The following is a 72,089-nucleotide window of genomic DNA, read 5'->3' as shown; positions in this document are numbered from 1 at the left end:
GGTTCTAGTCTAACTGGTAGTGAGATATATTATGATCTCTATCATAATATCATCGAAACTCTTTTTAATTGATTGAAACGATTTCAACTCTACTCTTAGGGTTCACTGATCACCAAGTGAATGCCTTCGAGTCTCACAATCCACTAGTGACACCTAGCAACATATAGTGACAACCCAGCAGAATGGAAGGGATGAACCTCTAGGTGCAATTAGCGTATGATACAGTACCTCTATCGTGGATCCCGACATGGCGAAGTGAGGATCCTAGTATTATTTTGATGCTTACAAAGCCATTGTGGCTATATGGAAGTGCTAATGCCATTAACTCAAATGCATATGTATATAAACACTCAAGGAAGAAAGAAATTATACATACTCGATACGCTCGATACCAACTCGATACATTCATAAAACACCATGAATACAAGATCAAAACAACTCTCAAGAGTAAATTTCGAGATAAGGGTTATAGTAGAGCAAGAGAGAAAACTTAGAAATTGATTATGACAAAGTTTCAAGTTAAGATTACCTTAAAGGGTAATTCTGTAATTTTTACTATCAAGAGAATAAAACCTTATTGTGTCTAGCATCCTATTTTGCTTGGAATATCATATTGTTGTTTCAATGTGCATAACTAACCTTCAAAGTGCAGAAAAACATGGTTAGAGTCGACCCCAATTAGTTTGGAGTCGACCCCGATACATTTGGCACGCCTTGGAACGAAGTGGCATGCCTTTGAAACACTTGGTACAGAGTAGAAGTCGACCCTAAAAGAGATGGAGTCGACCCTGGTACGTTTTGGAAACATTCTGGCACATCCTGGCACATATGGCAAAGATGAACAGTAACTCGGGTTGAGGCCAACCCCAGCTTCAGCCACTGCAAAAACAGCTTTCTGAAATTGACTGAGAGGGCTGACCCCAGAAAAGCTTGAGCCAACCCCAGCCTGATGAACAGTAACTTGAGCAGACCCCAGAAAAGCTTGAGCTGACCCCAGCCTGATGAACAGTAACTTGAGCCGACCTCAAATTTACTCGGGTCGACCCCAGCACGGCTGATAGCATAATGGCTAGTTCTGCAGAAGTACTTTTTGAGCTCCCAACGGCTATAAACGGTTTGTTTCTCCATTCCAACGGTCAGAAAGTTATCTTTGAAGGTTGAAGAAGTATTTAAGAGCCACTATTCATTAAAGGAAGGCATCTTGGTGAGGATCTAAGTGTGCATTCAAGAGAAAATAAAAATTTAAGAGAGTTCAATTTATTGCTTCAAGTTCAAACCCAAAAGAAGTGTATTGAGCAGAATTTAAGTGCCTTCAAGAGCTCAACCAATTCATTGAAAAGTGAAGCAATCTCAACGAAAAAAAGAAAAGCGCCTTCAAAGAGATAACAATTTTTTTTCTTCTCGTTAGTGCATATTTGTTATATTTGCTCATTTAGGAGCTTTATACCTTTGATTTCTTATTTATTGTAAGGTTTGTTGGTGAGCCCGTAAAACCAACGGTGTAGGCTTTTGGTAAAGCCCGTAAAACCAACGTAGGTTGTTGGTGAGCCCGTAAAACCAATGTAGGTTGTTGGTGATCCCAAAAAATCAAATTATAGGATTTTTGGATTGTGAGCCCGGTAAAACAATCCAACTGTAATCCGAGGGGTTATAGTGAATTTCCAAGAGGACGCTTGGAGAGCAGATGTAGGTGCCTTGGGATGCACCGAACCACTATACATGCTTGTGTTTGTATTGTGTTCATTTTGTGCCTCTCGCTTACTCTCTTTATTATATTGTGTAGTTGCTCTAGCTTAATTTCTAAAAGTGATTTAATTGTGCTTAACTAGAGCTTAATCTCTCTTGCTTCCACCGCACCTATATAATTCATATAGGCCAAACTATATACTCACTTAAGAATTAATTTGAGGCCATAACATTTAGAAACCCAATCCTTTTGGGTTGTCACCTTGGGCAACACAAAGGTTATGGATAACTCGTCAAACCCCATCGTCTATCTTATGTCGGATTTATTTGACTCAAGTTCGAGATTGGAAAACTCTTTTTCCAGAACTGCCCTAGCCAAGATCTTTCGAATTTAGTCTCATAAATCACATAGGATCACTCCTAATCTATCAAGGTCGATAGATCCCATCTAGATGCAACCCTAATCCGACAATAAAACTATTGTAGCCAATCTGCACCATAAGGACTCTTAAGGCCCATGTTTATGTGCTCGTCAAACTACAGCAACCTCACCATGATTAGCTGAGGCATCGCAGGTCTAAGTACTAGTCATACAACTGCAGCATCAAATAAGTCACTGACGAGTGGATAGACATCTGTTCGTCCGATTTTTGTTTACCTAAAAATATGCTAAACAGATCGTTGCTAGAACCGACAAACAAAGTTTAATTTAATTTTACTTTTATCTTTCCTACTTGAAGAATAGTGGTTGTAAGAGGTCGATCCACAGGGAGGCGATTGGAGTTGCATAAAAATTAAAATGTTCACTCGGATTTGAAATCGATTTTTGAATGATAAAAGAAAAATATTACGTTGGGGATGTGGAATGATTCTCTAGTCTATTAGAGAATGTTTTCTACTTGAAATTAACGGAAAGACAGTTACTTAAATTCGAAAAGCATTTATATATTTAATGAAAAAAAAGCTTGGGCATAAATTAAAATGGATGAACAACAGTGCTAAGAAGATCAAAAGCCTAGAACATAAATTGCATAAAAGAAAATTTAATGTATTGCATCAAAGAAGAACTAAAAGATTGCATTTAAAAAAAAAGAAATTAACTTGAACCCAGAACAAGGATTGCATGAAAAAGAAATGATAGATTTGATAAAAATAAGTTGATTACAAAGGTAGAAATGAAGATTGGTAGCTTGATGCCGCCTTTCTTCTGTAAATAAAATAAAGGAAAGAAATAACAAAAATCAAAAAGAAAACTTCTCCCTTTCTCTCCTATGGTGGAACAACAACATAAAATTATTATTTTCTTTCTTTCTTCTTTCCAAGAACAGAGCATCCCCTGTTCTTGGCCCAACCAAGCTCCCTCCTCCTCGTTTCTTGGTCTCCACCGAGCACACCCCCCCTCCCCTCTCCTCCTTCTCTTTTATAGATCGCGGGGTGCTAAGATTAGGGGAGGAATGCGTGTCATCCGGGATGCTGGGAGGTGGATCCGGATGGAGACGCTGGGAACGTTGATTACGGACGTGGTGGATGATGGGAAATTGCTGGGACTCCGGAAGGAGAATCAATGGGCGCGTGATCCTTGGATGTGGGGCTGGAGTAGCTCCTTGATGGCGAGAAACGGGAAAGACGCCGCGGGTGCTGGGAGGAGCTGATCCGGAATGGAACGGACGTGGGATCCATTGATGAACGCGGGCGTGCAGGAGATTGCTCGCAGACGGGGGCTTGAATGCAGCGTGGGATCCGTTGCTCTCTCCTATTTTCGCACGGGATGGACGCGGTGCTACGGAGGATGGCTTGGATGATGCTGATATGGAAGAGGGATGTGGAATCACGGAAGAGCTTGGGGGATCTAATTGCTGGGATGGATCGCAGAGGAGGGGCTGGCCAGCTGCTGGATCGACGGGATGGAAGAAGAAGGCAGACGCGATCACAGGGGCTTCACGAGCGGCTGGGACGTTGATCACGGGCGCAAGCTTCGTGGACGGCTGCTGGGGTCATGTGCCAGTTTCTGCAATGGAATTGGATTTTGGAAGAAGGTCTGGGACTTTCTTTGCCCTCCTGAGAGGGGAGCTGGGAGACACCAAGTTCCGTCCAATTAGTCGTATAGATAAAAAAATAGTGTGATATGAAATTTGGCTTGTAGACGGACGGACTGAGTTTGTCACGAGTCATCTGTTCTGACTGGAGGTCAAGTGCAAGTCTTTCAAGTCATGGGTCACCCAGCACCTCATAGTTATGATATGGTCAAATTAGATTTGCCCAAAATTATTTCCCAAAAGCACAGAAAAATTGGACCCGAACCCGACTCGGACTCGAACCTGACTCGGACCCGACTCGATCTTCAACTGGGTCGGATCTGGGAAGGGATCCTTCTGAAGTCAAATTTGTACTCAATGTGCATTTTATCTCTAATTTATGATAATCTGTATCAAACCCAAATATAATATTAATCTAGTGAATTTATTATTATCGGTTAGCAATAACACTAATTTTAGTGATATGTAGGTCGCACTTTTGTGCTATCATCACACCCCCCAACTAGCTTATTGCTAGTCTCTAGCAATTAACAAGCAAACGATAAAATGAGGGCACAAAAAGATGTAGTCTAACTTATGACTTTTTCCTTCTTTTTTTTTCTCTTTTTTTTTTATAAATTGAAGCTAAATACACAAACTAATATATGTACCCATTTTCGTAGGGAGTCACGATTGCACTTAGCACGTGCAACAAGCCTTTAAACCCCTAGGTTACCCTAGTGGACGAGTGTTGTCTCGTGAGGGTTTGCAGTGAAGTTACCCACAAACTTCATCAGTTAGGGATTTCCAATTTTTAACTCAAAATTTGAACAAGTATTATTGTATGAACTTAGAATTGCAAGGACAATAAAGACTTATTGCTATCATATTTAAGCAGACTCTAACTCAAGTTTCATCACACCCCATCTATCTGCTAACAAGTCAAGAATGTAGTGAGGTACAAGATAATATTATATAAATGAGTGGCTTTCACTTACTTCCAACATGATCACTCCAATTTTCAAGACTTTCTAGAGTTAAATGGTAATGAACACCCCAATTTTTTTTAATTATTATTATTTTTTTATTATCAGACTGAATGCTGAGAAGAATGACTTGTGCAATATCTAGCCTTATTAAGCTTTCTAGCTGACCCATGTAGCGAGTGTTAGGCCAATGACTCCCGATCCAGATGGCTCAGGGCACTAGGTGTAGAGACACCCTAACAGGCTTAATAACTCAAGTTAACTAGGCTTCAAGGCCAAATTAGTCATTCAGAGTTTAATCTCAATCATCCTCACCTTTTTATGCGAACACTCGCTGCTTGCCAGGCAAGAGGCCCAGTTACTCAGTGAGAAGACTTAAAATAAACTCATTATTTTTATTTTATTTTATCTTTTTTTTTATTAGGGTGTTCATCACACATATAACTTTAAATTATCCTGAAGATTAAAAGTATTCATATTAGTTGCAAGTATACATACCCCGCTATTCATGTGCTTACGTGTTGGTGCTAAATCATCTTGTAACATGTTAGCAGAAGATAGGTAGGATGAAAACTCAAACTAGAACTGCTATCATATTCCTTAACTCAAAGCTATTGTCAAAGTAATTCCTAGTTTGTACAGCCAAAAAGATTAGAGTTTGAGTTAAAAATTTGAACTCCTTTTTTTTTAAATTTTAATCTTATTTTTTTGACATAAAAAAATCAAAAATATTCTCAATTATTCCTTAACTCAAAGCTATTGTCAAAGCAATTTCTAGTTTGTACAGCCAAAAAGATTAGAGTTTGAGTTAAAAATTTGAAATCTCCTTTTTTTAATTTTTTTTTTAAATTGCATAAAAAAATCAAAAATATTCTCACCCCCATACCTAACTCTAACATTGTCCTCAATGTTAAAGAAGATTTAAAGTAGTAATAAGACAGAGGAGAAGTTACCTTATATAGGTGGGTAAAGTGACAATTGGGGCCAAAAACCCCCAAACCTGCATATTAGTAAATTTTTTTTAAAAAAAATAATTATTTTTTATTTTTTTATATAATATTTATATGTTGGGTTGCCTTCCAATTATGTCTTCAGCCAGACAAAATGTGGATTCATTTTTTTTCAACCATTATCTAAGAAATGGTTTTGGAAGAGTCCGAGGAAGAACAGTTAGCTGATGACGATCTATGTTCATGAGGGGAACAGAATTAGGGAGCGCATGCTCGACCCCTTCATCGGAATAGGCAAGGTAAGCCTCTAAAGGGTCCTTACTATAAGTTTGTAAGAAAGTCTCCTGAACTAGACTTTCAATCATATCAACTTTATTGATTTCTTCATCGCTTGATAGTTGTTTACTTATGTTGAAGACATTAAGCTCGACTTTCATGTTGCCAAAAGATAACTTCAGCATGCCATTTCGACAATTTATCACAGCATTTGCTGTGGCTAAGAAAGGCCTCCCTAAAATTATAGGTGTGTGACTGTCTGGATGTATTGCAGGTTCAGTCTCAAGGATAACAAAGTCCACAGGATTGTAAAACTCATTTACCTTCACTATTACATCCTCTACAATCCCCTTGGGATACTTCACTGTCCTATCTGCTAAGGAAAGGATAATATTTGTGGGCTTTAATTCTTCCAAACCTAACTTTTAGTACACATTGTAGGGAAGTAGGTTTACACTGGCTTCTAAATCTAATGGGGCTCTCTGGATGATCGTCTCTCCTATTTTTATTTCAATGGTGGGGCAACCAGGGTCTTTGAATTTTGGGACAATCTGTTGTTGAATGAGAGATGAAGCTTGTGCAGCCATAACAGCTTGCCTAGGAATACTGGTTTTTCTTTTGACCGTGGTGAGGTCTTTCAAGAATTTTGTATAGGAAGGAATTTATCTTATGGCATCGAGAAAAGGTATATTTATTTGAACAGTTTTAAAGACTTCCATTATTTCATCAAAGTTAGATTGTTTCTTGGAGTCCTGAAGTCTACTGGGAAAGAAAACCTTAGGTTTGTATGTTTCTATGGGTTCTTCCTTTTTGTCTGATTTATCCTGTTCTTGACCCCTCTTCTGAATAGGGTTCTTATCAGATTCATTTTTATTTTCTTTTTCATGTTCAGGAAGTTGGACTTTATTGTCCACTTGTTTGCCAGACCTTAAAGTGGTAATTGCCTGGACTTCATAGGTCGGATTTCTATTAGAATCGATTTGATACTGACCTCTCTGACCTTGATTTTGTTGTCTACTAGGGTTAGGCACTGGTTGACTAGGTAGTTCACCTTTCTTTCTATCCCCTAGAGAGTTTGCTATTTGGCTTAGACTAACCTCAAGTTTTGCAATCGCTTGCGCATAGAATTGGTTAGTCTGGGCTTGGGCTGTATTGGTCTGTTGTTGTTGCTTGATAAAATCTTGTTGTTGTTTCATCATATTAGCCATCATGGTTTCTAATGGTGAAGGTTGCTGTGGGATAGGGGCATTATAAGGAGGTACAGATGGAACCAAAGGTTGGTTCATTTGTGATGGACCTATCCTGGGGTAGTTGTTCTGAAAACTTGGTGGACCACCTTGATGCTGAATAGGTTCGTTCTGCTTGTATGAAAAATTTGGGTGGAACCTATTATCAGGGTGGTAAACTAGGCTGAACGAGTTGGGAGTGGGCTTCTTAAAGGCACTATATGAATTTAGAGCATTTGTTTGCTCGGCCTTTATGGTGGACAGATTAGGGCAGCACTCCACTAGATGCTCCGGACTGTTACACAAGACACACAAACTATATGACTCGTGATCCACTTTCATGACGGGATTTGACTCTTTGTATGAACTCGAACTAGTGGAAATAGTGAAAGCATCAAACTTTTTACTTAAGTTGTTCATTCCAGTCACCAGATTGGACATGACATTTTTGAGTTCTGGATCTGTTTTCATTTCATAATTATCTGATTTTCTAGATCCGAACTCATCTCTATTTACTTCCTCACTATAGCTACTCCAATTTTGGGCATTTTCAGCTAAGTCAACAAGAAATTTATAGGCTTGATCTGGGGTTTGGTTCATGAACCTACCCTTGTGCATGGACTCAATCATGTTTCTATGTGCCGGAGTTAGTCCTTTATAGAAGAAGTGGACCAGATCAGCCTTATCAAGCCCATGGTGCGGGCACTTGATCAAAAGATCATGGAATCTTTTCCAAAGTTGGGAAAATTCCTCCTCAGATTTTCCTCTAAAAGTTCTGATGGCATCCTTAATTTTTTTAGTTTTTATCATGGGATAGAACTTAGCCATGAACTTCCTACATAGTTGTTCCCATGATGTGATGGAATTTGAAGCAAGGGAATACAGCCATGCAGCAGCACGATCCTCTAAAGTCATGCGAAACAACCTTAATTTAATACCCTCTTCATCTAAGTTTTGATTTCTAAATGTTTGACAGATTATCAAAAATTTGTTTAGATGAATGTAGGGTTGTTCACTCTCAAACCCATGAAACTTGGGTAACATATTTATTATTGCAGCCCGAACTCGAATTGGGCTGCATTATTAATTGGTAATACTATGCAAGTAGGGGGACTAGCAGATGCGGGTGCAAACAACTTATTCAAAGTTTTGATATGTTCACCCATTGTAGAGATTGACGGTTGGTTTATAGTTCGCAGGTTGTGATGAAAAGTTCTGTCAATCTCAGGATCAAATGGGGTTAACTTATCCCTTAATGACCTTCTACCATGCATACATTATCAACAATTCATTAGATTTGACTCCTAAAATAAACGAAATCCTAAGAGAAGAGAAAGGCTAAACATAGATGACCACAACCAACACCACACAATAATTTGACCCTATTAGTCTTAGAATTAAGTGAGGTTTAGTAGCTTCTTAAATCTAGTTGCATAGAGATTTATCAGGTTAAAAAAATTCCTGAAATTCTCTCCTAGATTAGACAGCTCCTAATCTCCCTTTCAGATTAAGCTTGAGCTTACCAGTTAAGCGATCCAGTAACCAGTGACCAGGAAAGTCCCGGGATGTGTGGTGGTGCCAGAATGGATACACCGATACCACAATACCCGTAACAGTCTCACTGTTGTAAAACTTTTCTAGACATCACCAATTACTAAATTCTCACTGGAGTGGCTTTCAGCCGCTTCTTTCCAAGAGCCTAATTGAGCTCGAAAACCCTAAGGCCAACGTCTAACTGATTTTAATTTAATTTGGCTTAGGATATGTATGCAAGGTGGTGATTTTTGGGCTAAGGACAGGTAATGACTTCCCGACCTTATCTTTTTAATGGGTTTTGCCCTTAAATTCTTTTATGCAAATGCTTAATACTAAATGCAGCAAATAATCAATAATTTTTTAAAGTTTATGCAATGTCATTAGGTTGTACTGATTAAATGAGCAAACAAATTTTTTTTTTATTTTTTTAAATTTTTTTTTTATTTTTTTATTTTTTTATTTTTTTTAGCAATAACTTGAATGTAAACTAAACACAATCCTTATGCGTCAGTCAATCTCCGGATGCCCGTTGAATAAGCTCTAGAGATTACTCCGTGAGGAGTCACATTAGAGGTATGATAACCTCGGGGGATTGCACCCTATCAATTACTAGCAAAAATAATAATTTTTTAAATTTTTTTAATTTAATTTTTTTTCTTTTTAAACTTCAAATTTCGAATCTCAGAATTCAAATTTTGAATTTAAATATTTTTTGAATTTTTGAATTTTGGAATTTTTTTTAATTTTAATTTATTTTTTTTTTGAATTTCAAATTTCAGAATTTAATAACTACGAAATTATTAACTAGAAATTATCAAAATAAGAAAAATTAATTAAAAAAAACTTACTACCGAAGTGCGTTCACTTCGGGCATCCAAAATCCGATTTGATCTTCGTGATCGTTCTTGCTTCTCGATTTGCCTCTCCGGCAACGGCGCCAAAATTCTGTTCGTTTGATTTCTGTTTACCTAAAAATATGCTAAACAAATCGTTGTTAGAACCGACAAACAAAGTTTAATTTAATTTTACTCTTACCTTTCCTACTTGAAGAATAGTGGTTGTAAGAGGTCGATCCACAGGGAGGCGATTGGAGTTGCATAAAAATTAAAACGTTCACTCGGATTTGAAATCGATTTTTGAATGATAAAAGAAAAACATTACGTTGGGGATGTGGAATGATTCTCTAGTCTATTAGAGAATATTTTCTACTTGAAATTAACGGAAAGACAGTTACTTAAATTCGAAAAGCATTTATATATTTAATGAAAAAAAAAGCTTGGGCATAAATTAAAATGGATGAACAACAGCGCTAAGAAGATCAAAAGCCTAGAACATAAATTGCATAAAAGAAAATTTAATGTATTGCATCAAAGAAAAAAGAAATTAACTTGAACCCAGAACAAGGATTGCATGAAAAAGAAATGATAGATTTGATAAAAATAAGTTGATTACAAAGGTAGAAATGAAGATTGGTAGCTTGATGCTGCCTTTCTTCTGCAAATAAAATAAAGAAAAGAAATAACAAAAATCAAAAAGAAAACTTCTTCCTTTCTCTCCCACGGTGGAACAACAACATAAAATAATTTTTTTTCTTTCTTCTTTCCAAGAACAGAGCATCCCCTGTTCTTGGCCCAACCGAGCTCCCTCCTCCTCGTTTCTTGGTCTCCACCGAGCACACCCCCCTCCCCTCTCCTCCTTCTCTTTTATAGATCGCGGGGTGCTGAGATTAGGGGAGGAATGCGTGTCATCCGGAATGCTGGGAGGTGGATCCGAATGGAGACGCTGGGAACGTTGATTACGGACGCGGTGGATGATGGGAAATTGCTGGGACTCCGGGAGGAGAATCAATGGGCGCGTGATCCTTGGATGTGGGGCTGGAGTAGCTCCTTGATGGCGAGAAACAGGAAAGACGACGCGGGTGCTGGGAGGAGCTGATCCGAAATGGAACGGACGTGGGATCCGTTGATGAACGCGGGCATGCAGGAGATTGCTCGCAGACGGGGGCTTGAATGCAGCGTGGGATCCGTTGCTCTCTCCTGTTTTCGCACGGGATGGACGCGGTGCTGCGGAGGATGGCTTGGATGATGCTGATCTGGAAGAGGGATACAGAATCACGGAAGAGCTTGGGGGATCCGATTGCTGGGATGGATCGCAGAGGAGGGGCTGGCCGGCTGCTGGATTGACGGGATGGAAGAAGAAGGCAGACGCAATCACAAGGGCTTCACGAGCAGCTGGGACGTTGATCACGGACGCAAGCTTCGTGGACGGTTGCTAGGGTCATGTGCCAGTTTCTGCAATGGAATTGGATTTTGGAAGAAGGTCTGGGACTTTCTTTGCCCTTCTAGGAGGGGAGCTGGGAGACACCAAGTTCCGTCCAATTAGTCATATAGATAAAAAAATAGTGTGATATGAAATTTGGCTTATAGACTGACGGACTGAGTTCGTCACGAGTCATCTGTTCTGACTGGAGGTCAAGTGCAAGTCTTTCAAGTCATGGGTCACCCAGCACCTCATAGTTATGATATGGTCAAATTCGTTTTGCCCAAAATTCTTTCCCAAAAGCACAGAAAAATTGGACCCGAACCCGACTCGAACCCGAACCTGACTCGGACCTGACTCGATCTTCAACTGGGTCGGATCTGGGAAGGGATCCTTCTGAATTCAAATTTGTACTCAATGTGCATTTTATCTCTAATTTATAATAATCTGTGTCAAACCCAAATATAATATTAATCTAGTGAATTTATTATTATCGGTTAGCAATAATACTAATTTTAGTGATATGTAGGTCGCACTTTTGTGCTCTCTTCAACATCCAAGTGACTTCTTATTTTGGTCACGCTCAGTACCCTTGTTCTCTAACAAGCACTTGCACAATCATCCCAGTATCCCCACACTATGGACTTAAGACTCGTCCATCAAAGAAAGTGATCTGTGCACTAATCTCATTGGATCGATCATCGTCCTTCGTGATGATCCATCGATTAGGAGCTATTCAGAAATTAACTATTAATTACACATGCCTTAAATTCTCAACTCTTGAGAATATGTGTTATTATTTTATTAATCCCTAGGACGGTTCATGGACACATAATAACATGAAGAAGAAAATGCCTAATTTTATTAATTAATAAAAGATCAAATACAAATTTCATGCCTCCAGAATAATTACAATGCATCTACCAAATTGGCTTCTAGGGCATACTCCTAACAATCTTCCACTTGCACTAAAGCCAATTAGACATATATCTAAGCTCCATCTTCTCAAGATGTGCTTCTGTCTTTTGCTGACTCAGCTGCTTAGTGAATGGGTCCGCCACGTTATCTGTGGAGTCTACTCTCTACACATACTTCTTTTCGAGGTAATCGCATATTAGGTAATATCGTCGCTCTATATGTTTGGACTTCTGGTGAGACCTTGACTCCTTAGCCAGCGCTATGGCCCCATTGTTGTCGCAGTAGAGTGTGATGGCATCCGATGACATCACGCCTAATTCTTCAATAAACTTTTTGTACCAGAACGCTTCCTTTGCAGCTTTAGAGGCGGCAATGTACTCAGCTTCCATGGTAGAATCTGCAATGATTGGTTGTTTGGAACTCTTCAAATTTACCGAACCACCATTGCACAAGAACACATATCCTGATGTAGACTTTCTATCATCAATGTCAGTCATAAAGTCTGAATCTATGTATCCTTCTACCTTTAATTCTGATCCTCCTCCAAACACCAAGAACATATCCTTAGTTCTTCTCAAGTACTTAAGAATATTCTTTACAGCTGTCCAGTGCTATTCGCCTGGATTTGACTGATATCTACTTGTGACACTCACAGCATGTGCTCCCTATAGCCGAAACATAAAGGATCTTGCTCATGCGTTGAATCTCTTCAGATATGTTGGGGCACATCTTCTTGGAGAGATGAATCCCATGCATAAGGGGTAGCAATCCCATTTTAGAGTTCTCCATGCTGAACCTCTTCAGAACTTCCTCTATGTACATTTTTGGATTTTAGCATGGCTATAGGTAAAAAGGTCTTCTGATAGTCAATGCCTTCGTGCTGACTATACCCTTTCACCACTAGCCCTGTCTTATAGGTCTCCACCTTTTCATCCGATCCTATCTTTCTTTTGTAGATCCATTTACATCCAATAGGTACAATACCTTCTAGTGGATCCACTAAGGTCCAGACTTGGTTGGAATATATGGAGTCTATCTCTGACTTCATGGCTTCCAGCCATTTCTCGGAATCGATATCTGATATCGCCTCATTGTAGGTATTGGGATCCTGTACATATTTCTTATCTCCCATGAGGAACATTTCCTCGGTATCCTCTATAAGCATACCTAAGTATCTATCAGGAGGATGGGAGACCCTACTAGATCTACGAGGTGGAGGAGGTACTACGTGTACTGGCTTTGTATGAATAGGTTCTATAGGATCCATGACTCGTTGCTTTTTAGAGACTCTCTCTTCTAGCTCAATTTTCCTCCCACTGTATCTATCAATGATAAACTGTTTTTCCAAGAAGATGGCATGTCGGCTCACAAATATATTGTGATCCTCTGAGACATAAAAATTGTATCCTAATGACTCTTTAGGATATTCTATAAAACGAGCACTTATGGTCCTAGCCTCTAACTTGTCCGCCTGTAGTCGCTTGACGTGGGCCGGACATCCCCAAATCTTGAGATGACCAAGACTCGGCTTCTTACCATGTCATATCTCATATGGTGTGGTAGGAACATATTTAAAAGGTTCTATTCAATAAATAAATCATGGATAGTAAGGCATCTCCCCAAAGAAACATAGGTAGATCAGTGAAGCTCATCATGGATCGGACCATATCCAATAGAGTCTGATTCCTCCTCTCTAACACCCCGTTGAGTTGAGGTGTATCCGGAGGCGTCTATTGTGAGACTATGCCATTTTCCTTGAGATAGTTCCGGAATTCTCCACTAAAGTATTCTCCTCCTCGATCTGATCGAAGAGCCTTAAGGGGTTTTCCAGTTTATTTTTCTACTTCATTTCTGAACTCCTTGAACTTTTCAAAAGATTCAGATTTGTGTCTCATAAGATATACATACCTATATCGTGAATAATCATCAGTAAAGGTAATGAAGTACGAATAACGGCCCCTGGCTAGCACATCAAATGGGCCACACACATCAGTGTGTACCAGGGTAAGTATTTCAGTGGTCCTCTCCTTATGTCCTACAAAAGGTAGTCTAGCCATTTTTTCTTGAAGACAGGACTCGCAAACTGGATATGACTCGGAAGTCAATAAGCCGAGAAGCCCATCTTTCTCTATTTTGTTCATTCTATCTTCTCCAATATAGTCAAGTCTGAGGTGCCACAAATACTTCTGATTTATCTCATCTCTTGATCTTTTGGATCCTATTGCACTCACTACTTGCTCAGACACATTCACAGACACATCAACATGTAAGTGATAGAGTGTCAATCATGAAACCACGTGCAACTAATTTATTTTTGAAATAAATAGAACAGTAGTCTTTGTCAAAAGTAAAATATGACCATCCTATGCTAAACATAAAACAGAAATCAAATTCCTGCTAGCAGCAGGAACATAATAACAGTCTTTAAGCAACAAACTAAAACCAGACGATAGTCGCAGAGGATAGGTGCCCACAGCCACAGCAGTAACTCTTGCCCCGTTGCCAACCCGAAGGGTTACTGCACCTTCCGCCAGCCTCCTACTTTTCTTTAGACCCTGCATAGTAGTGCACAAGTGAGTACTAGAACCGGAATCTATAACCCAACTAGAAGTAGAAGAAACCATAAGGTTAGTTTCAATTACGAGCAAGCCTAACATACCTTCTAAAGGTGTGTCTGCCTTTTTGTTCTTCCGGCTTTCGAGGTATGAAGGGCAGTTCCTTTTCCAGTGGCCGTCGACATTGCAGTGGAAACATTTTCTTTTGTCATTAGCCTTTTTCTTTTGAACTTCCTTCTTTGGCTTCTTGTTTTTCTTCTGCTTCTTCGCAGGCTTCTTTTTCTTCTAAGTAGACTTTCTCTTGGAACCAGAAGTTAACTCAACAGTAAGAACAGTGCCCCTTGAACCTTTCAAGGCCCCCTCAGTAGTTACCAACATATTTATTAGTTCTGTCTTAGTGCATTCAATCTTGTTCATATGGTAGTTTACTATAAACTGCCCAAATAAATCAGGAAGGGATTGCAGGATCAGATCTTGTTGCAATTCCTTGTGCATAATCATACCGAGCTTCTCAAGCTCCTCTAGGTCCTTGATCATAGTCAGACCGTGATCATGGACAGACTGCCCCTCGTGCATCTTTGCCTTGAAGAGCCTCTTGGACACTTCAAAGCGTGCTGTGCAGCTCTGCTCACCATACAACTCTTGCAGGTGTGTCAGTATCTTCCTAACAGTCTTCATATTCTCATGCTGGCATTGGAGTTCATTAGTCATGGATGCCATGATATAGCACTTGATCCTAATGTCATCGTCCGTTCATTTTTCATGCGTCTCACGCTGATCATCGGTCAGACGTGATAGTAATCTGGAGATATCATTCTCAAGTACATAGCCTAGTTTCTCGTAACTCAGAACGATTTTGAGGTTTCTAAGCCAGTCTTTGTAATTGGTTCCAGTCAGTCGATTGGTTTCAAGGATATGGATCAAAGGGTTCGAAGCTGACATCGTGATCTGTAGAGAGTAAAGATTCTAGTTAGACTTTATACTTGATCTTAATTTGTTCTAGGAACTTTTAAAACAAATGTGCTTGCACTATTTTTTCGAATTCCTCATACTCCTCTAATGGAGAAACGAAAACCCTAGTGACTAGAATTTCTAGTCGGTACTACGGTCTCACCGATTTATATGCTGTCTCACCTAATAGTTATTGATGACATATAAATGGATGAGTGTACAACTCTTGTACAATTCTTCTCAAGCAAATTGCAGTGGTACTTGGTCTCTAAGTCATGAAGACCTCACCTAACAGTTATTGGCCCCATTTCTTAGTTAAGTCAGACCCACCGTATGACCGCAGAAATAAAGTCGTTATTGGGTCCTCACGTAATAGTTATTGGTGCCCAACCCCACCTTTACCCCGCAACATCTAATGTCTAATAGAGAGGTCCAGTTTTTCGATGCAACTTGCCCACTGTGTCCAACCGAGATAAATCAATACCGGAAAGACCTTAGCAGCTCTACTACGGTGGAAGACCTATGGACTTAATATTGCGTAATCATATCTTAGTGTTTGCAACCTTGAGCTCTTTATAAGAGATAATTAAGCAATTAGCCAGGTAAGCAGGTGGGAGGCTCTCCTTACTCGGAGAGTAAGGTCCTAATTAAGTAACCACCTTTTAGGCTTGCCTAGACACCAATTAGATCAATTAATCTAATATGACTAGCTTATTTTGGTTCACTCTCGACTGATTGAGGAGGTTTTAATTTAGGTCTCTATCGATCGACTATTCACATCTCATACAAATATATATCTACCCGCATAGACATAAGCATAAAATCTAGGCATAATATCAACAAATAAATATAACTGGTGATGATCATGGATCCAAGATGGGGTCATTTTACAAGCACATGCACATCAATTGGCTAGATTGTCTTCAACTCTTGACTCAATCTTGATCCCTTAGGTCCAATTGTGATCAACTTCTTGATCCATTTTCAATCAACCTTTGATCTCGATCCGCGCATGTTGAGCTTGTTGATGTACGTATCGATCAACCATCGACGTGCAACACACATCACATATTACATCCCATATTGCTTTAAAATTTAAATAAAAAAAGAATAAATTACAATCCTTTTTCACGAGACATGCAGGTCTCTAATACATGAATTTAAGATGCACGCAGGCATCTGAAAATTAAAATTACATTCCATCATATAGCATTACAGAACATCGCAGAACATTTCAGCACATTCAAAAAGGTTCATCCATGATCATCACCATACGCATCTCATAGATAAATATTATTTTCAGATCTATAATTTAACTGATTATTTCATCTCATAACTTGCTGATTATGCAAGATATGATTCTAAACATTTGTAATCAGATTATCAAAGCAATAAAATCATTAATCTAAGCATCCAAAAATCAGCATGCAGAAAAATCAGCAAGCTGAAAATTCTGCATGCAGAAAATTTCGGCAAGCATATTCCTTTAAATTTTAGATCTAAAATGCGTTTAATGATTATCTTAATCTTAATCTACATAACCATAGCTCTGATACTACTGTTAGGATCTCATGCATGTCGCAGAAAATTTCAGAAAATTCAATGTGCAGCGGAAAAGCATGCGCGAGATCACGTTCATCGCATGAACGTATTTTTAAAACATCGTTTGTAGATAGATTAGGATTAAATTCTTTAAATCATTTTATATTATTAGAAAGATCAGATCTTCACCTTGTGTGGGTAGATGGTCTCCGTAAATCTGATATTCGTGGATTTGATGGAAGGTTCGCTTGAAGCCGCACACGTATCCGGCCTCTATGGGTATCCACACGAAGTAAAGCACCGATCGAAGCTTTTGGATCTTCCTGGGATGCTAACTCCCTTGCAGAGATGGCTATTGATGGATGAAGTCCTCTCTTTTGAATCAACTCTTAATTGCCTTGAGAGGAGGAAGAAGAAAGAGGGATCTAGGAAGAAGAATGCAAGGCCCTTCGCAGCCTTTTCTTTTCCATGCGCTAGAACCAAGGAGAAGGTCCAAGAGGAGATGCACGCCTTCTCTTTTTTCCTTCTTGCTCATGGCGGATGAAAGGAGGAAGAGAGGAGCTCTTGTTCAAGGCTGAAAGAAGGAAAAATACCATAAAAATTCGTAGCCCCTTGAAGCCCCCTTTTTATGACGTGTAGATAGAGATGAGCTCCTAAATTTTAAGAGCTCATCTTTATCCCCTTTTTAATTCAAATGAGGAGGGGCGTAGCCCCTCCTTTTTCCCTCACGCATCTAGCCAAGGGCCCCTCCCTCTTCTCCCATATAGTTAGCCCTACTTAATCAAATTAAGTGGGGATTGGGTTAGGACTAGTTCTAGATCCAATCCTATTCAAAATAGGATTATGTGCACCATTTTAATTCCTCCAAATCCTAATTCAATAGAATTTAATTGAACCATGACTCAATTGAACCCTTCAATCCTAATCCAATTAGGAGTCTTTTAATTAATTAGATTAAAATTAATTATGACTTAAGAAAATCTTAATCTAATTAGGACTTATTAAATTTCAGCCCTAAGGCAATTAGGACATTAGAAATCCTACTCCAAGTAGGACTCTAATTTAATTTGAAATCCTAATCCAATTAGGACTCCAAGGATCTTACTCTAAGTAGGACTCATGATCAAGTCCAATTAATTAAATCCAATTAATTAAATTAAATTGCAATCCGATTGCAATTATTCCTTCTTCAACTCACTAACTCATAGCGGGTTAACCAATTATCAATCAAATTGATTATTTGTGATTCCTAATCACAATTCAACCATCGGATCGGTCAACACCTCTAATGTGTGTGACCCCATAGGTTCTATTCTATTTGGTAGTGAGATATATTGTGATCTCTATCACAATATCATTGAAAAGGGTTGGAATAATTCCAACTCAACTCACTAAGGATCATCGACCATCAAGATGATCCCCGTGAGTCTCACCATCCACCAGTGACACCTAGCAGCATGTAGTGGCTACCCAGCAGAATGGAATGATGAACCTCTAGGTGCAGTTATCATATGATACAGTCCTTGTATCGTGGATCCCTACAGACCGGTGGTGATGGATAACTCGTCAAATCCCGTCGTCTGTCATATGTCTAAATTTATTCGACTTGAGTTCGTGAGTGAAAAACTCTTTCTCCACTATATATATTGCCCTGGCCAAGGTCTTACGAACTCAGTCTTATAAATTACATAGGATCTCTTCTCATCTATCAAGGTCGATAGATTCCATGTAGGTGCATACCCTACTCCTAGAGTGAACTACTGCAGTCAATCTACACTACAAGAACCCATATGACTAGATACCATATATATATGTAGTCAAACTACAATAACCTCACTGTGAGTAGCCGAAACACCGCAGGTCAAAGGACCAGTCACACTATTGCAACATCAAACAAGTCACTGACGAGTGGATAGACATCCAAGTGACTTCTTGTCTTGATCACGCTCAGTACCCTTGTTCTCTAACAAGCACCTGCACTATCACCTCAGTGTCCCTACACTGTGGACTCGTATCTCGTCCATCCATAAGAAAAGCGATCTGTGTACTGATCTTATCGGATCGATCACCGTCCTCGTGATGATCCATTGATCAGGAGCATTTAGAAATTAATCACCAATGATACATGGCTCAAATTCTCAACTCTTAAGAATATGTATCATCATCTTATTAATTCCTTGGACGATTCATAGACACATAAACAATATGAATGAAAAAGATGCCCATTTATTATTCAATAATAATAAAGTCAAGTACAAAATTATGTTCCAGAATTAATAATGTGTCAGCTAGATTGGCTTCTAGGGCATACATCTAACAGGTAAGCAGGTCGGAGGCTCCCCTTACTTAGAGAGTAAGGTCCTAATTAAGTAACCACTTTTAATGTTTTTCTAGACACCAACTAGATCAATTAATCAAATATGGCTAGCTCAATGTATCGTTCACTATCGACTGATTAAGGAGATTTTAGGTCTCAAAGGTTTTACATCTAATGTAACAATCTATCCCAAACCAAATGTTATATAATTACTTCTTATACAAATGTTATATTGGTTCAAGTTTACATCCTATGTAAATATGAAATTCTTTCATATATTATGTGATTACATCTTATGTAAATGACATAATTGTTTCAGTTTACATCTTACGTAAATGTCCTATTGTTTAAGTATTTTATTTACATCTCATGCAAATAAATTTTATTTAACTAATACATACATCTTATGCATACATTTTAAACACATCCTCAAACAGGGGTCGACTCATGTATACTTGGAGTCGACTCGAGTTAACCTTGAGTCGACTCGAGTTAACCTTGAGTCGACTCGAGTTGACATGGAGTCGACTCAGGTGGACTTCAGTTAACCCGAGAGCTCCTGAGTCTCTTGGAGACAACTCGAGTATACTTGGGGTCGACTCGATAGAATTGGAGTCGACTCGAGTATGCTTGGAGTCAACTCGAAAAGGATTGGAGTCGACTCGAGCATGCTTGGGGTCGACTCGAAAAGGATTGGAGTCGACTCGAGCATGCTTGGGGTCGACCCGACTAGTCTTGGAGTCGACTCGAGTGTGTTTCGGTCGACTCGGCTAGTCTTGGAGTCGACTCGAGTATGTTGGGGGTCAACTCGAATAGGATTGAAGTCGACTCGATCATGCTTGGGGTTGACTCTTCCCACGTGAATTCTGAATTTTGATTCTATTAAATGCATCTCATGCATCTAATTTCCGATCTGAAAAATTTAGATATGCTATCAACTGAAATTGTGATCATGCAAGATATGTTTTAATTATTTGTAATCATATTGTTTTAATTAAAACAACATGCAAGATCAAGATTTTATAACAAATATCTGCATGCTAAAATTTCAGCAAGCATATAAAAATTTCAGATCTAAATTAAATCCTAATCATGCCTATTAATCTTAATCTAAATTCCTTAAACGCGGCTCTGAATGCGTTGCGACGATCGCAGCGAAAAGACACACGCGGGGTTGTTCATCTTATGAACGTTTTAGGAAACATAGATTTCAAAAATTTTCTAGAGTACTCTAACTCAGATTTATGAAATATAAAGAAAAGATTAAAATTAAAAGACTAGATTAATTTTAGATCTACTACAATTCCTAATTGTATAGAATTTATAAACATCTAATCTTTACCTTTGAGTGGGTAGAACTCACCGTTGTCTGATGATCGTAGGATTTCTGGTTCTCTTAAAGCCGCACAAGCGTCCGGCCTCTACAGGTATCCACATGATGTACAGATCGCTCCAAGATCTCACCGGGGTGCTAGATCCCTTGCAGAGATCACCTTTGATGTCTGAATTCCTCTCCTTTAATCAACTCCTTGATTACTTTGAGAGGAAGAAGAAGGAAGACGACGACCGCCGAAGAGGAGGAAGAAGAGGATGGCGGCGGCTCTTCTTCTTCTTCTTTTGCTCATGCCAAGGAGGGAGAAGGGAGAGAGGGTAGCAGCAGGAGGCTTCAATGCTCTCTATGTCCCACGCCAGGCCTTTTAAATAGGAGGCATCTCATACCTCTACAAACAAGGAATAATTTCAGAGATCAATCATTCCTTGATTCATCCCTCCAAAATCTGCAACACCCCTTACTTAATTCTATCACAACCCTTACTTAAAAGAGTTTGAACAGAATCCAAGGGATGTGCTCATGCTATGTGGCAATCTGCATGAACGAGGAGGAAGAGCATCCGGCCCTCCATGTGGCATGGGATCAAACTAGGAAAGGAGGGGCGTCCGCCCCTCCTTTCTTCATGCGTGTGAGAAGGAGGAGGGGCAGACGCCCCTCCTTTCCTTCTTTGCTCCACACGGCATGAAGGAAGATTTCTTCCTAGTTTTCATACATTGATTTCCTAATTTAATTAGGAATTGCATGGTCCTACTTTATCAATTGAATTCTAATCCAATTAGAACCCAATGTGTCCTCCAAATTGATTTATATGAATCCTAATCCAATTAGGACTTGAATTGGACTTCATGAATCAAGTTTCTTATGTAATAAGAAGTCTTAATTAATTAGGCCTTCCCATCGTTATCCAATAAGGTTAAGTCTAATTTAATTATGTCCAATTAAATCAACTAAATTGCAATCCAATTGCAATTTCTTCTTCTTTTAACTCACTAACCCTTTTATCCAATTGACAATTAATTTTAATTGCGGTTCTAAATCACTATTCAACCGTCGGAACGATCAAAACCTCTAATGTGTGTGACCCTTTGCTCTCAACCGTCGGAATGATCAATTAATTTAACTCACTAACCCTTCTTGCTTTGATCACACTCAGTACCCTTGTTCTCTAACAAGCACTTGCACAATCACCCCAGTGTCCCCATACTATGGACTTAAGACTCGTCAATCAAAGAAAGTGATCTGTGCACTAATCTCATTGGATCGATCACCGTCCTTCATGATGATCCATCGATCAGAAACTATTCAGGAATTAACTATTAATTACACATGCCTTAAATTCTCAACTTTTGAGAATATGTGTTATTATTTTATTAATCCCTAGGACGATTCATAGATACATAATAACATAAATGAAGAAAATGCCTGATTTTATTAATTAATAAAAGATCAAATACAAATTTCATGTCTTCAGAATAATTACAATGCATCTGCCAAATTGGCTTCTAAGGCATACTCTTAACAGGTGCTTTGCTTACAGCCACCAAAGAAGGCTTCCTTTAAGTAACTATTTAAAAAAAATAAAAATAAAATATTAAAAAAACTAAAGAGAGCGAAGAGGGGCTCCTCTTCGGTCCCTGCTTACAAATAGCATAAAATTCGCCACTACTTTCAAAATACTTCTGGAGTCAAATATGTGGCCATTAAAGTACCATAAAGAAGGGAACTATTAGATAGAATCCATTGCAAAAATTTCTAGTAACAAAGGTAAAACTAAGTAAATTTGATTCCGGAGGGATAAGGTGCCTCACAGTCCTTTTGCTTACAGCCAACAGAAATGGCTTCCTTTAGCTACATCCCACCTCCAAAATAAATAAATAAATAAAAGAAAAGGAAAAAAAAAAGAAAAAAGAACTAACATTTAAAAAGAGACAGCAAAGGGGCCTTCTCTTTTGCCTTCAAAATAGCATAAAATTTGTCACATATTTGTTACCCTATACAACTTCTGTAGGCAAACCTGCAGCCACTAAAGTACCACAACGGGCTCATTGATGAGAGCCGTTGTACATAACCTATTGCAAAAATGTCTGGTAACAGGCGCAAGCCTGATTAAACCAGATTCCAGAGGGATAAGGTACGTTCAGTCCTTTGCTTACAGCCATCAGAAAAGGATTCGTTTATGTGCCCAAGAGGAACGAACATCTAGAGCAACAGCAAGGGAGTCTCCTCTTTTTGTCCTCCACAATACCGATAGCATAAAATTCGCCACTACAACTCTTCCCAAATACAAATTCTGGAGGCAAACCAATGGTTGCTAGAGTACCACAAAGAACTCATTGAGAGTACCACAAAGAACTCATTGATGAGAACTATTAGATACAATCTATTGCAAACATGTCTAGTAATAAAACTAAATCAGATTCCAGAGAGAAGATACCTCCAGTCCTTTCCTTACAGCCATCAGAGAAGGCTTCCTTCATGTACCCAAGGAGGAGGCTGCCTTTTTATCAAGGACAAAGTATGAACATTTGCAACAGTAACAGTGACCCAATTAGTAATAACAAATTGCTGCAATAGAGCTTCATTAGACAGATAAATGTAAAATTAACCACTAAATTTTGTTTAGTTTTAAACAACATATTACCCCTTTCACAGAAAACGTGATCATGATGGAAAGATGATGGCTGCCCTACAAATAAAAAGATATTACAACTCACAGATGATGCAAACCATGAGAGCAATCTTTTAGGCCCCTCATGGAAGCACAACCAACCTCATATTTCAACACCAACTTTACAAGGCAGACCTGCCATTCTTCCTCAATGTACAACGGAAAATTGGAAAGACTGAACCAACCTGCATATATAACTACTTCAACTTTAGAGACTGTAAGGCAACAAGCCGAGCCATATGTGGGTGAGAGCAGGCCAGCACAGTATGCTCACAAGATGTGTCAAGGCTGGCTAACACCATGATTGTTGTTTGCATCGTTCTCCCAAGCTCCATTCCCAAACACTTCTTCAATCACATTACAGGTTGACAAAAAATCATCTTTCCCTGCACCACGGTTGTAAATGATATCCCATGTTTTTGGGTCACAATGACCATCAAAGAACTCATGATCTGTCATATCGCTTGTACCATCATTCCTGTACTCCTCAAGCAGGTTATCATGGTCCTCAATCAGACTATGCTGCATGTCGAGATTGTCTGCTGCACCACCACAAGAGTCAGCCCCATTCTGCTGCCCCTCAAAGGACATGCATGAATCATCCCGAACATCTTGCTCCACACCATTCTGCAAATTCTTGTCAATAAGCTGCACTGTAGGACAAAAGTTTGATTTATTACTGACACATCTTTCAGAAACACCACAGAGTCCTTCCTCATTCTTATCAGCAATGGGATAGTCCTCACACTCATCTTCATCATCAACATCTTCATTGATGTCTGTTGCTTCAGGGCCATCTTTACCACAAGCAGGATCACCTTGATTTGCAAGAGATTCCACTACAGAATCTTCTTCATCTTCCTCTGTTGTTGCAAACTCACCATCATCACTTTCTTGCCATTCATCATTGTCACTGTCCACATTCAATGGGTCTGACCTGTTCTGTTCAGCCCTCTTCCGAAGCATGAATACATTGAAGTAATAACTAACTAGCTCTTTACTGTTTCGAGAGGGTAACACCTGAGGTAGATGGTTCCAAAAGTTCTTACCTAATGATGCAGGATTAATAAGGACAACGTCTTGGAACAACTGTTCCTCCTCTTCAGTCCATTTCTTAGCCACATCCTCTCCCATGTCATCGAAACCTAACTCTTCAAACCTGTCCTGCCCCAACATTCTCCTAAGCTTTTCTCTTGCTTCTATAACATGCTGTCTCACACATTGGATGGAACCCTCATCCAGGCAGCTACAATCTGTCTTACAGTGCACAGCTCTAATTTCCGAAGCCAAAGAGTCAGAACAGGGCATTGGCATGACACAAGTTCCAACCCATTTATCACTATCATCTTCATCAATCATATGAGGAACAGCTGATGATGAACATGTCCTAGAGGTCAAAGGTGATGAAACACAATCATCTGAATCTTTAAAAGAATTCCTAAAATCTCGTGATCTCCACTCTGGAATATCAGCTTGATGATTTGGTCCAACAGCAACAGGCTTTCGAGGAGGGTAGTCAAAAAGAGGTGAATAGAGCTCTTCTACTTGATGGAACCCTTGTGCTGTTTGGTATTCTTCAAAATAACTAGGAAGAAAATGGACACTAACACCTGAGTCCAAATTTGTTACTTCTTCACTTCTACTACATATGATCCATGGCATGAGGCTGCTGGTTGCCTCTTTAGCAGAATCCTCAGGAACAGCAGCAACCTCTTCATTCTCTAAGTCCCTGTCAGAATCAACTGAAAGTAAAGGTGTCGGTCATAAACCTCTCCTCACTCCATTTACCATCTTAAACATGTCTGGATAAATTTCCTCAAAAGAGTATGATCATATAAGTGTTACATATGAAAATCGAAAATAACTATAAATACCTGAAGTAGGTAGTTTCTCACAGGTATTAAAAGGAATTTCTGGAAAAGAATCCAATTGTTTGTTTTGGTCTACTTGTTTCGGGCGCTTGCTTCCATCTCGGTAAGCTTCATCATCACACACAGGCCGTTTGCTATGGCCTGACATGACAACTTCACTGGTGCTACCTGACACCCCCAACATAATGGAGGTATCTCCCAGAGCAGGTGCAAAGTTATCATTTGTAGCATCAGCGCTCCTGTTCTCATATTCCTTGTTCGTAACAACAGAGATCGCAGTACTGGAATCACCTCCTACCCTCAATTCACCTCGAGTTTTGCTGAAGACATTCTCCCTTCCTCCATCTTTATATCAGAATAATGTTAGAAACTAAGCTAATCATTCCCTCAATCTTGCAAGGAAAAGTTTAGTTTAATTTACCTGAAGTTAGTGATTTCTGCGGAATACCTCTAAATGAAGAAATTTCCTCAAAAGAAGCAACTTGTCCATCATAATCAAATTGTCTCAGGTCTTCGTAAGCCAGCTGGTTAGGGTCAATGTCAGCAAAAGGATGTTTGTTATGCTTAAACACCATGTTTGACCTGCAAGATTAACAAATTTATGAAGTTTACATGGTTCAAGACAAAGAATTGCAGAAATTTAGATACCCATCTTCACTACAGAATAGAGAAGACAAATCTCCCAAAGGGACTCAACTCAAGCAATACATTTCTTCATTTCCAAAAAGGAAAATATGGAGACTTGTTTGACATCATATGGACTTCACATAAGTTAAACTATTTCAATTGATGAATACTAAAATAGAAATGGGGCATGGACAAATCCTGAGGGGCATGACCTGAAATTTCTTAAGATTTCCATATTTGAATTGATTGCGAAATATAGGTTTTCCACTTTTGTTTTTGTTTCTGAAGGGCAGGAGGATATTTTTACGTTAAGAAATATGTACAAGATCATTATCTAAATAAATTCTGGTATTAATGCTCACTTTTCCAAAGATATACTTCCATCTTGTCGCTCTATGAATGCTTAAGAGGAACAGGAAAAAAGAGAAAAGAAACTTAAAACCCAATTAATTGAGCTCAATCAAATACCTTTTCCTCCTTTTTTGGCACATAGTCCCCTTTCCTATTTCATTTTCAGGATTCTTCTTACCCATGTTTCAGCTACAAGATTTAAAGATGATTTTTTTCCCTTTCTTTCTAAAAGTATGGATCCTACACTAATTATATTTCGTTGAGCATCAAGAAGAAGATGTTTAAAGTAGTTATATTTTTAATTTTGATTTATATTGCAAATGAATGCAATAATAATTCCTTGGTGCCGTTATACAGAGACCAACGTTGATTGGGACGATCTGATTTATGCATACGATTTTACCATATTCATGTTTATATAGATTCCTCTTTTTAATATATAAACATTTAACTTTTATTTAAGATGCTTATTTTTTGTTTTATCAAATGACTTTAAGAAAGATAATACTCTTTTCTTTAGAAAAATTGGTCCAGTATAATACTTGTTCCTGGTCGTCTATGGTCTCCAACATGTATAATGATTTGTTCATTTTGGTAGTTGACATGACAAAGCAACATTTCATGGCAAATTATGTGTTTAGCGTATCATTGTGGAATAATTGCCAATGCTTCACCCACTAGCTTCTCTTGTATATATGTCCTAATTAATCATTCAAAATTCATAGAATAATTATCCAGGGTAATAAATTTCATTTATTTAGAACACCTCATATGTATCCTATTAATACTTTTGTAGTGCCAAATCTAATTGGGGTGAAGTCCGTAACTGATTAGTGCAATGAAAAGCAATGCATATGAAGCAAAAATCATGTCTCCTGTCCAACCTAATGTAATCCTGGCTCCAAACCAGCAAATCAACAATGTTAAACCAATGGGCCAAGGGCATTCACTAAAGTTATTGCCCCATAATTCTATTCCCATAGTCATCAGACAACAATTAACTAGCTTTTTTAGCTATCAATTGTCATTCCATAAGGTCCACAATGGGTTCCACAGAATTTCCTAATACATCTCCATCTCAAGCAGTAGACTGCCTGTGTATTGCACTCTTGTTTTGTCACTGGGTTGTTAAGAATCACGAGTGACGCCTGACTAGCAGAATTGAAACGTTTAATTTTTGGAAGTAGAGATGCAAGTGTTTCATACACAAAATGCAAGGTGTCATAGAAAACTTAATCACAAATCAAATCTTGACATGCCATTTATGATTTGCTCTACACAAATGCCTTGAGAACAAGAAGAAGAAGAAGAGGAAGAAGAAGAAGAAGAAGAAGAAGGGTTCACATTAGCAGAACAAGAAAAAGTGGGTTAAAAACAGCTGGCTGCAGCTGGAGACAGGAGAAGCTTGTTGCACAACCCTAGAGCTGCCATGAGTTCCTCTTTTCCCCCCTATCCCTAACTGGTGAAGTCACTTAATAAATCTCTCAACACTTTCTTTTTAATTGTGAAGCTTTGATCAGCTTTGATGAATGGCTTTGATCTATTACTGCAGAAGTTCAATAGATTAATCAAGGTGTGTCTTGCCTTGTCCCTCAACAAGGAACACACCTTTGCACCTATCTGTGCGCCTCTCTAAACAGGCTCACCTCAACACAAGCAAAGCACTTGGGGTGGGCTTTGCCTGCATTTTGCACCTAGGCACGTCTTTCGAAACACTGCCTTAACAAAAGGTTTATAATTTCATGAACAAAAAGGTTCTAACACCATTCATTTTCAACTCTTAACTTGTAATGTAGGAGAACACGATGTAGGCTAGCAAGGAAATAACTGCAATCTTGAAAGTCATTTGACGAACTAACCAATAGGCAAATAAAGAATTCTTAAACACGATCATTTAGGTTGGCATTAAGCGAGAACCTCAATCAATCAACTTCTAATAATGGGAGCAAACCAACCTAATCTCACTAATAAAAGACCATTAACTTGCAACAGTTCTAACTTCATAAATCTTGTTCAACAGTCAATGAGTATTTGAAAGAAAAAAACAAATCATCAATCACAGCAAGCTTCACCAAATCATTTTCCCAATTCATCTAGATATTTCTATATCTTCTTTTCTTTTTTCAAGACCTTTAAATGCGATTTTAGAATTTCTTCATGTCATCATTTATATTCCAGATTTCATGAACATGAAAAACTTTTTAATAGTTCTCCCATCACGATATTCCCTATAAATACCACTGTTGCATTCCTCCATTCCCTCTTCAAATAAAGTTTAGAAAAGTAATAATAAGGTAAAGCAAAAGGAATGAAAACAGAGAGAAAACCATGTGATTACTACAATAAAAAGACACTTCGAATCTCATGAATGTTCTAGAAATACTGTCAATTTTGTTTCAAGGAGTTCTTCACATGACAAACAATAAGTTTTCTTTTTTTCTTACATATTTATTATCTCTACCCCCCTAAACCAACTACCTCATCTATCTCATGAATCCAATCAAACCTAATCAAGGAAATCATGCTGACTAATAAATTTCATTCCTAAGAAAGATTAACTTCATTGGTCCAATTCAGATTCCATCTCTCAGATATATCTTCCTTTTACATCCTAGCCACTGGAAATCCAATTTATTTGTTTCCTAAAAAAAAGGAGCTATAAATGGTTCACATTTAGAATGCGCATCTCATGTGCAGCTCCCATATGTGTCCAAGCAAAACATGCCATATCTATGATATTTTTTTCCCTTAACACTTTTTTAACAATTTTAACATTCAACTAGACTCTAAGTGTGTTCTTAGTTCAAGGTGATGGGGTAACAAGGCCCACCAACTCACCTTACCATGCCAAATGGCCTTTTGAGAACTTGGGCATTAGGACTATAAGAGGGACAAAACAGGAAATAAAGAAAAATCAGTATGCATTCAACGCTTCTCCTCTCTTTTAACTCGACCGTTTGAAAAGCTGAATAATTCTAGACCACTAGAAAGGCAAAAGAAGTTTATTCTACTATTACTGTCATTCCCCCCATGTTGTACTACTTAAATAAAGGACTTTTTGATTGTCTGTATGTTTCACTAGAACAGATTTCCACAAAGCATGATTCTTTGTAAAATAGGGAGAGACCTGTTTTTCATAAAATTTATTTTCAGGTTTTATGACTTGTCAATTTTGACAAAACAGGTTTTATGGAAAGCAACCAAAGAATCATTTTTTTTTGTAAGATTCATTCATTTTGAGTATTTTTTCTAATAAAACTTGCTGACCAAACAGTCCTTAAGCTACCTTCTGCATGTAAGAAAACAACTTAAAGATTTATTTTTCCATTTCATCCAACTCTATGTCTATTATTTTTTTAAATGTTGTGCCACCATTAGTTCAGTCTGGAAAAAAATGGTATATCTCCTTCCTTTTTGTATGTGTACTCCCTCTTAGCTGTCCCTTTCTAAAGAAAGAGAAAGGTAGATCAACCAAAAGTGCAAGCATATATAATAATTCACATAATGAGAAATAACTAACCAATTTTGAAATACATCAATGGATCATATTTGTACTTTTATTTTAATTTTACATTTTACTTCTGCTCACATTTTATTGTTTTACTTTCATTTTCAGCATGGACATTTTGAATTTTCTCTTTTAATCTTCTATTTTATGTTATTTTATAATATTGCCAATGCCAGACCCAAGTCTAGATGAGAAGGATGGATACTTTATTTTGACAACTAGTTGCAAAAATATGTCAAACTATGCAACCATTCAAAACTTGATATGTATCAATATTAGGGCAATAGTTATTAAAACCGGGCCAGAGACCGACCCAGCCAAGGGGCCAGATCGTTGGGTCACTGTTCCAACCATCAGGTCATGTGGTGGAACCGGGTTTACAATAAAACAAATTAAAAATTCAAAATATAGAATAATTAGATATAATGTACACAAATATATAATCATTGATATTTTTTAAATTTAAATACCACTCTTTTTATCATATGTATCTACATTCTAAACTACCCTATAATTGCAGCATAACCAAAATCATGATTTTTTTTAAAAAATATTAAAAAAATATTTACAATGTAAAATATTCAAAATCCTTTAATTATTTTAGATAATGAAATTTTGGAAATAACCTAAAGAATAAAATGGGGCATATTTGTTTTCTTCATTTTTTACTGAAGAGAAAGAACTAAATGTTGAAAAGACCTGGATGCAAGCAATGTCGGACTTCATTTTCTACAAGAAATGCAAATAATGTGGTTTCTACGTATTTTATAGAATTCGTGCATTTACACCGAATATTGAGATCTCTTTAGTCGAAGCACAATCAAAATCATAAATTTTTTAAAAAAATATTAAAAATTATGTACAAAAATGTAAAAAATAAAAGTATTCGATATCTTTTAATTATTTAAATAATAAAATTTGAAAATAGCCTAAAAATAAAATGAAGCAAAGTTATTTACTTTATTTTCTTCTAAAGAGAAAAAGAAAAGGCTTAGATGCAAGTAATGTCTCACTTTATTTCCCTACAAGAAAATATTAAATGCAAGTAATGTGGCTTCTATCTATTTTAAAGAATATGTGCATCTACATGAAGTACCAAGATCAATTACATTATATCGTGATACTAAATTTCTCTCACTTTTAGCACCCTTTAGAGAAGACATAAGTTAGAATCTTCAAATTCATATTATCCACAAAATGATGGTTAAACTAAAGTTGCTAATTGAAGCTTGGAAAATTTATTATGGAATTTAGTTGGAGAAAAGTCCAAAAATGGGATCTTATATTACCATAATGTCATAGACGTGGCTATAGACTCGTCGCAAGAGGTGGCGGCATGGGCATGGCACAATGCAATGGAGGATCTTGTGTGCGCCAAAAGGTGCAATGCTCCTCAACACTTTGGAACTACTCGGGTCACCATTGGGTGGATGCCTTGCTGGGGTATTAAGGGGAGCAATGTTCAGACGTGGTGCAACATGACCATGGCATGATATCAAGAGACTCGAGAAGCTTGATATTTGGCATGGTGATCTATCACCAAGACGTGCTCTTCATGGATTTAAGGAGAAGCATAGTGCTTTAGACACGGTCCCGACTCCCCAAGACCCGTAGAACATAGGCCCACATGGCAAAATCGTGGGGCAAGGCAGTGCCACGCCCGAATGGTCCTGCATGGAGGCATTCAGGGCAATGTTGGTCAAACAAGCTGGCCACATTGCACGGAGGAGATTTCCATGAGGTCTATCGTCCAGGTATTGTCCAAGCTACCCTATGCATTCCTGATCTCTGTGATGGAGCACAAAAGTGACAAGGGACTAGCCAAGCAAGGGTTTGACATACCCTACCAAGCAAGTCTCATGAGCATTGCAAGACGATGTCTCATGCAGATGCACGTGTTCACTTAGCTGTGGAGCATAAGTATGGCTGAAGGAATATTGATCAGAATATTATGCCTTATAGCTGGGCCAACAAGCAAGGACAACCAAGAGGGTCGTGTAAAGGAGAGGACAATGTGGTGCAAGAATTGTTCCGGTCAAATAAATTTACTTGATGGGCAAACTTTGATGCCAGTGTCATGGCAATGCGCTATGATGTGCGAGTCGGACATGGACCAAGAATGTTGGGTACAGCCATGGATCTTGAGCATTGTGTCAGAGCACAATAATGTGCAAACAAGCCATGAACATTGTCGAGCAATATGGCCATGGATGGAAAGGCATGATAAGGATGAAAGATCAGGATCATGGTACAAGAGCAATGTGGGGAAGCTTGGGTAGTGGAACCCAAGAGGGCTCAAACATGCACGATCAAACGTAGCTTTGAGAGGTTACGGGGCATGTAAGCTTAGTGGTCCTGCTAGGTGACACTAGACGATAGTTTGCCTTTAGCCTCATACATAGCTATAGTGTTGCATGGCCGTGTAACATGGATTTGGTCTATGTAACTTGGAAAGGCGTTGCATGGTCATGTAACGTGGCCTTTGCCGACTTCACTTTAAAAAAAATCCAAAAATAAAGGCCAAAGCCACTTCTTTTTTTGAAACAAGGACTCCACCCCTATTCCAATGCATCTCCTCCCTCCCTCAGCCTATCTCTCTATCCACCGCCCTCACCCTCTCTCCTTTCCTCTCTCCGCTTCTCCCTCTCCCCCTCCCTCCACCTCTCTCTCTCTGCTGCCCTCTCGCTCTCTGCCTTCCTCTCTTTTCCTCTCTTCCCTTCTCCCTCTCTCCCGCCCTCACCGGTTTCTCGTATTAGGTGGCAAAACTGAGCCGGTCTACCCCCAGTACGACTCAATATGCCCCAAACTAGGTGGTTCAGGATGGTACCACCAACCTTGGTGGCTGGTGGATTAGTGGTATGGTAGATATGTCGTGGCACAGAAGCACACTACTGGGAATCATGATATCTTGGGTTAGCAATACTTGGCTTGTGGGACAAAGCCATGAAACTGGCACAGAGGTGCCAAGTTGCGAAGCACTCCTAGAAAGAGTCTATACTCCGACACAGATGCGCAAAAGCATTGTGGTCAACCCAAGGGGTCAAGTTTACTTACAGGCACTCAAGGGTATCACATCTGTTCAGTTTGATAGTGTCCTGGCAAGGGCATAAAGGTGCATGATTGGTTGTGTGGCTAGATTGTTATATGTTTATATGCATGTCCACCAGGACCCAAAAGCGTTGGCCTTGGTGTGTGGCATGCTAGGGTGCCACACGATTATTTAGCACCCTGTGACAAGAAGCAGAATTTGTTTTTAACTACTCTGGGAATCAAACTACTCAAACGAATCCAATTGTGGTGGTTCCAAGAGCGCCTATGGAAAATTCTAATGCTAGCACTTACAAGATGATTGATGAGCAATTTGCATGATAAGGGTCCAACGTTGAAAGTTCAAGTGCCAAATACAAGGCTGAGAAATATAAGCATAGAAGATTTCAAATATTTGAAGTTGGTGCTTTGATGATGATACATCTCAGGAAAGAGAGATTTCTGATAGGAACATGCAACAAGCTTGAACAAAAAAAAAAAGATCAGACCTTTCAAAGTTTGAAGAAAATTAATGATAATGCATATGTTATTGATCCAGTAGGTATGGATATCTCAATTGCAGATATGTACAAGTATTATGAAAAGGAGATGTAGCAGATTTGTACAAGTACCATGAAAAGGAGACGCAACCCGAACAAAGTGAAGAATCGATGCAATAGAGTCCAGGAAAACCAAGGACTTCAACTCCATTGTTAGAAGGACAGGTGTCAAATCCAATTTGAGCCAGGATAGGAGTAGTGTTTAGTAGCATAGTCAATTTGGCTTCAATAAGTATGCATGAAAGAGTGGTACAGGATAAAAAAAGTACATGGTGGATATGGTTTTAGTGACAGGAATTTAACGAGATTCAATTATTGAGTTTACAGTGGCTTATGATCAAGCAACTTCAAATACATATATTAAGAGAAAAGATGAATATTTTGTAACCTTTAAGAGTGGACAAAATTATCCCAAACACATTACATTCATACAGAAATAAGAGATCAACAAGCAAATTTTTAAGGTGCTATCAAAGAAAAGCTTCGCCACACATCCTAAAATAATAGTATCAGACATACATACTAAGTGTAAAAGGAAAAAGATAAAACTAATAAATGCCTATACCTAATGATAACACAGTGGAATTTAAAAGGGGAAAACATTACATCTTTAGAGCGAATCTATTAAAGGAGAAAAGCTGAAACTTAAGAACTGAACTAAATATGCGCATAAGCTGGACGATTATATTAAAAGACTCTGCAAAAATGTTTCTAGAGAGTCGGAAGACAAAAGATATGCACATAAAGGAACTTAGTAGTGGAATAATGAGACACAAAAGGCAGTTAAGGTAAGGATTTGCTTTAGCAAATGGCAAAAACAAAGGATGCCTTTTGGTAACAACAGCTAGTGGAACAGAGGAGAGAGAAGCTCTGGGGAAACTCCTAACGGCTAGTTTCCTGCCGAAGAACTGTTCAGCGGTGTCAACGCTGGTCTAGGCGAAGGGGTACTCCGGCGTCGCGGGAGGCCGGCTGTCCATCCGGGTGGCAGGACAAGCGACGGGATCCAAGCAAACAGCTCGGCGTCCCCCAGGGCCACCCCCCCACTCACCATCTTCTTCCTTGCAGGGCGCCCGATGGATCGGAAGGGGAAGCAACCAGCGGGGACGACAACGGAGGGAGCGGCGAGAGGCAACGGTAAGGGTTCCAGCGCCTGGACGAGGCCGGGGCTGTGGGTGACTCAATGGCCCACGGCCGCGGAGGTGGAGCAGCTGAGCCGCTGCTTCCCGGAAGTGTTGGTTCTTCCGGAGGAGCCGATTGAGGTGGCTCGGCTCGAGTGGGAAGGGCGGGCGGCGGTGGTCCGTAGCTTCGGCCGCCGTGTCCCAGCCGAGTGGGTGGCGAAGGATGTCGCCGCTCGATCTAAGCTGAAGGAGGTGGTAGCCGTCCCGCTCGTGGACGGCTACCTGGCCCTGAGGTTCCGGTCGACGGAGGACCGAGACCGAGCACTGAGCGAAGGCCCGTGGGTGGTGGCCGGGCAACTCCTCGCCATGACCCCATGGGTTCCCGATTTCGAACCCGGGGAGGAGGCCGTGCAAACGGCAATGGTGTGGCTCTGCCTGCCTCGTCTGCCGCCGGAATACTGGTCGACGTCGACCATCCTCCACATCGCCGCTCGAGCGGGCCGGCCGGTCGCTGTGGACGGCGTCACAGAGCAACAGCAGGCGATGGGGTTCGCCCGGGTGAAGGTGGTGGTCGACACCATCAAACCCCTGTTACCGGGCGTGTTGATCCAGGGGAAGACGAAGGTGAGATGGCAGCCCTTCGTCTTCGAAAATGCCCCGGCTTTGTGCTCCCGGTGCGGGCGGATGGGTCACCAGGCAGCGGCTTGCCGCTTTCCGACGACCACTAGCGCCGAGAGGGGTTCGGCTTCGGCTTCGGCAGAGGTGGACCCGAGGGGCGGGCCTGCTCAACAGTCTCCGGGCGTCGGGGAGGAGGTACAGGGACCGATCTACGGTCCCTGAATGGTGGCGACACGGCGGAGACTCCCGCGAGAGAATCGGCCGCCGCGGCCGGGGGAGATGACCGAGCCGCACTCGGGGCCTGGGTCGTCTTCGACTCGGCCGCCGTCTCCGGCGGCTCGCCCAACTACGCCGGTGTCCCCGGCGGACACCGACGGCTGGCAGAAGCCAGCGAAGGTGGCACGCCGCCGGTCACCGCTGGCCGTTGGGGGGGACGAGCACCCGGAGCCCCCCTTCGGCCCCCTTCAGGTGAACTCGGCCGATGATCTCCTGGCCGAGTCAGGGGACCCGGAGCCGAGTCGGCGACTCGGCAAGGCCCCAGTGCGGGCCGATCCGAAGCCTAGCCGGGCGGCCGCGGCCCGAGCCCAAATCCAGAAGCGGCCCAGGCCGCCGGCGGGCCTTGGCCCACTTGGGGATCCCGGCCAGGGGGCCCAGCTGGCCCACATGCTTGTGGGCCGAGGGAACTTGAATGGGCCGGCCCAGCGCACCCGGGCCCACAAGGCCGGGCGCTGAGGTCGCGGGCCAGTGGGCGGCCCAGGGCGCGCCCCGCGACGTTGGCACGGCTCACGCCGTCGACGCGCCCCGCGCCGTTGCCGCGCCACGCGCCATCGGCGCGCCGAGACCTGGGGACGCGCCGGGCGCTGAGATCGCGCCCGACGCTGTGGTCACGCGGGCCCAGCGAAGCTTGGGCCCGTGCGAGGATGCGCGCGGCCGACGGGCCGCGCGGACTGCTGAGGAACCGCAGGCTCTGGGCCTTCAGGCCCAGCCCGCGATTGTCTCCTTGGGCCAAGTTCCAGCAGGCCCAATCAGCTTCGGGCCGGGGGAGTCGTGCTGAACTTGCGTTGCAGGGCCAGAGCGAGGAACCAGCTGGGCCATTTCGGTACAGCCCTCCTTATCGGGGAGCTGATTTGGAGCTAGTACCCCCCGTGCACGATGGCCATGCCCTTCTCTCTTTGGGCGAGATGAGTGAGGTACAGCCATGGGACGTGCAGGTGGGCACTGACCTTGGTGGAGTTTTCCGGTTTGGCCCGCGGGTGAGTAGGGGGAGGCTACCTCCAGCAGGAGTGGGGCCAGGGACCACCTCGTGCCGCTTCCGGAGGGGAGTCAGGCTGCACCGCTGATGCCAGGAGGGGGCACGGACCACACGACTGCTGTGCAGCGTATCAGGGCAGCAGCCATGCAGGTCGTATCTGATGAGCAGCGGGAGGGCCCAGGTAGCGCGCTTGAGGCTGGCCCCGCATCCCAGGGGGAGGATGGGTCTGAGGCCGACTACGTGGACTGTGATCCGTGAGGGTCCTAGCCTGGAATTGTAGGGGGGCGGCCAAGCCGTCCTTCATATCTTCCTTCAAACGGTTAGTGCAAGTTCCTTGTCCGGAGATCTGCTTCCTTAGTGAGACCCGACTATCTGGTGAGGAGCTTGTACATTTGAGACAGCGCCTGGGGAGAGACTGGGAGACATACACAGTCGATTCCCGGAGGCTGTCGGGAGGTATCCTGCTCCTGTGGAGGCGAGGGGTGGCGACCTTTGATGTCTTCCACAATTACCCCCAACAGGTAGTTATGGTTGTATCGACACCTGATGCTGCTCCGTGGGTTTTGTGTGGGGTGTATGCGAGCACGGATTACAGGATCAGGATAGTCCTCTGGCAGGAGATCACCAGTCTCATCGCCCAGGGTGTCCCGACAGTTGTAGTTGGTGACTTCAATTGCATCTTGAGTTTGGTTGACAAGAGGGGAGGGGTAGCCTTCATGGATAGAGTGGACAGGAGGAAGTTTCGCGATTTTGTGTCGCGTACTGGCCTGGTGGACTTAGGGTTCTCTGGACCTCAGTTTACGTAGTGCAATAATCAGCTCGGCAGTGCTAGGGTTTGGGAGCGTCTAGATAGGGCCTTTGCGTCCCCGGACTGGATCCTCCATTTTTCTACCTGCAGGGTTAGTCACTTACCTCGGATCGCCTCGGACCACTGCCCCCTGCTGATTTCCACATCATCGGGACCTAGTCATCACAGCCCCTTCCGCTTTGAGAAGGTTTGGCTATCGTACCCCCAGTCCTGGGATATTGTCCATGATGCATGGCGCATCCCGGTGCGTGGAGATGCTATGCACCGGGTGTCGCACAAACTAGAGTTGGCCAAGAGGCGTCTCCGGCGATGGAACCGCGAGGTTGCGGGCGATATCTTCCGGAGAGTAGAGGGGGTAGAGACTGCGATCACTGAGTTGCAGAGGAAAGAAGATCTAGAAGGTGCGCTCTCGGTGGATGACATGGGTGACCTTCGGGGGCTTCTAGCGACTCACCACTCACTACTACGGCAGCACGAGATCTTCTGGCGACAGAAATCTTGAGTTCAGTGGGTATGTGAGGGTGACCGCAACACTAGTTTCTTCCACCGGACTACGATTATCCGGAGGCAGCGGAGCACGATCCATTCGCTGCGAGACGGGTCTGGACATCGGGTGGAAGGTGAGCCTTCCATTCGACAGATCCTGCTGGATTTCTTCCGCGCCAGATGGACGAAGGATGAGGATTCCGGCGACAGAGACCACCCTCCGAGGGTGGATGCGAGAATCAAGGATGATGAGAACGCAGCCTTAGTCCGACCGGTGTCGACACAGGAGGTACGTGAGGCAGTCTGGGCTTTGGCTCCAGACAAGGCCCCGGGACCGGACGAGTTCCCCCCGTTCTTTGTCCGACAGTACTGAGGTATCATTCGGACAGCGGTGGTAGAGGCTATTCAGTGCTTCTTCTCTCAGGCGGTGATGCCGGAGGATTGGAAGGCTACCTTCATCATACTCATTCCGAAGCGTCAGGAGGCGGCGGAGCCCTGTCACTTCAGACCCATCAGTTTGTGCACAACCTTGTATAAGGTTGTGGCCAGAATAATGGTCCATAGGATGAAGCCCCTTCTGCCTGGCATCAGTCAGAAGCAGGGGTAGGGCTGTCAACGGGCCGAGCTGCTCGGGCTCGGCTCGGGCCCGGCTCGGTAAAAGCCCGGCTCGAGCTCGGCTCGTTAGTCAAACGAGCCCGAGCCCGAGCCCAAAATGAGGCCCGTTTAAATCTGAGCCCCAGCCCGAGCTCGAGCCCGAGCAGCTCGCGAGCCCAAAAGAGGGCTCCAAAATTGAATTGGATTGGTTTGAGTTCGGACTTAGCCCGTTAACCCAAACCCAATCCGTTAATCACTTAATCCTTCCCTCCCACAGTCCCACGGTCCCACCTCCTCTTTCTTTCTTTTTTTTTCTCTTCTCCTTTCGGACCTTTCTTCTGGGTTTCTCCAGAAGCGTCCGGGTGTCCGGTGTCCCTCCCCTCCCCTCTTCCGGATGTCCCTCCCCTCCTCCCCTCCGGGTGTCCCTCCCCTCCCCTCTCGCCTTCCTCCTCCGCCGCCGATGCCTCGCTGCCTCCCTCCGCCGCCGATGCCGAGCTCGGTTCCGGAGGTTTCGATCGGAGACTGGATAGGGTTGTCCCTCCCCCTCTTTCTTCTCCGTTTCTCCCTCTCTCTTTTCCCCTCTTTGCCGACTCCTCCACCGGCGACGGCGGCGAGACTGCGACAGAGGAGGGGAGTCCCTCGCACGGGATGGTCGGGCCGCGGCCGGCGACGCCCGCGGCCGAGCCCGCGGCGCCCGTGGCGTCCTCGGCCGTGCCTGCGGCAGAAGCCCGTGCCGGCGGTGCTCGCGGCCGAAGCCGGCGGCTGCCGCACGCGACGAGGTGAGTCATTCTTCTCTTTTTTTTATTATTTCTTTCTTTCTATCCTTCTTTCTTCTCTTCTTCTTCTTTTCTTTCTTTCCTTCCTTCATTCTTCTCCGACGAACCGTCGGAACCGAGCTCGGCTGGCGGCTGCTCGTTCTTCTCTCCGACGGTCGACGGAGACAGGAACGAGGATGAGGATGGGGCGGGCTCGGGCTCGGGCTCGGGCAAACGAGCTTCACGAGCCCAAGCCCGAGCCTAAGCTGTGCCGCCCGAGCCCGAGCCCGAGCCCAATACTGGGCTCGGTACCGAGCCCGAGCCCGAGCCCGAGCCGGAGAGTTGGTGAAACGAGCCGAGCCGAGCCTGCGGAGGCTCGGGCTCGGCTCGGCTCGTTAACAGCCCTAAGCAGGGGGCATTTATAGCTGGCAGAAATATTTTCCATAATGTTCTGCTGGCCCAGGAGATGATGTGGAATCTTCAGCGAGCATCGAAGCGATGTAGCTTAATGACTATTAAGCTGGATATGGAGAGAGCTTACGACAGGATCAGATGGAGATTTCTTCAGCAAGCACTGGAGGCATACGGGTTCCACAGGCGATGGATCGGTTGGGTCCTGGGGTATGTCAGGGGGCCAAAGTTTTCTATCTTGGTCAACGGCACACCTTCACCTTTCTTCGAATCCACCATGGGGCTGCATCAAGGATGCCCTCTATCACCTTATTTGTTTATTCTTTGTGCTGACATTTTGTCTCGTGATTTGCAGAGGGTGTGCCCGCAGGGAGCTGGAGGCCTATGTCCCTGCCCTAGGGGCTAGTCCTCTTTCTCACTTACTTTTCGCTGACGATTGTCTTCTTTTGGCCAAGGCGCAGGTTTCTGATGCATGGGTCCTTCATAGGGTGGTAGTGGATTACTGCATGGCGTCAGATCAGAGAGTTAACTTCCAAAAGTCAGCTGTTCACTTCAGCCCGAGCACGGAAAGCAGGGTCAGACAGGAGATTCAAGGAATTCTGCAGATACCTGAGCAGGAGGAGACATTGACCTACCTGGAAATTCCCATCACAGGCCGCAGACTACGGGTGGCAGAGTGCTCCAGCCTGGTGCAGCGGGTAGAGAACAGGTTGGAGGAATGGAGAACGGCTTCCCTGTCTATGATGGGGAGACTGACCTTGATCAGATCGGTGTTGGGGTCCATACCAGTATACCTCATGGCCAACACCGTGGTTCCGAAGACGACCTTGCTGAGGGTCGAGCGACTGCTGCGATGCTTCCTCTGGGAGTCACACGGCGGAGGCCGCGGGGTGCATTTGGTGGCCTGGGAGCATGTCTGCCGACCTATCAGTGAGAGCGATCTCGGGGTGCAATCCCTACTGGAGCGGCGCGAGGTTTTCACTGCTCGGCATGCAGCTCGGTTCCTGCTAGAGCCACACGGGCTATGGAGTCAGGTGATAACGACCAGATATAGCCGCGAGGGCTCAGAGGTGGCATGGAGTGGGCGGCGAGTCTCTTTCATGTGGCGTGAGATTGGGAGGTACTTGCCGACAGTGTCGGCAAACACCAGGTGGCTGATTGGCGATGGGCGGAGTATTAATGTGACTGCGGACCCATGGGTGGATACCGCCCCACTAAGATGCTGGCCGACCATGATCGATGCTAAGGCAGTGGAGGGGTTGCGGGTCTTCGATCTTCTTGCCCCGGAAGAGTCAGCATGGGATGACGCCAAGCTACGACAGTTGTTTGGAGGATACCTAGCTGAGAGGATCCGGTCCCTTCCGGTGCCAGGTTGTGGGGGGCCTGATGTCAGGATTTGGGGGACCTCTTGCCGGTCCAGTGTCAGACTGGGAGACCTCGCCGGTGTTATCCAGCAGGAGCATGAGCCGAGGCAGGACTGCACTTGGATCTGGAGGTCAGAACTTCACCCGAGGGCGGCACTCTTCCTATGGAAGGTGGAGTGGGACAGCCTTCCGACGAAAGCAGTGCTGAGCAGACGAGGCTGGGGGATCCCAGCGAAGTGCGGGACATGCAGTGTTGAGGAGTCGATCGACCACATGCTCTTCCAGTGTACGTGGGCAAGGTCGGCATGGCTGTGGGCAGGGTTCCCGCAGGGGGTCTGGTGTGGGAGGCTTCAGTTTTTACAGATAATGCAGCAATGGTTGGCCCGCCCTCGGACATGTCAGGAAGCTATTTGAGCGACCTGCACAGCACATCAGATCTGGCTGGCAAGGAACGCCCGCACCTTCGGTGAGCACAAGATGTCACCGAGGTTTGTAGCGGAGTTCGCGCGAGTACAGGCATTGGAGATCAGACCTTCTTCAGATGGACCTCTAATAGCTCGGAACACCTGAAGCACTGGCTCTTATCGAAATTAACCTTTTGGCCTGTGGCCCAGATTCCTGATTCCGCTGGTTGTGAGACAATATGCTGGGTAATAAGCCCAAGCAAGAGCAAACAGAATCTTCAGCTCGCTCGCCATTTTTGAGTTCGGAGGGCTAAATCAAAAATGTTGAATTGTCACTTCTTATTTAATCATTCCCCTAGTCGTTAAGGTTCCCTCTCTGCTCCGGCAGCTCCTCAGATGGTGTTCTTCACCTGAGAACCCCCACCTCCGAGTTTTCTCAAGGTCAACTTCGACGGATTGGTTCTGGATAGAGGCGCGCGAGGTGGTGCGGGTTTTGTGATACGGGATCCGCACTCCAGAGTGGTGGCAGCAGGTAGCTGTCAGTTGTTCGGCACGTCGGTTTCCAGGGCAGAGCTACGAGCTGCCTGGGCGGGTCTTCGATATGCGAGGCAGGTATTGCAGGCTGGCTCGATTGTCTTGGAGGGCGACTCGGCCACAGTTATCAGTTGAATCTAGGAGGGGCTGAAGGGTGAGGGCACAGACCACCCCTTGGTTCAGGATATAGGGATGATGTGTGGGGTTGGGGTGGCCGTCCAGGCCAAACATGTATTCGGAGAAGCTAATGGGGCAGCCGATTGGGTGGCTGCCTTCGCGGCTCATCATTCAGGGTACACCCTCTGGGTGGGAGAGGGGGAGCTGCCACTGGTTCTCCGTGAGTTAATGTTTTTTTTACTTTATTGGGTATATTTGTACACGTATTGTATGAAAACCCGTTTTCAGCCAAAAAAAAGCAAAAACAAAGATTTTGAAAGATATAAAATACTAAGAAGGATGTTGACATGATTATAAATAGTGCTAAATATGTAGCATATAATAATAGGTTAGGTTTTAAGAGATGTGCGAATGAAATTTATAGAATATCCAATATAGAGGAAAGGAATTATAAAGATTTCGATGAAGATATATGCATTAAGAATAAGGACAATAGTATATTGGTGAAAAATGAGAAAAGAAAGATGAAGATGTCATATTCAAAACTTGTTAGGCGAGGATTCTACCAAAGAAATGTTTATTATAGAGAAAATTAAAGAGACGTCAGGGTTAAATTTGTACAAAACATAGAGCTAAGGTCACGGCTTTGAAAAGGATACATAAAGGATAAGTCATTTGTGCCAGGTAAAGTACCTATTGAGCTTTGGAAAGTTATAGGATATCAGAACCTAGTTTACTAATTTAATGAGATTTAACAACTAAGGCAATGCCCATTGATCAAAAAAACATTTTTGCACCCATGTATAAGTATAAAGGTGATGTACAAAATTGCTCTAGTTATTGAGGAGTTAAACTTATAAGGGACTCTACGGAGTTATTTAAAAAAAAAAAGATAGAAACTTGAACAAAGATTGAGGAAAATGAAATAATCTCAAAGAACCAATTTGGATTTGTACTTTAAAAGATCAACATAGAGTATCTTCTTGAAGATTCTACATATTGTCAAGCAAGCCATCCTAATTTGTTTGGTGAATGGGATGCCTCATGCTCCAACACCTAGGATGGTGGGCGCCCCGTCCTATTCAGGTTCATTTTCTGACTCATCCAATCCTGACACTCGGGACGATAGGATGCCCGCCATCCCAACCAGTATTTAAAATCTTAATAATCTTACTTATGCAATTAATTTAAAAATAGAGAAAATGAGACTTGGAGAAAACTTATCTAAACTGGCAAGTGTTCAAGTATTCCAAAGTATCTAACACGGCAATCTTAAAAAACTGGAATATATGGAAAATATTAGTATTTTTTTAGTAGAAGACTAATAGTTTTTTCTTGTTGAATGATTAATGCCTATCTAGCAGCAAAAAAAAGGCCAATTGCTTGGACACTCGACCATGCACTAATCTGAATCACTGTCACACTCAGAACCAGATAGGTTCCTGACCCATGTGAATTGGATAAGGTCCCAACCAAGGTTCGCCGTATCGACCGCCGACGTACCGGTGCAGTCCGGTACCGGTACGGTATCGGTACCGAACCAAGCCAAACCGGTATCGTACCGAAAGTGCCACAGCGTGCGGCACTTAGCGCGTGGCTTTAGCCACGCGCTGTCTTCCATGAAGAACACCCTGTACCGGTGCGAACCGAGCCGGTTCGCACCGGTATAGGCCATGAACCAATCCGTTCTAATCCAGATTGGGTCGGTACTGATTTCAATAGCCGTACCGTACCGATGCCTACGGTACGGGCTGAACCGACCGGTACCGGTCGGTTCAGTAGACCATGATTCAAACCAAAGAGCAGGAAGACTATTGGTAGAGTCAAACAAACAGTTATTCAGATCTCCCATTCTACCATCAACTTATTTTTAATTTTAAGTCTTTTCTGTTAAAAATCAGAGTCATCACCGGTCCTTGCTCTGCCCAAAACTTTAGCCTCCAAACTCCCTTCCACCCTAAGCGCTCAACACCTCAAGAACATTTGCATTCTTTCCTTCACAGCAAAACACCCATGACATGTCGAACACACATATCTGGATAGTGAGCCTCATTTATCTAAAAATGCAATAAGTTTCAGTTCTCTCTATAATCCCATCCAATTCATTGCTTGAAATTATATGAACTTTATAATGGTCTCATCAATGCTTTGTTGATACAAGTTAACATCTCCTTCAGAGTAGGTCTGCTGTACCGACCATACCGACGTACCGATGGGCACCAGTACGGTACCGGTACCCTACCGAACCGATACTATACCAGTTCGGCTGGTTCAGGCAAAAGCCAAAAAAATTTGAGGTCGGTACGAGCCGATCGGTACGGGCCGGTACCGGGCCGGTACGGAGCCGGTACGGGGCCGGTACCGATTGCGAATAGTCGGAACCGAAAAATATAGCTGTATCGTACCAGTTCCATCCGGTACCGATACGTACCGGCCCGTACCGACCCATATCGATCGGTACGGCAGACCATAGTCCCAACTATTAGTTAACATCACTTAAAAAACCCCTTGCTACCTCATGTTAGCTCTTGGGAACCCTTCGAGTTGATGCGAGGATTCAACACCTCTTACTCATCCCCCTTCATCACAAGCTAAGAAGATACATGGTGGAAAAAACCAGAGAAAGGAGAGAGAAAGGCTTGCTACTTGGAGTGTGCATGATGAAAGCCCCTTGAGGAAGATATGAAGATCCATTCTTCCCTCCTCTTTCCTTTAGGGCTATCCTTTTTCCCTTTTTTGCTTTCATGGTTTAATCAAGCTAAGAAGGATAAGAGGTAGAACCCTCTCTCTCATTCCTTGAGGTTTCGATGATTTGCGCCAGCATAGGGCTTCACACGAGATGGAGGTGTGTCATGGTGTCCCATCATATCTAGAGTGTCATGTCATGAATCTGTATGGATATGGAAAAATCTCAACTCAAATAAGCCTTAATCCCACATACTAGTGGGGTCTGCTACCTGAATCCTTTTTCTTTATTTTGCTTAGTTTAAGGCCACTCTTTCTAAAAGATGTCGAGATATCAAGTCCTTCTTTACTACATCCCATGTAATTTTTGCCTACCTATACCCCTCTTTCCTTCTACACGTATCAAATCATTCCTTCTACATGTGGGGGCATGGCAGAAAACCCAAAAATTGCCATATCCAAGAAATATAATTTTTAGGGCTTTGAGAAGGAAGGGTAACCATCAACAGTACATATTATCATTAAGGATATACATATGTATATGCTAGAGAATTAAAAAGCATTAAGAGCTGCTATGATTTTACTACGACATTTCTAGTTACAATAGGCTTGCACCAAGGATCCTAGGTCCATATCTTTTGGCATTAGTTATAGGTGAACTTATTACTAATATTCAAAAAGATGTATCATGCTATAAATTCTTTGAAGGCATTATAGTGATGAAAATAAAAGTGAATTAAGTGCTAAGATGGATTTATGGGGGAAAAAAAGCTTCAAAAGACAAGTTGTTACAAGATCAACAAAACAAAGAAAATATATAGAATGTTGTCTTTATGAAAATAGAAATAGATATGAGATTATAACTAAGATTAATCAATAAGAGATACTGCAAAATGATAGCTTCTCTTATTTGGGATCTATTATAAAAATAATATAATGACAAATAAAGATATATGTTATAAAACTAAAACTGATTGGATGGTGTAAAGAAGTGCTTCTAGGGTATGTTGTGATCTATGCAGAAATAGACAATTTAAAGGAAAGTTTTGTAGAACGACTAGGTCTATAACATTATATGGCTTAAAATGTTGGCAATAAAAAAGATTTAATAAAACAAATTTAGCAAAAATGTGAACATGAAGATGGATATGTGGTAAAACTAAAAAGGGTGGATTGAGAGATGACTTTATTTGTAGATTCAAAGGAGTTCCACAAAATAAGGGCAACGTGATGGAAAATTGATTCAGATAGTATTGGTGGCATGCTCAACAAAATTCAAAGATATCATTATGGATGGACACAGGGAGAAAAGAGGAATTTCCATTATGCTGAAGTATGTAAGAAAGGGGAAAACCTAATATATCACAAAAGGACATTGTGAGAAAAGAAATGGAAAATCTAGAAACAACACTAGAGGTGGTTCTAAACAAGAATGATTGGTGAGAATCCATAAAGAAGACCCCAAAATAGTCGGGTTAAGACCTAATGGTTATGGTTATGGCTATTTTGAACTTTTCTTCTGATCTACTTGATACTTTTTTTATTTACTTTTTAGTACAGTTTTTTATTTTCTGGTGTTGCCTTATATCTCCTTTTAGTATCTCATTACTCGACCATTTAGAGGCTATTATATACATCCAAGATCTGTTTTCCTCTATCCGCTTACATCCCTCATGCCTTCTCCCATCTTCCTTCTATAACAAAATCACTCAATCCATTTCAGCACTCTTCTGTGTATATTCATGTAACAATGCCAATAAATGTGGGCTGCACTCTTTACTTTTAAAATATTCAAATCTGGATAATTAACCATTTTAAGCTTTTTAAAAAAAAATAATTATATTGCTTAATACGACTTACATTAAATATGATAAACTCATGATTGCATATTTCATATAACGCCTCTAATATCCTAACTAATGAATCCACCATTTACTTCAACTATACATCTTAAGGGTCTATTTAGATGATTGAGCTGAAAATCTTATTAGATTCGTGGATTGGGCCAATACAACCAGCAAAATTATAGGATTACAGGCTGAGCTAGGCCTATATTCATAAGTATCCACAAGTAGCTTAGCCTGTAATCTTATAATTTTGCTGGTTGTATTGGCCTAATCTACAAATCCAATAGGATATTTAGCCCATTCCTATTTATTTGGGCACAAAAATTCATTTGGAAATACAAAATTATACATTTCACAATTTTTTATACCTAATACATTAATATAATTCATTTTGCATGATGATTTTTAATATAACGATATTAAAAAATACATATTGGTTATACAAAAATAGTTATGATCATTAATTTTAATTGCAATCAAGCCATCCAAAACGATTGTTTGAATGGTTTTACTAAAAAGTAAGGTCCAAGAAGATAACATAACCTATATCTATTAATAAATGAAACAATGCATTAACCAATGAAAAACAAACGTACCACAAGCAAACCGAAAATTTCTGTTTTAGCATTGTTTTAAAAGATTTTAGGCGGAAGCAGGGTGCCCAAGGGATTACTTAGTGCTTAGGCACTAAGCGGATGCTGGGAGTTGGAGGCGGTCCGTTGAATTAAAAATATATAAAAATTAATAAATATGAGGAGATCTATTGGAAATTCAGAAGATAGTACTAGCCTACTAAATGTTGTGGTATATCAATGACCAAATCTGAAAGTAGGACCAAATCAAAAGCATTCTTTTGAACATTATAATGAGCTAAACTTAAAAAAAGGGACAATATTGAAGAATGGCATTTTTCTTTTGTTTCCTTGTTGGAGCAGCAAAGGTTAAAATCCTTGGCGAACCACCACCAGTAGCTGTGGCGGCAGCACCACTAACAGCAATGGATATGACAGCACCAGCAGAAGCAATAGTGGCGGCAGTAGCACCGCCAGCAATAGCAGCAACTATTGTTTACAACTCCAGCTACAGTCATTCCTATTGAGAACAACCTTCCACGGTCTACAATGGTGAGCTAGAATAGCAACACCATGTGTAGGGTTCCCACCTCCATCCAACCCACCGTCACTATTATTGTGAGCAACCCGAAATAAAAGAAAAAAGAAGATGAGTAGGTAAAGAAGGAAAGGAGGATAGGAAAACATCAGCTTAGCTGATTACTAATTGCCAAGCATCAAATCCATCTTTGGTGAAGTCCAAACCGCTAGTCCATTTTTTTCTCATCATCTTAAGCTTTAGGCCTTAGGATTTGCCTCAATAAAAGCTATGTTCAAAAGGTATTAGGTTGGCATATGTATTAAGCTAATTGGTCGGATAGCAGGTTAACAACAAAGAATTGACCCAAGCTAATCCAACCCAAACCCAAGCACTTGACTTAATCTCGTTCATCAAGCATAGATGTGCACCTAAGCACCTGCCAAGTGACAGGCTGTTTATTTGTCATGCCCAGGGCCAGCTGGGAATATGAGGACCCAATCCACCTTAGGTGACCGCATAGGCGAGCGTCTGGACCACTTTTTAAAACAATAAGTTTCATTAAATTTCCTAATGGGTTAATACAGGGAACAAGTTTAGGCTACCACTAGTGGCAACTAGAACACCAGAATAAACAAAGATTGGGGGAAAGCGGTTTCAAGGTTGCTGCCCCCCATGTGTCGCACTATTCACTGTGTGAGTTAAAGAACAATACACAAGGGGGCATTGATCCTACAACTGCCCCTCTTATCTCCCTATGTTCTTAGGTTGCAGTCACCATATACAATGACAGAAAACCTTTCCTTAATACAAACCAATACCGTCCCATTATATTTTCTAAAAATTCATCTCTCATTTCCTCCAAAGTTTACCATATACAACATCAGAAAAGTCAATTCCATTCAATCATCTAGTATGCAAGATTACAAACATATGTACCATCTAAACATACCAAGAAAACGTTTCATATAGCCTGTCCTTCTCAAGCACTAAAATGTCAAGCAACTAGAATGCATTAGGAAGCATTCCAAAGGAGAAAAGCAAACCACTATGAATCAATTAGCACCTCCATCACAATAAGGTGGTGACCTTTTTTGGAAAATGGGAAGGGGTAGCCAATCCCCACAAAATTTATAAAAATAATAAATTTAAATTAGTGTAGGTAGGACACAAACCAAGGTCACTAGTATCCAACACCCAATGACTTTACAAACTAAACCAATTGGACCCACCAACTAATTGCTGGCAAATACTTCTAATTGTAAGTGTCATGTATCACAAAAGCAAAAGAGGCATGGATCAGCAAACGATACTTTATCTCCAAATTGTAGCAAAAGAAACACTACAAGCAAGGGAAATACTCCAGCATCGAATTTGTCTAGGGTAGGCACTCCGATGTAACTCCATCCTATAACGAAGCTGATACATCATCGACCACCAACTTAACAACACATAATTTCCAAATAATGGACATCAACATAAACCATACAAAATAGAATCCTAATCTTAGGATGGTCTATGATGCCAAAATAGAGCAATTTATCAATTCCAAATACCTTTAACAATGCTTATGCAGATTGATCAAATTGCAATACCCATCTACAAGGCATTATTTCGCTATTTTCCTGCTGATTTCCAAAAGAGTCTATATCAATACTATTTATACCGTAATGCATATAATGATTAAAAGTAAATATCTAAACACTTTAACCATTTATCAATTAGAGAGTACGAATGGTGTTTGTGTAATCCGGAGCAAAATAAGACAGCCAGATTAACAGTGACAAGAAAAAAGAATTTCCAAATGCCGGTTGAAGGTGGAAAAAATACAAAACATCGAAAATAAAAGAAAGAACCATTCTTTGCCCACCTTTTTTCTTATTGCTGCTAAATTCTCCAATCCAGTTCCAGATTCCTTTCCAATTCCACCACCGGATTTTGAAATCCAGCTGCCTTCGGTCTGACCCCCTCATCCTCTCTCAATCATTATCAAATTTTTCCCTTTATATTCGTTGCCCCAGATCAATTTTAGGATTGGGTTTCGAAATGTTTGCCTCCATATCTCATTCTAACCTAGTTCTGGATCTCTAAATCTAATTGTCCCGAAATATCGATTAATACACGTACGTGCATCGTTCCCCTCCATCTATTTATCCCGACCCCTCTTTCCATAGGATTTTGAGCACGTAACAGATAGATCCAAGAACAAACAACGCGAAATCCTCATCCAAGTGGAAGATCGAAGGCTTAAATCCAACCAGATAGTAAAATTCAGGCATGAATCTAACAAAAGCAAGAAACTTAGATGGATCCAGGCACAGGACCATGGAAATCCACTGATAAGATTAGGGTTAGGGTTAAAGAACTTACCAGAGATGATCGGGACGCCGGAGTCGATGATCCGAAGGGTCAAAGTAGAGATCGAAGCACCGGAGCCTAAATGTTGCAAGCTTGGGGACGGGGAAGGGGGAGGGGGAGGGGGAGGGGGTAAACGGAGGTTGCTTGGATGAGACCGATCACCGGGGGTCGGCGTGAGGAGACTCGTGGGGTTACGACCGTCGAGGCACGAGGCTAGGGCTGCGAAGGAACCGAACCCACTGGCTAATGATTGGAGAGCTGCGGCTCGTGTAAGCTAAATAAACAAGCGAAGCTCCGATTGCACCCTGACTCATCGTGGAAGGTGGCGGTGGCTCCGGCTGGGTCAGATCCATGTCCAATGGAGGCCGGGGTAGATTGGCCAATTTGTCAAATTTAACAAATGGTATGGAAACACAAAACCCAGCGGAAAATTTATCAACCGGGTAATGCAATCCGATAAGTATAGCTAGTGCACACGATGATGATCTTTTGAGGATAATAATCTACCCAATAATAGAGTCGCATGGTAGATTGAAGAAAAAACAAAAATAACTTTCACAAAATATTAGAAAATAAAATTAGAAATTTTATAGTTACACGATTCTAAAAACTTTTCAACCGCCGCATACTTATGGAAAACTCTTCCCATAAGCATGCAAAGCATCTCATCATGATATCATCACTAGACAACGAAAATAATTTAAATAACATTTAAATTCTAATTAAATGATAAAATTACAAGTCTTACAAAATTAATAATATTCCAAAATCTTGCATCAATTCTAAAATAAAATCTAGTCTAAATAAAGATGTCAAAATCTTGTCTCTAATCGCTCTCCCACGATAAATTTCCAAGTTGAGCTAATTCTTCGGATCTATAAAAATAGTAAAAAGTTGTATAATGAGCTAGAAAGCCTGATAAGTAATGAATACCCTAACTAGACAATTCATATAATAACATAAAATATAAATATAAATTACGATGAATCAGTATAAAGACACATTCAATTTCGTTTCAAAACACAAATTCATTAAAAATCCATATCTTTCAAATATTCATATATGTAATAATAAATCCGATTCGAAACAAATCATATTCAACTCAACAGCCTTTAATTATGGCTACACTTATACTCGGTAGCTAAGGCAGAAACAGAACCACATTTATATCCTATAAAGTGGGCTAAAATACTATACTTATATCCCGTAGAGTGGGCCAAAATACTATATTTATACCTTGCAGATTAGGCCAGATACCACAATTATATCCTGTGGTGGGGCCAAAAACAAAAATAATCAGAGTGCCAATACATAACTCTCAATTGTCGAGGTTCAAAAAATAGTCAAGCTGAGAGTTCAAATCTGATACATATCAAAGTTTTTTTTTATAAAATAATAGATATATCATAATCCAATCAAAATATGCATATACGATATAAGAACAGTAAATAATTTAATACTAGTCCAAAAAATATTACTTCAATTTATATATCTATTTTTCATTCAAATTACCATCTCGTAAAATTCAAAAATTATATATAAATCCATTAATAATATTATATAAATGAAAGATCTAGAAAAGACAGATCATTACTTATCTTGCACGAACAACAAGCAGATAATCCAACTAATCCCGATATCCTTCTTCATAACCTAATATCCAAAATTTTATTAAAATTTAATCATAATTAATTTAAAAATAAAAATTCTAAGTTCCGATACCCTCATAGGGTAGACTAAGGAAAAGGAATCGACATCCAGTCAGTTTATCAAGATGATTTCATCGAATCATGCTCGGAGTAGGGCACAGATGTTCAGTAGAGATCGAGGGTGAATAAATCTTACAGTATTTGGCAAGGATCAAGGTGGAGGCTAGCACGCTGCCTAACGACCCTTGATCAAGATCCTTTACCTAGGTCGATCCATAAATCACTAAGAGTCATACTTACAGGCTTCAATCAACTCTAGAGAGAGAAAGTCTAGATAGAGAGAGAATAAGAGAGAGAAATGGGGAAGAGAGAGAAAAGAGAGCAGAAGATAAGAGAGAGAAGCTGAACTCTCTCTTTCTTATTTATTTTATTTCTTTTCTTTCTTTTCCCTCTTCTTCTCTGGCAAAATAGGAGAACTTCTCTCCCCCAATAGCTTCGAAACCACAGCCAAAGGCTGTGGTGGTGTATGTCGGCCAGAGGACCGATGGTTGAGCCACCATGAACAATGGCCGTCGGCAATAGATGGCCTGCAGAGGAAGAATCAACCGAAAACGACCAAAACAAACTTCGGTCCAAATACAAGAAAGATAGCTTCTCGATGGCCAAAACCTTAGCCATGGTCAGCAACCATCACAGGAGGTCAAGGGAAGGCGTCAATGACAAGCGTCGGTTGCTAAAATGGCTAAAAAAAGAAAGAAGAAGAAGCAGTATCCGAAAATAGAGAAAATAGGGTATCACCCTTTCTTATCAAAATTCGGCGATCACCGGCCAGAATTGAGCTTTCCAAAGCCCATAGAAGAGAGAGAAAAGAGCTAACTAGACATTGTCAGTCTCTTACCTATCTTCCGACGACGGTTGGTCATGGCAACGGTGTTGAGATGGTTGATGATCGCAAAGGAAATTAAAAAGAAATTTGGTGACAGGTTCGATCGGAGATCTAGGCTCTCTAGTGTGGCGGAAGAGGAATGAGGGGGGGATCTCTAAATAGAGCTCGGTTGTGACCGAAATCCGACCCGGAGTCGGATTCCATCCAACCAACTTGGGGAGGAAGAAGACTCCCATCGGGAGTCCTCTTCTTCCCAAGCACGTGCAAAGCACATGTCGATTTTCTTTCCTTTTTTGTTGAGCCAAGTCCTTTGGGCCAATTACTCTGGGCCAGTCAAATGGACCGGGCCCATATATTGGGTATCACATTCTCTCCTAATAAAAAAATTTTGTCCCCAAAATTTTTGTACCTATAGTTCAAAGAGTAAAGGATATTAACAACTCTACTACGGTGGAAGACCTCTAGACTTAATATTAGGTAATCTAGTCTTAGTGATTCCAACTTTGAGCTTTTCAATCAATTGGACATATAAGCAGGTGGGAGGCTCTCCTTACTCAGAGAGTAAGGTCCTAATTAAATAACCACCTTTAATGCTTTTCTAGCACCAATTAGATTAATTAATCAAATATGGCTAGCTCAATGTATCGTTCACTCTCGACTGATTGAGAAGATTTTAGGTCTCGATTAAGGTTTACATCTTATGTAAATATCATAATTGTTTAGGCTCTGTTCACATCTTATGCAAATATGAAACTCCTTTCATATGTTATATATTTACTGTTGGAAATTGTGTCCTGAAAGACAATCGTCAGCCTGTTGATGATTAAATTGTATATGAATTAATGAAATTAATAAAAGTTATTTGGCAATGTTTCATTACATATTTTGCATCTTCGTGAACACAAGTAATGTAATGAAGTCCTTAGGACTCTATTAAACAATAAAGGAGGATTTATCTACGAGTTCTTAAACTAGTTCGCGACCAAATGATATGCTATCACTAGAACAATAGCATTATCAAGAATAGGTCGTTGTGTGCCATATACGTTGATTGTCCTCTTAACCAAGGAGTATAGAGACATTGATATGTCACATAGGTGAAGTGTAGGAATACACTTCACTGAACATAACCAGTTTTAGAACGCTCTGCTGTCAAGAGATGTTTCAAGTGGATATGGGTATGAGTATTCCTCAGACTGAGATCACCACGATGACTTGTAAGCAACTCACTATACTTTGGTACCGGACTATCTGAGTTTCTAATTCAGTAACGGAAGGTTACTAGGTGCAATCAAGTACTTGCGAAGTCAGTGTGTGAGTCAAGATGGAATTAACCCCTTCTGGTGATAGGAGATAATGCCCTTGTGTTCAATTTAGCAAAACCTTGGCCAGGATAATCCTTATGAGAAGTCACAAGATTTGTAAAATTGAAACATATTTTGGATGCACTGATTAAAGAGTTGATATAACTCTAAAGTCATCCTAGGCATTTGGAGTCATCGAGATTAATTATACGGTAACCATAGTCCAAGAGTTCCAGAATATTGCTTTGCAAATTATTCGGCCTATCCGGACGTCGGGTACCATTACTAGATTGTCACTTCGATTAGTACAGAATCTACTGGCTTAGGTTCAAACCCATGGGGTCACACACATAGAAGTTTCTAGGTTGATCAAATGGCTGATCGACGATTAAGAATCGTCCAAGGGTACATCGGTCAATTTGATTGACAAATTACCCTAAGCAAAAGTTACAGTAAAATAATTATTAAATTATTGAAGAATTAATTAGCAATTAGATTACTAATGAACTCAATTGATTGAATGATTGAGCTTAGGTTAAGCCAAATTGAATAAAATTTAATTTAGGCTACATCAAGGTTTGATCTAATTAGATTGGATTCGATCCGAGTTGATTAGGCTCGACCTAATTAATCGAACTTGATCCAATTGGATTGGGCTTGACCCGAACCTATTAAAAGTTTTTATTTAATAAGGATTCTAAGTTCAAAAATTTAGAAATTGATAAGAAGAAGAATCCCTAAATTTTAGGACCCTAGCTTTCTTTCTTAAAGAAGAAAGACACCTCATTTCTATCCCTAAAATTAGTGGTGCCTATCCTCTTTATTTTTGGCCAATTTTTGGTGTGAGAAAGAGAAGGTATGGGGCTATTTTTCAGAAAAATATGGCACCTCAAATCTTCCTAAAGAGATTGGAATCAAATCCCTAATTGGTAGGGACTGCATGGTGCATGAAGCAGGGTGGCGTGCGACTGAAGTTTGGGTGCATGAACCCTCTGATTTTTAGGGATTCATGGCACAAAATTAAAAGAGGATTTGTTCAACTCTTAGCTGTCGGACTAAAATTTTTTAGGAATTTTATTAACCAAATTTGTTGGCTAAAATAGGTGTGAGGTGTGGGAGGTCTTTTGAGGATTTTATTAACCAAATTTTTTAGGAGGTCTTTTGGCTAACCCTCTGATTTTTAGGGATTCATGGCACAAAATTAAAAGAGGATTTGTTCAACTCTTAGCTGTCGGACTAAAATTTTTTAGGAATTTTATTAACCAAATTTGTTGGCTAAAATAGGTGTGAGGTGTGGGAGGTCTTTTGGCTATAAAAAGACCCCTATACCTAGGGTTTGAGATATATGGTCTTTAGAAAGGGTTCTAAATTCTGAAAAAAATCTGAGAGCCAGCCGCCCTCTCTCCTCCTTCTTCTCCTTTGTTGCCCAGAGGTGCAGCCCAAGAGGAGGGGTGAATTGGATCTTTTAAAATTAAAAGTGTGAAGAATGTGAGTTACTGTTATCTTTCGATAACTTATAGATTTAGCAGCGAAAATAAGGTTGCACAAATAAAGCAGTGAATACAACGAGGAAAGCAATCAGAAATATACAGTGGAAGAAGAGAGATAAACCACACACACAAACACCAAAGTTTATAATGGTTCGATGTACTCCCAGCACTATATCCACTCTTCAAGCCTAGTTTGAAATTTCACTATAACCCAGCAGATTACAGCTTAATTATTTTCCGGGCTTACAATCAAAAACCTAGTTGGTTTTTCCAGGCAACCAACCGAAAACTTATCACCATTTGTTTTCCGAGCTCACAAACAACTCAGTTGGTATTCATACAAACTAACCAAAAATTTTATACTGTTTGTTTTTCCGGGCTCACAATCAACCCAGTTGGTTTTCAGACAAACCAATCAAAAACTTTTTTCCTTGCTGAATACTTCCGATTCAGCAACTTCCAATCAAGGCTTGGAAGAGCCTTTCCAAGTTTCAAATGAATGAAACTGTTACAGCAACAGTTAATCCAAATAAATGAATGTTGTAACCAGAAAACTCAAAGCTTCAGAGTATATAGAATGAATCAATAAAAATAAAAACTAAAGCCGATGAAGAAGTTGGCTGTGGAAGAATGTCCCAATGCTTGAGCAGCAGCTCTTCTCGATTCAATGAGAAGCTTCGACTGATTTTCTCACGGGAGTAAGTTTCAAATGAGTGCTGGTGAGGATGATGAACTATTTAGCTTTTTCTTCCCTTTTTCTTAGTGGCAACTTTTCTTTCTTAATAGAATCTTTTTTCCTTTTCTTGTTCTTTTCTTTCTAAGGTTTTCTAGAATTTATAGACGAGTTCTTCATAGGGATCTGAATTTTTTTTTCCCGTTTTGATGGAAATCTTTTCTGTTATATAAGAAGACAAAAGTTGTTGCAAGCTTCCCGTTGTGGTCCCAGCAGTACAGGGGTCGACTCATGTTTATCCTGGGTCGGCACTTCAAGATATTGAGACGGCTCTTGCTGTGATAACTTCAAAGGATCGACTCTTTAACCTTAAAGGTCGACTCATCTTCTTCAGGAGTTGCCTCTTTAAATACAAGGGTCGACTCATGCAGTAATTTTTCTGACTGACGCTGAAACTGAACTGGGGTCAACTCTTCAAACGCAAGGATCGACTCTTCAATTTTGGGGGTCGATTCATTTGGAACAAGAATCGACTCTTCAAACTTTGTCTCAGGCAGTGAAAGCTCTCTGTTTAATTTGAACTACACAAGGGTCGACTCATGTTTTACGGGGGTTGACTCATTAACTGTGCTTCTTGAAGAAAACATGCCAGAGTTAACTCAAACTTGTCCTTTTTGCTTAGGGGTTGACTCAAGTTTTTCAAACAGAAAATTTTAGACTTTATCTTTGATCTTCATGGATTAGATTAAGATAATTTTTCTTTTAGAACATATCCAATGAAGTGTTTGTGAAGAACTAATGATTTTGCAGTGCTTCATTTCTTCTGATTTTTCTTAACTTATAAAACTTCACAATTAAGCCAACATCATTAGTACACAACATCATTTCAAGTATTTTGTAATCATCAAAATTCATCCTTTAGGGTTGACAATCTTTTCCTTTTTGATGATGACAAAACCATTGAATTTAAAAAAATTTTGCAATAAATTTCACAGTAATTATAAGATTTTTGTAATGAAGTTCAGAGCAAATATGACATTCAGAGATATATGGATAATTTCAATAAGTTAAGGAGAAAATTCTTCCTCTATCAGTTACAAACATTTAAATTATGCAGAGTTCTTTTTCTTCTTCTTTTCTTAAGCTTGTTAATAGTGCAGTACCACAGTACCAATCCCATTCCATATCTGTATAATTTAAATCTCTCCTATATATTATCTTGAGTGTAGAGATTGGTATTCTGAATTCTTTTCACATTTCTTATTTCTTATTTCTCAGATTGAAATTCTTTTCACATTTCTCTCCCTTTTTGTCATCAACAAAAGGAAGAAAAAGAAAGATAATTTCAATTTTTCTCTTTTTGTGAGCTTAAATAGTGAGGATTAATTAACAGTTGTGTTAAGGAGAGAGGGTATCAGACTCAATATATGTATCAGAGCTGCATACAATCCAAGAAAATATATTTTTTCAAGAAAGGTAAGTATTCATTGTAATTGATAAATGAAGTACACTTGATAAATAGAAAAAGATACAGTTGGTATCAATTGGTATCAGTCAAAGTGTGCCAAATAGACATGAAACATAGCTCAGTACAAAGTTATGTTTTGAAAATATGGGATTCATTCTAAGTTCAGGTTAGGTTCAGTCTAGGTTCAAGGTTTTGAGGATGAAGGTCCAGATTGATCTTCCTTTGACTCTTTCATCAGCTTCTCAATTTTGCTGTTTAGTGCAGAGATAGAGCCAGTAAGCTGAGTGTGTTCTTCCTTCAGTTCTTGAATAGAGCCTTGAACAGAATTTTCTTGTTCTTTCAAGTATTTTTCAATTTCAGTAATTCTCCTCTACTGATTAGCTGCTAGTTGCCTCAATCCTTGCAGTTTAGATTTTACTTCTTTTACCAAGTCAGTGAGATCAATAACCGAATTCCAGCAGACTCCAGAGTTGAACAGTGCTTTTATGATGTTAGCTCCAATAAATTTCAACTTTCACTTCTCAAGTCTGAGTGGAGGATCTGATGGTCTTTGGATTGGAGGAGGTTGATTGATTGGAGGCTCATTTGGAGGTACTTGAGTAGGAATTATTTTGCCTTTAAGTGGTGTTGGAGTGTCTTGACCACTTTCATCCTGAATTTCTTTTCCTTTATGAATCCATTTGCCCTCAGTTTTGATAAATCCTATTCTTTTCAGTGATTTGTCATTGTAGACATCTGAAAATAGAAGCTCTTTCTTTGTCTCTCCTACTAAATTTATGTTGAAGTAAATGAAGACTAATGTCAGAACCATACCATAGAGAAGTGAAGCTTCCTTTCTCTATCCTTGACCTTTCATGTATCTGAGTATTAAATAGGGTAGATTCAGTGGAAGTCCTTGTATAACATGATGCATTACTAGTATATCCCTTTCTGAGACATGATCAAATTTTTCTGTCTTTGGAAAGAACATCTTGTTGATCATGTGATGCAGCAGACGCATCTCAGTATTCAGTTGATTGGCACTGATTTCAATCCAATCTTCTGTGATTTTCCTATTGAGAATAGTGCTTATTCCTTCATTCCTATTCTCTAGATGATCTCCATTCTCTCCATCATTTGGAATCTGAAGAGCATCTCTGAGAATCTCTTCTGTAATCAAGATAGGGATATCTTTAACCTTGGATGAGATCTGTCCTTGTCTAAATCTGGCATTGTTGTAGAACTCTCATACTAAGTCTGGGTAGGTCGGCACATTCAGTGAGCATAGATATTCCCAACCCATCTTCTTTAGATTCTGCCCTAATGGGAAGTTTTCTTTCTCTAAAAACTCAAAATTTACTCTTCTTCTGGTGGAGACATTCCTTATGGAGAGGGGACCTTGTTTTGAAACCGAGGACGAAGGTGATAGAGGGGCCGTAACAGGTTGAGGTGGCGGCGTTTCTTGCCTTTATGGATTCATTTCTTTCTCTGCCCTAGCCTTCGTTCTCCTCTCTATTTGTGAAGTGGTATTCTTCCTCTTTGGTCCGGATGTAAGTTGCTTTTTTCTCACCATTGGAAGATCAATCGGGACCTCAAAAAGATTTTCTAGGGTTTTGGAGGTTTTTGTTTGAAAGAGAGTTTGAATATTGAAAATGCTCTAAGGGGTATGAAACATTTCAGGTTCAACATTTCAGAGAGAGAGAGTCCTTAGAATCCGTTTCAAATAGTTCTACTTTAGGCGACTCATTCAACTTATGAGTCGTCTCCTGTAGATTAGGAGTCGACTCTTTTAACTTAAGAGTCGTCTCCTGTAGGTTAGGGGTCGACTCTTTTAACTTAAGAGTTATCCTTTACTACATGAGTCGACTCCTCATTTACATGAGTCGTCTCCTCAGACAGTTCAAGAGACAATTTTTTTTTAAATATGACTTAAAAATCAATTGTAAACCATATATTAAATCAACTAAAATTCAACCAATAATAGTCAATCAAAATATGCAATTTATCATCCATAATCAGTCATCAAAAAGGATCACAAATGCATAATTCACCTCTAAATTTACAAAAGACTTCTTCATTAAGAGGTTTAATGAAAATATTTGCAATTTGTTTATCAGTATTTATAAATTTCATTTTTATATCTTCATGTTGAGCATGATCTCTTATGAAATAATGTCTGATTTCTATATGTCTAGATCTTGAGTGTTGTATGAGATTTTTGGTCAGATTTATGGCACTAGTGTTGTCACACCTTATAGAAATTTTATTTTGTTTTATGCCATAATCCTCGAGTTGTTGCTTAATCCATAGGATTTGGGCACAGCAACTTCCTGTAGCAATATATTCAGCCTCAGCTATAGATAGTGCTACGGAATTTTGCTTCTTGCTAAACTAAGAGATTAAGTTTGTTCCAAGAAATTGACAAGTTCTACTTGTACTTTTTCTATCTAATCTACAACCAGCAAAATCAGCATCTGAATATCCAATTAAGTCAATTGTAGATGTCTTAGAATACTATAAACCTAAATGTTGTGTTCCTTTTAAGTATCTTAATATCCTTTTAACAGCAATTAAATATGATTCTTTAGGATTTACTTGATATCTTGCATACATACAAACATTATGCATTAGATCAGATCTACTTGCTGTAAGATAAAGTAAAGATCCAATCATTCCTCTATACAGCTTTGAATTAAAGGATTTACCATGCTCATCTTTTTCTAATTTATAAGAGAGGCTCATAGGAGTACTTAATGATTTTGAATCTTCCATACCAAACTTCTTTAAGATTTTCTTTGTATATTTGCTTTGGCAGATGAAGATTCTATCTCTTGTTTGCTTGATTTAGAGTCCTAGAAAAAAGTTGAGTTCACCCATCAAACTCATCTCGAACTCACTTTGCATGAGCTTAGCAAATTCTTCACATAAACTTTCATTAGTAGCACCAAATATAATATCATCAACATATATTTGAACAATCAGAATATCAGCATTTTTCTTTTTAATAAATAGAGTTTTATCAATATTTTCTCTTGAAAAATTACCCTTTATTAAAAAGTTGCTTAATCTATCATACCAAGCTCTAGGAGCTTGCTTCAAGCCATAAAGTGCTTTGTTCAATTTAAAAATATGATCTAGAAGTTTATAATTTTCAAATCCGGATGGCTGTTCTACATAAACTTCTTCAGTTATAAAATTATTTAGAAATACATTTTTGACATCCATCTGAAATAATTTAAAGTCCATAAAGCATGCAAATGCAAGTAATAGCCTAATAGCTTTAAGTCTAGCTACAGGTGCAAAAGTTTCATCAAAATCTATTCCTTCTTCTTGATTATGTCCTTTAGCAACTAATCTAGCCTTATTTCTAATTACAATTCCATCTTCATTTAATTTATTTCTGAAAATCCATTTTGTCCCAATTGTAGAAATATTTTCAGGCCTTCTAACTAAATTTCAAACATTGTTTCTTTCAAATTGATTTAGTTCTTCTTGCATTGCCATTAACCAATTGTTATCTTTTTCAGCTTCTTCAAAAAATTCTGGTCCTATTTGAGAAACAAATACAAGATGATTACAAACATCTCTAATAGAAGATCTAATCCTAATGCCTTGTGAAGGATCACCAATTATTAAGTCTCTAGGATGACTTTGTGCATACCTCCATTCTTTTGGTAGACTAGTTTTATCTTTAGGCATTTGATTTCTTCTCCTTGATTTTCATCATGTTCTGAATTTTCAGATGCAGAAACATCCTTTAAGGTTAACTCTTTGATTTGTTTGTTGAGTTCTTCTACATCATCATCGAGATCTACATTCTTTCTTGAAGAAGGATCATTAGATTCATCAAAGATAACATGTATTGACTCTTCTACGACTAGAGTTCTCTTGTTGAATATTCTATATGCTTTACTTGATGAAGAATATCCAAAAAAAATAGCTTCATCTGATTTGGAATCAAACTTTCCCAAGTTGTCCTTACCATTATTTAGAACAAAACAATTGCAACCAAAAACATGAAAGTGGTTTCTTATTTTTCAAAAGTTCATAAGAAGTTTTCTTTAGAATAGACCTAATAGTAACTCTGTTAAGAACATGACAGGCTATGTTTATAGCTTCAGCCCAAAAATACTTAGGTAAGTTACTTTCACATAACATTGTCCTAGCCATTTCAGTAAGAGTTCTATTCTTTCTCTCTACAACTTCATTTTGTTGTGGTGTTCTTGGTGCAGAAAAATTATGATCAATACTATTTTCAGTACAGAAATTTTTAAAGTCGTGATTTTCAAATTCAGTTCCATGATCACTTCTAATCTTGATGGTTTGCAGTCCATATTCATTTGAAATCTTTTTATACAGTTTAGTAAAAGCTGAAAATGCTTCATTTTTGTGTGCCCAAAATAAAACCTATGTGTATCTAGAAAAATCATCCACAATAACAAAGCCATAAAGTTTTTCACTTAGACTTGCAGTTCTAGTTGGTCCAAGTAAGTCCATATGCAGAAGCTCTAAGGGTCTATTTATAGAGACAACATTTTTAGATTTGAAAGAAGCTCTGGTCTGTTTTTTTAGTTGGCATGCAAAGCAGATTTTATCTTTTTCAAATGATAATTAAGAATTAAGTGATTTAGAATTGTGAATTGAAATCTAATTAACATTGCATAAATCTTGAGGGTATTTGGGTTAGCTCAAATCAAGTTTTAACGAACTGGGTTAGACTTAGGGTTAAAATCAAAGATGGACTAATTGGAGTAATTGATCATGTTGCCTAAGGTGACAAGCCAAGAGGGGGGGGGGGGTGAATTGGTTTTTCTTGATTTTCGATTCTTTAATTATGTTAATTGATGAGTGAGTGATTTAGTTAATAGAGATTAAATGCAAGTAGTGAAGTTAGAACAATACATAATACAAACAACAAGAAGTATAGTGGTTCGGTGCTCTCCTATGCACCTACGTCCACTCCCCAGGCGACCCCTTGGGAATTCACTATAATCCCGCGGATTACAGTTGGATTGTTTTCCGGGCTCACAATCCAAAAACCTTTACACTTTGGTTTTTCGGGATCACCAAGAACCTATGTTGGTTTTACGGGCTCACCAACGAACCTTCACAATTGGTTTTACGGGTTTACCAACAACCTACGTTGGTTTTACGGGCTTACCAACAACCTACGTTGATTTTTCGGGCTTACCAATAACCTACACCATTGGTTTTACGGACTCACCAACAAACCTTTACCGTTGGTTTTACGGGCTCACCAACAAACCTTTACAAGGTGATTAAAAAGAAAGAAGAATGTTGAAACTCCTAGATGAGCAAATATAACATTTATAAGCTACAAAGAAGAGTTTAGAATATAGTTATCGCTTTAATAAGGCTCTTCTCTTCTTTGTCAAGATTGCTTCACTCTTCAAGGGTTGGTGGAGCTCTTAATGTCTCTTGGAATCTGCTCAACCACTTCCTTTTGGCTCTTTGAATGAAGCAATTGAATGAAGCTTGCCTTGCTAGGGTTTTCTCTTGAATGCACTTAATGTCTTTTCAAAAGCTTGCTTCCTCTGATGAATACTCCCTCTTAAATACTTCTCCAACCTCCAAATAGTCCTTCCTGACCGTTGGATTGAAGAAACTAGCCGTTTATAGCCGTTGGGAGTCCAAAAAGCACTTCTGCACAACTAGCCGTTATGCTTCTGCCTGTGCTTGGGTCGACCCAAACTTTCCTGGGGTCGACCCAAACCACTGTTCATCAGACTTGGGTCAGCTCAAGCTTTTCTTGGGTCGGCCCTCTCAGAAAATACAGAACCTTGTATTTCAGCCTTCCTTCACTTGGGTCGACTCAACTCTTTTCGGGTCGACTCAAGGTTGGGTCGACTCAAGGTTGGGTCGACTCAAGGTGGGGTCGACTCAAATTCCATTGGGGTCGACCCTCTCAGGGATTCCAGAGACTTGTTTTCTTGAGGCTTGAAGATGGGGTCGACTCCACTTTCACTTGGGTCGACCCAAGTACTGTTCATCCATGCCATAAGTGCTAGAATGTGCCAGAATATTTCTAAAATGTGCCAGGGTCGACTCCATCTCTTCTAGGGTCGACTCCTACTATGTGCCAAGTGTTCCAAAGGCGTGCCAAATGTATCGGGGTCGACTCCAAACTAATTGGGGTCGACTCTAACCATGTTTTTCTGCACTTTGAAGTTTAGTTATGCATATTGAAACAACAATATGATATTTCAAGCAAATTACGATACAAGACACAATAGAGTTTCATACCCTTAATAGTGAAAATTACCGAATTGCCCTTTTAGGTATTTTTAACGTGAAACTTCGCCAAAATGGATTCTTAAGCTTTCTACCATTCTTTATTACAAATTTTATCTCGTTTATCAATTCTTGAGAGTGGTTTGAACCATATAGTCTTAATGTATCATGAGTGTATCAAGGGTGTGCCATTTATCAATGATGTATCGAGTTAATTTACATTTCTAATTTGATATGGCCTCAATGGTTGTGTTAATCATCAAAATAACATTATCATCCTCAATCTCCCCCTTTTTGATGATTACAAAATATTGAGTGTAAGCAAATTGGCATTCATATGAAAAGTTAGATTTAACATTCATAAAGTACTTTTGGTTCAAGAGTTTCAAAGTAGTCTTATTTAGAGTTTGTATAAATGAACCAAGAACTCCCCCTATCCTATCCAAATGGATGCCAAATGAGTTTTAGCTTTGCTCCCCCTTACTCTTGTATTTCATTAAGACAAAATTTTCAAAAGTTTGTGTCAAAGCAAGAGTTTCAAGTCATGTATCGAGGCAAGAAAAATCTCTATGATTATGTGCCAGATTCAGATTTTTTTTTTGTCAAATGTCTTCCCCTTAAGTGTATAATACATGTCTCCCCCGTAAATATATAATATATACCTTTTATATTTTCTCCTCTATACTGTTTCTGTTTATAGAATTATCTTTCTTATACAATTTGCTTCTAGTTTCTCTCTTATACTATCTCCCCCTTTTTGTCATCATCAAAAAGAATGAATAGCAATGGATAGTATTGTAATGACACAAAGATCATGAGTAAAGAAAAAATGTATTTCATCATTGATGAAAGCACAAAAGTACGAGCTACACACAGCTTGAATTAATATTATTTCCAACAAATAATGATAAAAGAGCTGCATTAATTTCATATTTTTTTATTTGGCACAAATCAGAGATAAAATGCACATTTGGTATAATTGGGTTCAGAAAGATGCATAGCCCCAAATCATACGCACCCAATCTCACTATGGCTTGGTCAAACCTATCATTCATCAAGCTCACAACCACGAGTAGCAGCCAAGCCTAATCACACTGGAGCAACACTTGGTGACCATTCAAAGGGAACGAACAATGAAACATCTAAGGCAAGACTTTCCCAGAACTACATCAACCCATGGCCTAGGGAACGATCACAGCCATCCACCCTTTTTGGCAAGCGATCAACTCTCCCATCCTTGCAGCCCGTGAAGCTTCCCAGCCGCCGTCCGGAGGAGATCGCGATCCATCCACGGCGTCCGATCCTCCATCCAACTCTTCATCGTCCGAGCACAATCCCAGCGTCCGAGCAACCCGCGCCCAGCCGCGATCACCGCCCGGCCGTCTGCCACCGCCCAGCTTCTTCCCAGCCGTCCGCTCCTCTCACACAACCAGATCTGCAACGCGTCCCAGCATCCCGTCTCCACCGTGTCACGCATCTCCCGCATCCAAACTTCCGGATTCCCAGCATCTGCACGACGTCCGCGTCCGCGATCACCTCCGGCATCCGCACGTCGTCTGCGTTCTCCTCCATAGCGGTCCACGATCATCTCCCGGACCTCCCAGCAGCCGCGATCAGCTCCAGCGCCCGAGCCCGTGATCCCAGCTCCCGTATCAAATCCCGAGCATGCCAGCCATCCCGCCGATCCCGTGAAGCGTTGCAGCAGCCAAGATCACCGCCCAGCCGTCCGCCTCCTCCATCGCGTCCGTTCTAAGCGCCGGATCCGGCCGAGATCAGCTCCTCCAACGCTTCAGCCTCACGCGCCCAAGATCCAGCCGTTTGCCTCTAAAGCATTGATCTCCAGCACATTCCGAAGATCCTTGGAGGGAGAGATTATAAAAGGATAATCGCCTGAGAGGGAGGGGAAGCTCCGATTTGAAGAAGAAAACAGAGGAGCCGGGCTGCTGCAGTAGTAAGAAAAAGAGAAAAAAAAATAGAAAGAAACAGGGGATGCCCTGCTTCTGTTATTAAAAAAAAAAAGAGTGAGAAAGAGAGAGGAAGATGGAGGGCTGATATCCTAGGTGATGGGTGAAGGGAGATCATTTGGTATACCAAATTCATGATGTAAATTCTAATCCTTTGCTTTATACGATTTATCTTTTGATTATGCCATGATTCTTATATGTTGAAAATTCTTTTATGATTTATGCTTATTGATACATGTCTTCCTCGATTATTTGATTCATCGTTGACGTTATAAGGCACGTTGAATACTTAACAAAAGAATTCATGTTATCAAGAACATACTCCATAACTAAATTTTCTGCTTATAATTCTTAAAGAAAACAAAAGAATCATAGAATTTATCGCATGAATTTGATATTATCAAAGGAGATTCTGGATCCCTGCACCATCTTAATCTATCCTAACTTCGATTCTCTATTTATTGATTTATTTTCTATTTGCAAAACATCATCTTAATCCACAAGTTTATTGTATTAATTAAATCTAAAATTACGCTAATAATCCATATTTCGTTCCCTGAGGAATCGACCTCGAACTCCCGAGTTATACTGCTTGTGCGATTCTCCTGCACTTGGGAGAACAGTTTTTCAAAAGCACCAAGTTTTTGGCGCCGTTGCCGGAGAACGGCTGAGTTATTAGCATAATTTTAGATTTAATTTTTTATCTTAGTAGTTAGTATTTTTCTTTTGAAAAAAAAAAAATTGCATCTTTACTACTATTTTTAATTCCCTGCATAGTTTGCATCAAACTCTGATATCATAGAAATTAGCCGTCTGATTTGACTCAAATTTGGTTAGCTAGTGACACATTGTTGAATAATCTGAACGGTCTGATTGACATTCTGAGACTTTTAAGACCATTAGATTAATATAAAGTCTTGCTGATTTCTGTTTTGAATTTTCTGCATTTATTTTTTAGAATCAGAATTATATTGTTATTATATCTCATTAACCCTTGTTGCTAATTAAAAATTGAAGAAAAGAAACCTTAAGAACAGATCAAAGGTGATTATTCAAAAATAAAAAAAAGAGGGAAAACCTAAAATTTCAAATTTCAAATTTCAAATTTCAGAATTCAAATTTCAAACTATAACTCATAAAATTTAAAAAAAAAGAAAGAAATAATTTGCTTGATCACCTATTCAATGAAATTTAATGTCATGCCATAAAACATTAAAAAAAAAAATCTCTTGATTGTTGCATATAGTATAAGGCATCAGCATAAAATATTCTAAGGGCTGAACCTATTTAAAAAGATAAGGTCGGGATTTCATCACTCGTCCTTAGCCCAAAAATCACTCCAGTGCATAAATGTCCCAAGCTTAACTAAAATCAACTAGACGTTGGCCCCTAAGGACATTCGAGCTCAATAGGACGAAGACCACCGAAAGTTGCACCAATTTCGCTCTGTGGCTTAGTTGATGTCTAGGCAAGCTTTGTCCCTATAAGGGAGACAATTCATCTGTTCGAGGCAAGTGGGTTTTAAGTGGGACCTTTGCGAACGCATCGTGACCCCTCCACTTACCTGGGAGCTTACCTGGTCAACTCGGTTCATTAGACCGGATTGGAGGCTTAGGTGCCCTCTTCAAACCAGTTAGGAGCTGTCTAGAAATTTAAGAAAAACATTAGAAATTGAGGTGTAATGTTTTGTTGCATGTTTGACTGTGAATAGGATTTTTATTTTAGGATGTCGTTTTAGGGTATCTTTAGTTGGTACTTATATTTATTTTTTTTATTTTTTTTAAAAAAAGAAAGAAAAAAAAGAGAGGGAATTATTTTGCATGCTAAAGTGGAATAGGGACGACACCGGTCGATTAAGTCGTACAACTTTAGATCATCCCTTAGGACATACCTCTGAAATTTCTTCGCAATATCTCACACCTTGTGAGATGGCTGATCTAAATGAAGATGCGGGGAGTCAAACCACAATCGAGAGCGAGAACCCCATGTTATGACTCTAAGACAATACCTACAACCGGCTAGGACTAGTCAGCCTTCATGCATAATTTTTCCTGATAATGTAGGACATTTTGACATCAAACCAGGGGTAATCCAATTGCTGCCCAAGTTTCATGGGTTAGAGTCCGAAAGTCCGTATCTTCATTTAAAGGATTTTGAAGAATTGAGCATTACATTTAGAGTGCCAAATGTCACCGAGAATGTCCTCAAGTTGACATTGTTTCCTTTCTCTCTAAAGGATAAGGCCAAAACATGGCTAAACTCTTTGCGACCTAGATCAATAAGAAATTGGCAAGATATGTAGAGAGAATTTTTAAAGAAGTTCTTCCCCACACAAAGGACCAACTTTTTGAAAAGACATATCAGCAACTTCCAACAAAAAGATAATGAAACATTTTATGAATGTTGGGAAAGATTTAAAGACCTTCTTCTCTCATGCCCTCATCACGGATTCGAAACTTGGAGAACCATTAGCTTCTTTTATGAAGGTTTATCTCCACAGTTGAAACAGTTTGTAGAGACCATGTGCAATGGTAGATTTTTAGAAAAACAACCTGATGAGGCATGGGAGTATTTGGATTTCCTCGCTGAGACTGCCCAACTTTGGGATAACGGAGATAGAAACAACAAGTCTTTGCCTAAGCCTACTAGCTCTGTACAGGGAGGCCTTTACAACCTCAGAACTGAGGATGATCTTCACGCTAAAATGGCAGCCCTCACTAGGAAGGTAGAAGAAATTGAGCTTAGGAAGGTTGAGCCTGTCAAAACTATAGAGCTTAGAAACGAGTGTTGTGGTATCTGCGATATGTCGGGTCATACTACTACAGATTGTCCCACCATACCGGCATTCAAAGAAGTCTTGCACGATCAAGCAAATGCTATGAACTCTTACCAAAAGCCTTATAACGATCCATACTCGAATACCTATAACCCTGGTTGGAAGAATCATCCAAAGTTTAGGTGGAGAAACAATCATCCTCAACAGTCACACCATTCAGCTCCTCCACCTGCACATCCTCCTTATGCACCATCACCTTCTCAAAAGCCAAATATCGAGGATACATTGCAATCCATACAAACTTTTCTACAAGGACAAGCTAATATCAATGCTCAAAATACTCGAAATTTTGAAGACATAAGGAACCAATTGTCAATGTTGACTACCGTCCTAAGTACCCAAGAGAAGGATAAGCTTCCAGCTCAACCCCAACCTAACCCACAAGTGCACGGTAGTAATAATACGGCTCCTTCTAGTTCACATACAGAGCATGCAAAGAGCATCATGACTTTGCGTAATGGGAAAATCATTGATCAAACTGTCCAATTGAGACCGCAAGTCACTTCTGATTCTGATGCTCCCAAAGTCGATGAAAGGGACAAAGAAGAAGTTGAGGTCCCAACTTCTACTAAGAAAGTTGAATGTCCTTTTTCTCCACCTTTTCCACAACGGTTAAAGTCGTTGCAAAAGCTCGAACCTAACTCTGAAATTCTTGAGCTTTTTAAACAAGTAAAAATTAATATACCTCTTCTTGATGCAATCAAATAAGTACCCTCATATGCCAAATTTTTGAAGGACTTGTGTACTGTTAAGCGCCGATTAAATATTAAGAAGAAGGCATTTTTAATTGAAAATGTGAGTGCTATTTTGCAGCACAACATTCTCCCTAAATATAAAGATCCAGGTTGCCCAACCATCTCATGCATCATAGGCGACTTTAGGATAGAGCGAGCATTGTTAGATTTAGGGGCGAGTGTGAATTTGTTGCCATATTCTGTATATGAGCAACTTGGTTTAGGTGAGTTGAAGCCAACCTCCGTCACTTTGCAATTAGCTGACAGGTCAGTTAAAATTCCAAGGAGGATTGTCGAGGATGTATTAGTCCAAGTAGACAAGTTCTACTTTCCTGTCGATTTTATCGTATTGGACACACATCCGGCTTCGAACTCACAGTCTCAGATTCCGGTCATTTTAGGACGTCCATTCCTTGCGACTTCTAATGCATTAATTAATTGTAGGAATGGCGTCATGAAGCTTTCTTTCGGTAATATAACCTTAGAACTGAACATTTTTAATGTGTGCAAACAACCCAATGATTTCGAAGAGAGTAAGGAGGTTGATTGGGTTGAAACCATCGCAAAAGAATATTTGTTAGCTAAAGCAATTAACGACCCATTCAATGATAGCTTAATTGATTGGTATCCTAATGGAACCAATGATGATGATTTATCAGTCATTCCTATTGTGGATAATCTAGATATCAAGATGGTCAATGGGTGGAGACCAAAAGAAGGAGAATTTGAGAGATTGTCGCCTCGAGAGGTGAAAATAATACCATCCCATGAGCAAGCACCCAAGCTCGAATTGAAACCCTTACCAAAGGAACTTAAGTATGCATTTCTTGGACCCGAGGATACTTTTCCTGTAATCATCTCGTCTGGACTTGATCATACTCAAGAAAGAAAATTACTTGGTGTTCTAAAGAATCATAAAGGAGCTTTAGGGTGGTCTATTGCCGACTTGAAGGGGATTAGCCCCTTAATTTGTACACACCGGATATATTTGGAGGACAATGCCAAAACCACAAGGCAAATGCAACGAAGGTTAAATCCTACAATGAGAGATGTGGTTAAGGCAGAAGTCCTCAAGTTGCTTGACGTGGGTATTATTTACCCAATTTCTGACAGCAAGTGGGTAAGCCCTACTCAAGTCGTTCCTAAGAAATCGGGTTTGACGGTAGTAGAAAATGAACAAGGTGAACTAGTTCCAACTCGTGTCTCGACGAGTTGGCGCATGTGTGTTGACTACCGAAAGCTGAATTTGGTCACACGAAAGGATTACTTTTCTCTATCCTTCCTAGACCAAGTATTGGAGAGAGTTGCAGGGCATGCTTTCTATTGTTTTCTTGATGGCTATTCGGGATATTATCAAATTGAAATTTCACCAGAAGATCAAGAGAAGACTACCTTCACTTGTCCTTTTGGCACATTTGCTTTCCGACGAATGCCATTTGGGTTGTGTAATGCACCCGCAACATTTCAAAGATGCATGCTCAGCATTTTTGAAGACATGAACGAAAAATTTTTGGAAGTGTTCATGGATGACTTCTCCGTTTTTGGTGACTCATTTGATGATTGCTTGTCACATTTACAAGCAGTCTTAGCTCGATGTATAGAAAAGAATTTGATACTGAATTGGGAGAAATGCCACTTCATGGTGCCAAAAGGAATTGTCTTAGGACATATTGTTTCATCGAAGGGCATGGAAGTAGATAGAGCTAAGACTGATTTAATTGCTAAGCTACCTGCACCCAAGACGGTTAGAGATGTTAGATCATTTTTGGGTCATGCCGGATTCTATAGGAGGTTCATCAAGAACTTTAGTGTCATAGCTCGACCATTCTGTAACCTCCTATCCCTTGATACACCGTTCAATTGGACTGAAACCTGTCAGGAGGCATTCGAGAAGTTAAAGTCTATGCTTAGCACTGCACCCATCGTTCGACCATCCGATTGGTCATTACCTTTTGAGATTATGTGCGACGCTAGCGACTATGCAATAGGAGCTGTCTTAGGACAACGCAAGGATAATAAGCCATATGTCATTTACTATGCAAGCAAAACCTTAAACGATGCTCAAATGAATTACACCACCACCGAGAAGGAATTGCTTGCAGTAGTATTTGCCTTAGATAAATTTCGCTCTTATATCCTTGGTGCTCCTATTGTTATCTTCACAGACCATGCAGCGCTAAAATATTTGTTGGATAAGAAAGAGGCCAAACCACGCTTAATACGATGGATACTTTTATTCCAAGAATTTGACATCACTATTAAAGATAAAAAAGGAGTAGAGAATGTGGTTGCTGACCATTTATCACGATTAGTTTTTCATGATTCAGTGCCACAATTTTCCATCAAGGACTCATTCCCTGAAGAGCAGTTGTTTGCACTTTCTAGTATGCCATGGTATGCAGATATTATAAATTTTCTTGTTACAAACCGGATGCCAGAACATTGGGGGTCGACAGATAGAAAAATTTTCTTGCGCGAAGTAAAGAATTATTACTATGATGAACCCTATTTATTTAAATATTGCAACGATCAAATCTTTAGACGATGCATACCGGATCATGATATACAAAGCGTACTTTCTTTCTGCCACACTGATGCTTGCGGTGGACACTTTGCCTCTAAGAAAACTGTTGCAAAGGTCTTGCAATGTGGTTTCTATTGGCCTACTATGTTCAAAGATGCCCACGAGTTCTGCAGGACATGTGATCCATGTCAACGTATTGGAAGTCTAACTCGTAGGCAAATGATGCCTCTTCAACCCATTACTATTATCGAAATTTTCGATTGTTTGGGGCATCGATTTTATGGGGCCATTCCCACCATCTTTTGGATATGAGTACATTTTAGTCGGTGTCGAGTATGTTTCCAAATGGATAGAAACTGTCGCTTGTAGGACCAATGATCACAAACCTGTCCTGAAGTTTTTAAAAGAAAATATTTTTTCACGATTTGGGATGCCTAAGGTTATAATCAGTGACGGTGGAAAACACTTTTGTAATAAGCCTTTTGAGACATTATTAAAAAAGTATGGTGTCACCCACAGAGTTGCTACCCCATATCACCCGCAAACTAGTGGAAATCAAGCGTATTTTAGAAAAAACGGTAAATCCATCACGAAAAGATTGGTCCTTAAAACTATCAGATGCATTATGGGCCTATCGGACTGCATACAAAACCATTCTTGGCATGTCTCCCTACCGGCTAGTCTACGGAAAAGCGTGTCATCTACCTGTAGAAATAGAACATAAATCA

General features: G+C 40.4%; 3 protein-coding genes and 1 non-coding gene across 6 annotated transcripts; 2 read left to right on the top strand and 2 right to left on the bottom strand.

Annotated features, from left to right (window-relative positions):
* Window positions 1-23,102: 23,102 nt before the first annotated feature.
* Window positions 23,103-49,969, bottom strand: LOC103696583 (uncharacterized). 3 transcript variants are annotated; one of them, XM_039117737.2, is made up of 5 exons: window positions 49,615-49,854; window positions 48,801-48,869; window positions 25,511-25,671; window positions 25,093-25,434; window positions 23,103-24,960 (listed from the first exon to the last, which is right to left on the bottom strand). In XM_039117737.2, the coding sequence occupies exons 3-5, from the start codon at window positions 25,662-25,664 to the stop codon at window positions 23,501-23,503; spliced, it is 1,956 nt and encodes a 651-aa protein (XP_038973665.1). In that variant the 5' UTR covers window positions 25,665-25,671; window positions 48,801-48,869; window positions 49,615-49,854; the 3' UTR covers window positions 23,103-23,500. The 3 variants fall into 3 exon arrangements, with proteins under 3 accessions (XP_038973665.1, XP_038973664.1, XP_008776476.1); XM_039117736.2 differs by having other exon boundaries at window positions 48,801-48,872; window positions 49,615-49,850; XM_008778254.4 differs by lacking the exon at window positions 48,801-48,869 and having other exon boundaries at window positions 49,615-49,969.
* Window positions 34,236-35,120, top strand: LOC148699568 (uncharacterized). Its single transcript, XM_088713778.1, has one exon. It carries the CDS (start codon window positions 34,236-34,238, stop codon window positions 35,118-35,120), a length of 885 nt encoding a protein of 294 aa, XP_088569904.1.
* Window positions 36,678-37,460, top strand: LOC148699567 (uncharacterized). Its single transcript, XM_088713777.1, has 2 exons — window positions 36,678-36,952; window positions 37,049-37,460. Exons 1-2 carry the CDS (start codon window positions 36,678-36,680, stop codon window positions 37,458-37,460), a joined length of 687 nt encoding a protein of 228 aa, XP_088569903.1.
* A 17,640-nt stretch (window positions 49,970-67,609) lies between the features above and the next one.
* Window positions 67,610-67,718, bottom strand: LOC148703714 (small nucleolar RNA R71). The gene has a single exon (XR_015982298.1). It is a non-coding gene; the product is annotated as a small nucleolar RNA R71 (small nucleolar RNA).
* Between the last annotated feature and the right edge of the window lie 4,371 nt (window positions 67,719-72,089).

The sequence above is a fragment of the Phoenix dactylifera genome, chromosome 17, assembly GCF_051530095.1.
Source record: "Phoenix dactylifera cultivar Ajwa chromosome 17, Ajwa_hap1_PhDact_Kaust_v1.1, whole genome shotgun sequence".
Lineage (NCBI taxonomy): Eukaryota > Viridiplantae > Streptophyta > Magnoliopsida > Arecales > Arecaceae > Phoenix > Phoenix dactylifera.
The sequence above is the reverse complement of the archived record's forward strand: the minus strand, read 5'-3'. Positions and strand labels throughout refer to the sequence as shown.

Bases quoted from the DNA above. Each gene is read 5' to 3' on its own strand.
- LOC103696583 (XM_008778254.4), bottom strand. From the start codon at position 25,664: ATGGTGTTTAAGCATAACAAACATCCTTTTGCTGACATTGACCCTAAC. The intron at 25,435-25,510 runs GTAAATTAAACT...TCTGATATAAAG, and splicing joins GCAGAAATCACTAACTTCAG to ATGGAGGAAGGGAGAATGTC. The intron at 24,961-25,092 runs GTATTTATAGTT...CTTTACTTTCAG, and splicing joins TGAGAAACTACCTACTTCAG to TTGATTCTGACAGGGACTTA.
- LOC148699568 (XM_088713778.1), top strand. From the start codon at position 34,236: ATGGATCGGAAGGGGAAGCAACCAGCGGGGACGACAACGGAGGGAGCG.
- LOC148699567 (XM_088713777.1), top strand. From the start codon at position 36,678: ATGGTTGTATCGACACCTGATGCTGCTCCGTGGGTTTTGTGTGGGGTG. The intron at 36,953-37,048 runs GTAGTGCAATAA...TTCTACCTGCAG, and splicing joins TTCTCTGGACCTCAGTTTAC to GGTTAGTCACTTACCTCGGA.